Source organism: Ambystoma mexicanum, chromosome 9 (assembly GCF_040938575.1).
Source record: "Ambystoma mexicanum isolate Mex_15411 chromosome 9, UKY_AmexF1_1, whole genome shotgun sequence".
Classification (NCBI taxonomy): Eukaryota; Metazoa; Chordata; class Amphibia; order Caudata; family Ambystomatidae; genus Ambystoma; species Ambystoma mexicanum.
Genome location: NC_090931.1, coordinates 1,440,571,793 through 1,440,643,881, shown reverse-complemented (window position 1 = coordinate 1,440,643,881; position 72,089 = coordinate 1,440,571,793). Strand labels below are relative to the sequence as shown.

The 72,089-nt window shown below is 47.7% G+C and overlaps 1 protein-coding gene across 1 annotated transcript; it reads left to right on the top strand.

Annotated features, from left to right (window-relative positions):
• Positions 1-34,310: 34,310 nt before the first annotated feature.
• Positions 34,311-55,242, top strand: CRYBA2 (crystallin beta A2). The gene is made up of 5 exons (XM_069617396.1): positions 34,311-34,378; positions 44,732-44,903; positions 48,685-48,826; positions 52,706-52,848; positions 54,989-55,242. Exons 2-5 carry the CDS (start codon positions 44,746-44,748, stop codon positions 55,134-55,136), a joined length of 591 nt encoding a protein of 196 aa, XP_069473497.1. The 5' UTR covers positions 34,311-34,378; positions 44,732-44,745; the 3' UTR covers positions 55,137-55,242.
• Positions 55,243-72,089: the final 16,847 nt, after the last annotated feature.

Sequence of the window (72,089 nt, the reverse complement as noted above, 5' to 3'; positions counted from 1 at the left end):
GGGAACGCGGGACGGTAGGCCATGTGTTGTGGGGGGCGTGTTTCGATGGGTGCGGCGAGTGAAATGTGCGGAAAAAGCGTTTTTTTCGCCACATTTCCGACTTTGCAGGGCTGTCTGGGTAAAAAAATCTGGGGCGATGGGCGCAAATCACACCTCTGCGGATTCCCACGGGTGTCCTCTTTTCGAAAATGCCTGGGGTTCCCTGTTTTCCTCGGTGGCTTGGACACCCGAGGCCCATATCTGCAAGTTGCGCCGCTCGGCAGAATGTCTGAGATTTCCCTCTGCCAACAGACTTGGGGTTACTTGTGTTTTAGGCTTTCCCCTTGGCGGCCAGGTAGGTGCACCCACACATGTGAGGTACCGTTTTCATCGGGACACCTGTGGGATCGCGGGACGGTAGGCCATGTGTTGTGGGGGGCGTGTTTCGATGGGTGCGGCGAGCGAAATGTGCGGAAAAAGCATTTTTTTTGCCACATTTCCGACTTTGCAGGGCTGTCTGGGTAAAAAAATCTGGGGTGATGGGCGCAAATCACACCTCTGCGGATTCCCACGGGTGTCCTCTTTTCGAAAATGCCTGGGGTTCCCTGTTTTCCTCGGTGGCTTGGACACCCGAGGCCCATATCTGTATGATGTGATTGTGTGACATTTTCGGTGTGAAAACAGACTTGGGGTTACTTGTGTTTTAGGCTTTCCCCTTGGCGGCCAGGTAGGTGCACCCACACATGTGAGGTACCGTTTTCATCGGGACACCTGTGGGAACGCGGGATGGTAGGCCATGTGTTGTGGGGGGCGTGTTTCGATGGGTGCGGCGAGCGAAATGTGCGGAAAAAGCGTTTTTTTCGCCACATTTCCGACTTTGCAGGGCTGTCTGGGTAAAAAAATCTGGGGCGATGGGCGCAAATCACACCTCTGCGGATTCCCACGGGTGTCCTCTTTTCGAAAATGCCTGGGGTTCCCTGTTTTCCTCGGTGGCTTGGACACCCGAGGCCCATATCTGTATGATGTGATTGAGTGACATTTCCGGTGTGAAAACAGACTTGGGGTTACTTGTGTTTTAGGCTTTCCCCTTGGCGGCCAGGTAGGTGCACCCACACATGTGAGGTACCGTTTTCATCGGGACACCTGTGGGAACGCGGGACGGTAGGCCATGTGTTGCGGGGGGCGTGTTTCGATGGGTGCGGCGAGTGAAATGTGCGGAAAAAGCGTTTTTTTCGCCACATTTCCGACTTTGCAGGGCTGTCTGGGTAAAAAAATCTGGGGCGATGGGCGCAAATCACACCTCTGCGGATTCCCACGGGTGTCCTCTTTTCGAAAATGCCTGGGGTTCCCTGTTTTCCTCGGTGGCTTGGACACCCGAGGCCCATATCTGTATGATGTGATTGAGTGACATTTCCGGTGTGAAAACAGACTTGGGGTTACTTGTGTTTTAGGCTTTCCGCTTGGCGGCCAGGTAGGTGCACCCACACATGTGAGGTACCGTTTTCATCGGGACACCTGTGGGAACGCAGGACGGTAGGCCATGTGTTGCGGGGGGCGTGTTTCGATGGGTGCGGCGAGTGAAATGTGCGGAAAAAGCGTTTTTTTCGCCACATTTCCGACTTTGCAGGGCTGTCTGGGTAAAAAAATCTGGGGCGATGGGCGCAAATCACACCTCTGCGGATTCCCACGGGTGTCCTCTTTTCGAAAATGCCTGGGGTTCCCTGTTTTCCTCGGTGGCTTGGACACCCGAGGCCCATATCTGCAAGTTGCGCCGCTCGGCAGAATGTCTGAGATTTCCCTCTGCCAACAGACTTGGGGTTACTTGTGTTTTAGGCTTTCCCCTTGGCGGCCAGGTAGGTGCACCCACACATGTGAGGTACCGTTTTCATCGGGACACCTGTGGGAACGCGGGACGGTAGGCCATGTGTTGTGGGGGGCGTGTTTTGATGGGTGCGGCGAGCGAAATGTGCGGAAAAAGCGTTTTTTTCGCCACATTTCCGACTTTGCAGGGCTGTCTGGGTAAAAAAATCTGGGGCGATGGGCGCAAATCACACCTCTGCGGATTCCCACGGGTGTCCTCTTTTCGAAAATGCCTGGGGTTCCCTGTTTTCCTCGGTGGCTTGGACACCCGAGGCCCATATCTGTATGATGTGATTGTGTGACATTTTCGGTGTGAAAACAGACTTGGGGTTACTTGTGTTTTAGGCTTTCCCCTTGGCGGCCAGGTAGGTGCACCCACACATGTGAGGTACCGTTTTCATCGGGACACCTGTGGGAACGCGGGACGGTAGGCCATTAGTTGCGGGGGGCGTGTTTCGATGGGTGCGGCGAGTGAAATGTGCGGAAAAAGCGTTTTTTTCGCCACATTTCCGACTTTGCAGGGCTGTCTGGGTAAAAAAATCTGGGGCGATGGGCGCAAATCACACCTCTGCGGATTCCCACGGGTGTCCTCTTTTCGAAAATGCCTGGGGTTCCCTGTTTTCCTCGGTGGCTTGGACACCCGAGGCCCATATCTGTATGATGTGATTGAGTGACATTTCCGGTGTGAAAACAGACTTGGGGTTACTTGTGTTTTAGGCTTTCCCCTTGGCGGCCAGGTAGGTGCACCCACACATGTGAGGTACCGTTTTCATCGGGACACCTGTGGGAACGCGGGACGGTAGGCCATGTGTTGTGGGGGGCGTGTTTCGATGGGTGCGGCGAGTGAAATGTGCGGAAAAAGCGTTTTTTTCGCCACATTTCCGACTTTGCAGGGCTGTCTGGGTAAAAAAATCTGGGGCGATGGGCGCAAATCACACCTCTGCGGATTCCCACGGGTGTCCTCTTTTCGAAAATGCCTGGGGTTCCCTGTTTTCCTCGGTGGCTTGGACACCCGAGGCCCATATCTGTATGATGTGATTGAGTGACATTTCCGGTGTGAAAACAGACTTGGGGTTACTTGTGTTTTAGGCTTTCCCCTTGGCGGCCAGGTAGGTGCACCCACACATGTGAGGTACCGTTTTCATCGGGACACCTGTGGGAACGCGGGACGGTAGGCCATGTGTTGTGTTTGTGTGGTTTTCATAACGTTTTGACCCATTTGCTGGAGCCCTTTGTCTCACAACCCTTTCTTTTCCCAAATGTGACCTACATTTAGTCGCTGCTTTAGCCACCATACACTTTTGTAACCTGCACAAGTCACCTACCCTTGAAAAGGTCTGCCTGTGCTCTTTCAAAAAATATATGGCTGCCGTTCCTCACCACATTGGTTTTCCCAATTTACACATGCTAAGTGCGTCTGGTCAGGCCGTGAGCGTAAAACTCCTGTGTACCATGGCTCAGTGTTTGGCTTGTGGTATTGCTTGTTTTGTACAAACACTACAAAAATGGTATGCTCTCCTAATTGCAAGAGTCGGGGGAATGTAGCGGAGCATTGCTTTTCTCAGAATTCATAGAAGCCATTGCCGTACCAAGCCAACCATGTCCAACACATACCTTTTTTTTCAGTCATTTTCCCGCTTTTCCCCCATTCGATGGCAGTTTCCCCTACCTAGTTGTTGCCTGACCTATACAAATCACCCCTTCCTAAACTTGGAATTTTGTCTACTTTTCAGAAATATATGCCTTTCTGTCCTCCAATTTGGCTTTCCTGCCCTTTTCTTCCATTCCGTCCATGCATGTCCAATTGGCAAAAATGGCAAAAATCGCCTACCTCTCACAAAACGGTTGATAACCCCATCAAAATAATTTTTTTCCATTTCCACTCAACCTGTTCCTGAAAGCCAGCACATTGGGGAACTCAGCACAGCAAACCATTTGTTTCTAGCTCTTACAAGGAAAAAACCACAGGCTTCTTTGTACATCATTTTATTGGCATTTTTTGAAAAAACCCAAAATTTTCGCACTTTTTCCTTATTATCTCTCCCCCCCCTACAGCAACCTGGGATTCCTGGGTGGCGTTACGACCGCCTACATGTGGGAAAAAAAGGAGCCAAATTTGGACGAGATATCTCATGTAACAAAAAAGTTACAAGCCATTGAATGGCCACATACCAAAATCACCAAAAAAGGCTCTGGCACTGGGGAGAAATACCCATGGCACTTAAAGGGTTAAAGGAGCATTTTGTGCAGCACCCATCTTACAACAGCCAGATCAAAATCTGCCCTTTATCCTAGAAACCGACGCCTCAGCAGCAGCCATAGGAGCTGTTCTCCTACAAGAAATTCAGGGAGTAGAACATCCAGTCGCTTATTTCTCGAAAACCCTAAATGTCAGTCAAAGGAACTATTCCGTCATTGAACGTGAATTGCTAGCCATGAAATCTGCTTGTGTGGAATTGCGCCATCTCCTTCAGGGAGGGAGGTATCCGTTTACCATTCGGACCGACCATAAGAACCTGCAGGTCCTGAGGCAATTCGAGTGTTACAACACCAGACAGGCTTGATGGGCTCACTTCTTCGCCCAATTTGATTTCCACATCACATACATACCAGGTAAATTGAATGTAGTGGCAGACTCCCTTTCCCGTCGTTGTGATTATTTGCTGGAGTCAGAGCCTCCTCCTGAACGGATGTTTCCCCTAATCAAGAACATTGGAGTGATTTCTACGTTTCTCAGACAGGTAAAGGAGGATTCGGGAGGTCGTTTTGAGGTTGATAAACATCCCAAGAACCTGACGTATGAAATCAGAGACGGTCTCTACTTGGTAAAGGGTAGACTATACTTACCCACACCTGCCTTTCGCAAGATGGCATTGACCTGGTACCATGACTCTAAACTCGCGGGTCATCGAGGCGGAACCGGCACTCTTGAGTACCTACAAAGACACTTTTACTGGCCAAGAATGAGAGAGGACGTTGATAAGTACGTTCGGTCTTGTATTGTCTGTCTTCGAAGCAAATCTTCTCATCACCGACCGATCGGATTGCTTGAACCATGTGCTGTCCCGGATGGCCCCTGGAGCTCTATTTCAACTGATTTCATTGTGGATCTACCTCTATCTCAGGGATGCACGTGTATAATGGTGGTTATAGATTCATTCACCAAGATGGCTCACTTCTCCCCTTTGCCCGGTGTCCCAACAGCAGCAAGAATGGCGGAAGTGTTTCTCCAGGATATCTTCAGGTTACACGGAATGCCCGCGAAAATAATCTCAGACAGGGGCAGTCAATACACTTCCCGCTTCTGGAAAGCCCTCTGTGATAGGCTGGGTATCGAAAGAGCAATCACATCTGGTTTTCACCCACAATCCAACGGACAAACCGAATGCCTTAACGGAACCCTTGAACAGTACCTGAGGTGCTTTACCAACTCCCAGCAGGACAACTGGTAATCGTTATTGTCTTTGGCAGAATTCTCCTATAATAATTCTGTACACTCAGCTCTTGGGTTTAGTCCATTTTTCTGTACCTATGGCTACCATCCTCGATCCATTCCTCCTGTCTGCGGCCTTTCTACCGACTTGCCATCAGTAGATTCTTCACTCACTCTGCTTAGAGAAATACACAAGAAGGTGGGGGAAGGCCTTAGGGCAGCTCAAGGGCATTGCAGATCTCAAGCCAATAAACACCGCCAACCTGTCCCTGGGTGGGAAGTGGGATCTAAAGTAATGCTTTCCACGAGATACTTACCTCGATAGGGCCCTACAAGATAGTACAGAAAATCAACCCTGTAGCTTTTCGTTTAAAACTTCCAACCAGCCTCAACAGGGTCCATCCGGTCTTTCATGCCTCACAGCTAAACAACTTTCATGTAGACACCTGGACACGTCAAGCGGAGAGAGTCACAATGCCTCTGGTTTACACTCAGGAAGAATATGAGGTAGCTCAGATTTGCAACTCTAGGTATCGTAGAGGCAGATTGGAATATTTGGTACAGTGCAAAGGCTTCCCCTCCTCTGAGAACACCTGGGAACCCATCTCACATATTACAGCCCCTTCTCTGCTGTGCAAGTTTCAATTTTTTCATCCGGGTAAACCGGGGGGAGGGAACTTGAGGAGGGGGCATACTGTCATGCCGCGAGGCAGGTGGTGCCTGTGGAGCCGCTGGCGTTGCGGACGCTAATTCCCGTCGCACACGGCTGCCTACCCGTCACGCCCTCCTTTAGCACCGTTCTAGTTGTTGCACGCTGACGCGGCCCGGAGCATAAAATCTGCTTCTTCCGGGTTGCGGACGCATCGCAACGCTTCCGGTTTCATCCGTTAGTGCTGTTTTGCTTTTAGCCTTCCCTGCCTACTCGTCCGTTGTATTCTTGTTGGGGTTCTGGTCCCTGATCGGGTCCCGGCTTTCCCCTCTTCTTTTCCGCCTTTCTTCCTGCTCAGTGTTCCTTTTATCTGTTCCTTTGCTTTCGCTTGCTCCCCCCTTCGCTCTCCCTCCAGTTCCTGCAAGCCCTCCCCCTTCCCATTTTCTCTCTTGACCTGTTCCCCTGCTCTCTAGTGTTTTCTATTTTCTTCCTTTGTCCTGCCTTTTCCTTGCCCGTTGGCATCCCTCCTGCTGTTGCTCTCCCGTGTACCAGATTCCCGGCCTGTATTTTGGATTGCCTTTTCCTTACCCGTTGGGATTCCTCCTGCTGTTGCTCTCCCGTGTACCAGATCCCGGCCTGAAAATTGGATTGCCATCTTCTCCTTGTTCTATTTCCTCGTGCCTGGTTCCCATTGTACCGAGCCACACACCAATTGGACTGCACCCCTCCGGGGCTTCTACTGATTCTTCCGCTGGATTACTCTTCTGGTCTGGCCTCATCTTCAAGAGTGGCCAGTTTACGCATCTCCAGAGAGACACTGAGATCGCTCAGGGGTTTTTTGTGCCTTAGGGCTTTTTCCCCTTTCTCGGCGCGCCCGGGAAAGGGGTCCCTGGTCACCTTTTTAGGTGACACAGTGGCTTCTTTCCGTGGCCGTCCATACCTGCACAAAAAAAAGGAGCGATCAAGAAGAACAGAAAAGAAGGGTTCTAGGAAGAAGGACGAAGGTGAGGAGTTAGGGCAGAGTGGAGATTCGGAGTCTACGTTCTCAGATGAAGATATGACATGGTGACAGTAAGTGCTAGAAGATCCACAGAGGGGTGAGTGCCAGAGAGCCAGTTGCAAAGGCAACAGATAAGTGCCAGGCAGTGAACACTTGGTGGAAGAGGGTCACCAGCCAATACAATAAGTGCAGGGCCTGTGAAACAATACAGGCCAGTTGGTGCCCGAAGGCAAGTGCAAGGGGAGGGCGCATGCCTTGGGTGATTGGACAGAGGCAAGGACCCAAAGGGACACATAAGCGCCCAGGCCACCCATCAATGCCACTGTGGGGTTTAGCACTGGAGGGAGAGAGGGAAGGGGGAAGAGAAGAGGAAAGTCTTGAGGTGCTTGTGGAACTTGAGATCCAGCTCAAGATGGAGAGAAAGGGGGGCGGGTGAGAAAAGGAAACAAGTAGAGAGTTGGAGGCGGAAGATCGTAGGGATCAGAAAGAAGAGTATTTGGTGAGTGCAGGTTGCAGATAGAGTGGCCTCCAGCCCCAGACAACATTATGGAAGATGCAGAGGGATTTAAATGTGATCCTTGCAGCAACCATGAGCCAGTAGGGAGATTTTAGGGTGGGAGGGATATGGTCCCCGGGGTTAAGGCCAAGGTTAAGGCTAGTAGTCCAATTCAGGATTAGTTGGAGGGGGCACAGAGAAGACGATGGAAGATTAAGGAAGAGGATGTTACAGTAGTGCAGCCTACAGGGTACCAGAGCTCTAGAGACATTGCGCTTCTGGGGAAAGGTGAGGAAAGGGAGGATAGGATGCCCCATATGAGGTAAAGTTGGAAGTGGGTCTTCTTGGCACTGCCCAAGATGTGAGGAATGAAAGAGAGAAATGAGTCAAAGATAACTCCAAGGTTTCTGGTTCCAGAGGAAGGGGAGGGGTAGAGCCCATCGAGGGTGGCCAGAGTGAAGGGAGAAAAGACGGAACAGGAGTCCTGATAGGAAGAATCACAGTCTTGCTGGCATTAAGACAGAGATCAATGAAGGTGCACCAGGACTGGATGACGGACAGGCAATCAGGAATGACAGAGGAAGTCAGAAGAGATGCAGAGGGTACTCTGATGAAGAGTTGAGTGTCATCTGCATTACACTGGACGTGCGTGGAGAAAGTGGAGATAAGGTGAGCAAGCTCAGAGAAATAGATGTTAAAGAGACAAGATGAAAGGATAGAGCCCTGGGGACCACCAAAGGTGGAGTTAGAAGCGCGTAAGGAGAAAGAACCCAGGATAACTTGGGAGGGACAGTCAGTGAGGAAGGAGGTCAGCCAGTCCAGTGCCCGCTCCAAGATACCTAGGGTATCATGGAGCCGTTTTATGAGGATGGAGAGGATAACTGTTTCAAAAGCAGAGGAGAGATTGAGTAGAATGAGAACAGCGGGTGAATTGGAGTCCAGAGATGCAAGCAGTTCTTCACGGGTGTTCAAAAGAGCAGTTTCCGTGCCTCTGGATGCTCAGAATCCAAATTGGTGGTTTTGCAGGAAACCAACAAGTTCAGTATGCTGGGTCAATTGGGGGAAGACCAACTTCTCCTGAGTTTTTCCAAGGAGGGGAGTGATAGAGATTGGACAGTAGTTAGCCAGACATGAGGGGTCGGTGGAAGGCTTTTTCAGAAGGGGTGCACAAGGGAGTGCTTGAGGGAAGAGGGGAAAGGCCCAGTGGCAAGAGAGTGATTACTGAAGTCAGTGAGTGCAGGGTCAAGGGAGCCAATATTGTCATTAATAGTTCCGGAAGAACCGGGGGAGACCTGCTTGGAAGAGACCTTCATAGAGTGGACAACTCTAGCGACCTCGTTTGATTTGATAGGAGAGAAGGAGGAAAGAGTGGATGGGGGAACAGGGACTGAGGGTGGCAGTAGGATTGGAGGAGGGGGGAGGGAGGAACCTAGGGAACTCAAGAAGTCCTGAGGTTTAGCAGTGATGTGGGTGACCAGTGCAGTGCAGAAGGCATGGTAAGGAAGAGGTGAGGTAGAGACTGCAGATGGATTTGCTAGTACGTTGCAGATTTTAAAGAGTTCCGCCATGTTGTTAGAAGCTCCAGATAGGCGGGTCTGGGGGTGAGACCTCTTTTTGTAGCGAATGGAGAGACGATATTGCCTTTGGAGAAGGCGATAGGCCAGTTTATCAGCGGATGAGCTCAAGGTCTGCCACTTCCGTTCAGCAGCTCTGCAGTTGCGTTTCAGGTCTGGTAGATCAGAGTCGTACCAAGTGGTAAGCTTGGTGGAAGGTTTCAGATGAATCCTCATGACAGGCGCAAGAATATTGAGAGTGTTAGTGATAGCGAGATGTAGATTGTTGAGAGCAGAGTCAATAGTTGAGTCAGTAGTGGAAGGAGGGGGGGTGAAGGTGGAAGCGAAAGCAGCAACTGACACTTGTTGCATCGGACGGATGTGCGCAAATGAGGCTGGCAGGGCTGGGGGAGGTTGGGCCAGAGGGCCGAGAGGTCCCATGTGGGAGGAGAGGAGGGAGTGGTCAGACCAGGAGAGCGGGGTGGATAGAGGGGTAGAGAGTAAAAGATCAGTATGGATGATGACATTGAGAGTGTGTCCAGCCGAGTGGGTAGGACCGGAGGGGAGAATAGAGAGGGAAAGAGAGATGCAGAATTTACACAAGAGAGTGGAGACTGTGATTGAAGAATCCAGGTGGATGTTGAAGTCACCCAGAAGGCAAAGGTTAGATGTGAAAGTCAGGAGAGAGGAGGAGAAATTGTCCAATTCTGAAAGGAAAGAGGTCTGTAGAAGGTGGCAATGGTCAAAGAGGAATTAGGAGAGATGCCCAGCTTGCAGACCAGGCTTTCAAAGGAGGAGTAGGGCTAGGTGGGTGTGAGGGAAGAAAGGACCAACTCAGGGAAGATTAAAGGGATGGTTGGCCCAAAACTTTTTATTTAAAAAATAGATAGGCAATATTAAAAAAAATCGATTGCCAATTTTTTTTTCCAAGTCCCTATGTAAAATTTTGAGCAAATCAAGCTCAAAGAAAGTACATGGGGGCATCCATTTTGTGAAATGGATGCCTGCCACTGTGCTCGCTTTGGCTTTTGCGGCACTAATGAAGGAACAGCCAGCCATCTGTAGTAAACAAAAGCTACCACTGGGTAGCTTTTCCTTCATTGGTGCTGTACGCGGAGGACAGGGACAGGAGAGCACCGGAGACCCAAAGTGAAAGCCAAGGCAGGCAGAAACACAACACGGTTGTGTTTACATGCCGCAGTGTTTCTGCCTACAGCTGATTTCCCATTTGGGGCTCTCGGGCTCCCCACGGGGGGCCCGAGAGCCCCAAATGGGAAATGCTAAATGCTGCAGTGTTTCTGGCTAAATCTGCTTTCCCATTTGGGGCTCTAGGGCTCCCCACGGGGGGCCCGAGAGCCCCAAATGGGAAATGCTAAATGCTGCAGTGTTTCTGCCTAAATCTGCTTTCCCATTTGGGGCTCTCGGAAAAACCGCAGCGTTTGTCCCCAATGGGAGCCCGAGAGCCCTAAATGGGAAAGCAGATTTTGGCAGAAACACAACGCGGTTGTGTTTGAAAACGCTGCGGTTTTTCTTTCTACGTTTCTCAGGCTCGGAGGTAGAGAGGGGAGAAAAGGTACAGAAGTAGATACTGCGCAGGCACGGGACAAATCACTAGGCAGCCTAGCTACCAGGGGAAGTGGGTAATTTAGCAACACACCTATACTTTAAAAAGCACACCTAGATTTGACTTTGCCAAAGAGCACTAAAATAGCACAACATGGAGAATATAGCAATTTAAAATGCACACCTAGATTTGACTTTGCCAAAGAGCACTAAAATAGCACAAATTGGAGAATGCTGCAATTTAAAAAGCACACCTGAATTTGACTTTGACCAAGAGCACTAAAACAGTGCAAAATGGAGAATGCAGCAATTTAAAAAGCACACCTAGATTTGACTTTACCAAAGAGCACTAAAATAGCAAAAACTGGAGAATGCAGCAATTTAAAAAGCACACCTAGATTTGACTTTGCCCAAGAGCGCTAAAATAGCACAAAATGGAGAATGCAGCAATTTAAATAGCACACCTGCATTTGACTTTGCCCAAGAGCGCTAAAATAGCACAAAATGGATAATGCAGCAATTTAAAAAGCACACCTAGATTTGACTTTGCCAAAGAGCACTAAAATAGCACACATTGGAGAATGAGGCAATTTAAAAAGCACACCTAGATTTGACTTTGCCAAAGTGCACTAAAATAGCACACATTGGGGAATGCAGCAATTTAAAAAGCACACCTAGATTTGACTTTGCCAAGAGTACTAAAATAGCACAACATGGAGAATGCAGCAATTTAAAAAGCACACTTAGATTTGACTTTGCCAAACCATACTAACATAGCACAAAATGGAAAATGCAGCAATAAAAAAGCAAACCTAAAATTTACTTTGCCAAAAAGCACTAAAATAGCACAACATGGAGAATGCAGCAATTTAAAAAGCACACTTAGATTTGACTTTGCCAAAGAGCACTAAAATAGCACAAAATGCAGAATGCAACACTTTAAAAAGCACACCTAAATTTGAATTTGCCAACACACAAAAAAAGCACAACAATGAGAATGCAGCAATTTAAAAAGCACACCTCGTTTTGACTTTGTCAAAGTGCAACAAAATAGCACACAATGGAGAATGCCACAAAGAGCGGTAGTGCAGCATAAAAAGAGTTATGTGCAAGTAGGCAGCAGAAGTAGGCTAAAATTAGATGTACAGTGAGAACCATGTCAAGTGGGAAGAGGAACCAATTAGCAGTGAGGTTAAGGCAGGTGATCCGGTGTGCTTTCTGGTGCAGGGTGGTGGCCCGTTGTTCATGGTATTGAATGCAGTGATGCAGATTAGTTTATTCTGTATGCATTGCTGGAAGGACGGATTGCAGGCGTTTCAGCATGGAGGGGCTCTTTTCAGTGAAAGACAGGGCCAGACAGGGGTCTAGTGGTGGGCCTTGTGTGGGGGCCGGTGTTCGCATGCCGGCTCCGCAGATTGGCAGAGATGAAGCACAAAGGAGCCCATCACAGATACGGCAGGGGAGATGTGCGATAAGCATGGATGATAGCAAACGAGGCAGCCATTACTCACGAAATGAAGGCCTGTAAAAAGGCAGTGGCCCAGATGCAAAACGGGGGCCTGGATAGCGCTTAGTAAAGAAACCACAAACAAACATAACAAACTCACATACATATAATTATGGGCGCTCGTTGGCTCTGAGTGATAGAAAAATTGCAACCAGGTAGACATCAAGCCCAAGAGGGCTTACCTGGTCGATTTGAGTGAGATTGGTGCCTGACTGCTCACTGTTAAGATGTTATAGCCAGCCCCATGGTGCGAGCACGGGTGTAGAAGAAGGAATGAAGAATATAAGGTTAACATGAACACCATATGCAGTTGTGGAACTTCCGGTGGCGTATCCAGGGAGTGGCCTGGGGTGCTGCGCGCTACCCCTGGAATATGATTGGTCACCCCAGTTTCCGCCCCATTATCCTAAACTATGATAATTATGTGAAAGGAAGATGGGAGCCCCTCTACTGAGAACAAACATGGGTCAAATACCCTGTACTTTGAAATGTCTTCCTCTCAGGGGGTTAGGGAGTCTCTATAACCACGCTAGACAATTCTCTGAACAAGCGTACCATCGACAACCCCAGACACGTGTTTTGGCCTGGTCAGGCCTCATCAGGTGAAGTTGCCTCTCAATAAGCACAGAAAGCAAGGGGGTCCACGCCTAGATTACCGTGGGTTACTTAGGGTGAACCCCCAAGTTTTACAAAATTACAAAGGTGTGTGGGAGCCCCTCTGGTGTGCCGCACGCTACCCCTGGAATATGATTGGCCATCTCAGTTGCCGCCCCATTATCGTAAACTATGATAATTATATGAAAGGAACGTGGGAGCCCCTGTACTGAGAACGAACATGGGTCAAATACCCTGTTCTATGGAATTTCTTCCACCTCCTCTACTTTATTTAACTATTCAACTACAAGCAGCCATTAGCCACATGGTGTATCGATTTTGGCTCTCTGGAATAGAGCCTCTGTTTCCTGGCAACAAGCGGCATGGTATTTACTATTGTATTAATTGTGTTGAACTCTGAAGACTTTGAGCCCGGACCGGATTACATTAATATTGTGCGCTCTAAAAGAAAGCAACTATTCCCCTGTGTACTTTTTTATGCCTTAGGCATGATTCACGGGAGCGAGGGGGGAGACAGGCGCTGGCAGCCCCTCGAGCCTTCGGGTGTTCCTCGCTCCGTGCTATTGGCGTTTGACCGTTGCTTGACGCTGGTGTTATCTGATAGTCCTTTTTAGAGTTTGTACTGAACTTTATCACCATGTCAAAAAGGAAGGTGCCTCTCTGTGACTCTCCATACTGTTCTAAAGAGGGCCTGAGAAAAATCTACAAAATGTTCAAGCCAATAAAAGATGTGCACGTTTTAATCACAGAAATAAAGGACCTTCTCAATGGCATTGATGGGTCAAGGAGCAGAAACATCCCCAAGTCGAACAGTGTTATTGATGGAAGTAATTCCAATATTTTCACTGTACATCCACAGGAAACCTTATGTTGCGCAGCTGCTCAAAAAGACCCACCTGCCCAAATGATAAAAGGGAGGAAGAAGGATGGGAACAAATGTATTTTAGATTGTTATGAAACCGATTTGGATGAAGGCCAAGTAGGGGTGCCGGGGTGGGGGTTATATCCTACCAACTACTGTGTAGGCCATTGGGTGGGCATGTTATCGAAATTCATACCAACCAAAACCACTGAATCATCAGATCACCACAAAGTTGCAAATCAGGAAAGATGTGTAGTTACAGTTGAACCCATAGTTAACAGTGTAGTTACATTGGGTACTGATGCGGAGGTGGTGGAGGTTGTCGAGGAATTTGTGTAAACATAACAACTGCAAATAGGTACCAGGTGCTTTTTGATATGCCTCTTGAAGACCTCCCTCAGCAAACCTTAAGTACGGCGTGAGCCTCTGATGATAATAATCTGGTGGAAGATCAGTTAGAGCTCTTTTTTGGTAAAACCCATAAGAATACCTCTTATGCAGACTGAGCCTTTGGACCAGCCGCTTGAGCAGCCGAATGATATTCAGAAAGGGCTTAATGCCTCACAAGAGGAACCTAAGGCCATGAAAGAAATGATAATGTCCATCAAACTCCAGATTGCAACCCATTCTGTAATCAGTGCTCCCACAGAGTTCCAGGATGTAGATCTGCCCTGTGATAGCCGCATACCAACCAATAATCCATGCTTGAAGAATATCGGTGGCACTCACCTTAAAGAAAGTGTACTTGCTAGTGGAGGGGACAAGGACTTTAGATCTGGGGCTCGGATAACGAATAGATCAACAGTGAGGTCCTCTCCCTTGGTGAAATTATTCAGTAACCCTTTATAGTGCTCCACGACTTGCTAAAGGGGCTTACAAAACCTTCGAACCACTGACTAATAAGTACTCTCACTGGTTCCGCCACGTTACGGGTTGCGTCTCTGTAATAAGAGATGATATTGTGCGTTTCACTAGACATAGGGGGTCATTTCCGAGATGGGAGGTAGTCATGGCGCTATTTGTGCCATGACTGGCTCCAATAACGGAACCGAGTCCGGTGTGGTGCAATGGGGATTTACCGGTCTACTCCGACCCTGGCGGGACCGGTAAGTCCCCATTGCACCAACCATTCCCCATTTGAGGCCCCATAGGGCTCAATGGGAATGGGGAGGGCGCAAATAACGGGCTCGCGAATGGCAAGCCCGTTATTTGCACCCTGGTCCCTTAGCAGGACCCGTAAGGGACGTGTGGTCCGACCACACCTAGGGAGCAGTCCAATCAATAGACCCGGACAAGAGAAGACCGGGAGCAGTCCTGACATCTGTGCACATAACGAGCTGGACGAAGTGGATTGACGGCCCTCAGCCCTCGATATGGAGAACTACAAAGACTTGTCCCCAGTTAGAATGATTTATTGGACTGTTGCAGGATTAAGCAAACATTTGGCTGACCAAGAGTGGTGTAGCTTCATTCGGGGGTTTGACCTACTGTTCTTTCAAGAAATCTGGGCTGTGGATCAATTGGTCTTTCAGGGGTACCAGATTATATCATCAATGGCCCAAAGAGGGGAAAGGGCAGACCGTTTGGAGGTTTATCGATATGGGTAAATGTGGCCCTCAATTGGAAGATCGTAGCATACGAGACTGGTATCCTGGATCTACAGCATTTGGTGGTGCATTTCACGAATGGGCATCAATTGTATATATAATCGACCTGGTGGTAGAACTAACCAATGCACTGTAGAGTTACTTCATGACCTGACTACTAACCTAGAAGGGAGCAATATCGAGAGAAATCATATCCTCATTGCAGAGGATTTTAACCTGCAATATGAGCCACTGCAGGAGCTTGAGGGTGTCCGGGATGATCAAGATGCGGCATAGCATAGACCAGCATTAATCTCCCAGCCCCCTACATGCCCTTGATCTGAGAGCGTGTAATGGTCGGTTTTCGTGAGACCGACCAGCCAAAGACACCCTTATTGGGAATACAATCAGATCCAGGTTAGACTATGCCCTGGTAAGTGCCAAGGATTGGGAGCTGGTATCAAGCTTTGTGGTACTCGAATGATGACCACGAACCTATTATGATAGCGTTTAATGCGTTCCCGTAGCTTACCCGTACGGTATGCAGAAATGCTAGCACAACAGCCATCAATACACTGGCCAATGCACGACACACAATTAAATGGGCTAAGCTTACTACTCGCACCCACAAACCTAGACCATATCCAACTATTTTAGGAAAGTTAGACAACTTGTCCGTGGCAGTATTAGAGGATTCTGAAATCTTGGGCGAATTTAGAGAGCTGGTGAGGGATATTCAACCATTAGTATCATGTTCTAGAGCAATTGTAGCTAGGCATGCTGCTAAGGAAGAGAATGGCATGATTTGGAAAGTAAACTTGCGAAAGCCCAGCTTACGGATTCTTTGAAAACGAACCCTAAAGTAGAGAAGACAATTCTGCGTGAAGACTTTGGTCAAGTCGAGATGGGCCATCGTTCTGCAGGCGGTCGATCAGGGGGAGATGCAGAGCTTCTGGAGACTATTTGTGAAAAAGGGGCTAAAAAGGGACACTGCACGTCTTGTAGCATTACCCCTGTGCTGTGGGCGACACACTTCATGCAATTGTATTGGGCGAGCCAGAGAGAGGCCTTAATGTCAGGGATTTTGCCCATCTTGATAGAGCCAGGATTGGCACAACCCATCAAGTGATCTCCCTTTGAACTTAGTTTAATGGATGTGTGGGAAGCATTACAACAACAGCATGGGCAGAAGGCACCTAACCCAGACAACATCCCGATAGATTTCTACAGGAATGAAAAAACTATTTTGGTCCCTATTCTCTGGTGGTTGTTCAATGCTCTCATTCACCTGAATACTGTCCTCCCTTCTTGGAGGGATGCTACAATTGTACCCATTTACAAAAATGGTGGCAGAGAGCCCCTGGGCAACTACAGACTGAAATCTCCGTTGGACAGCACCAGCAAGACTTTTGCCAAAGCAATTCTCAAACACCTTCAAGCCTGGGCAGATGCCAATGAGATAATTGACACCGCCTCCAGGCTGCTTTTCGAAGAGGGGAGAGCACTATCGATCAAAGTTTTCGACTGTAATTAATAATGTGAAATATGTGATATTGAGCCATTTGAAACTGTATGCCCTCTTTATTGACCTAAAAATGGCCTTCGACAGGGCACACCGGAATACTCTGTGGCAGGTTTTAGCAAGTAGGGGGATCCTGAGAGAAATGTTGACCGTTATACAGTAATCGTACTCCCAGAATAAAGCCGGAATACACTGTGGCAGGGTTTAGCAAGTAGGGGGATCCTGAGAGAAATGTTGGCCATTATACAGCAATCGTACTCCCAGAATAAAGCTTCTGTTCGATGGGATCTGGGAGGAGCTACCACAGAATCCTTCCCTGTGAAAAGAAGGGTGAGGCAGGGCTGCGTTCTTGCCCCCTTCGGTTTTCTCTCTATATCGATGAGGTCATTAAGGCTTTGCGTGCTAACTACCTGGATCAACCTAAGCTAGGGGTTGAATCGATACCAGCATTATTTCTTTGCTGATGAGGCAGTCATCCTAGCTACTTCACCTAAGGGCCTGAGAGTCACCCGGAATACTTTTCGGAAGAGATGCATGGAACCCCAGGGAAGACCGAGGCCCTTGTCTTCAGACCCAGGTATTCAAAGCCACAAAAACTTACCATTAGTATAAATGATTCTGTATTGGAACAAGTGAAGTTTTATGACTATTTAGGCAGCACTTCTCGGAAACTGGCCACTGGGCAGCCCAAATAGACAAAGCGTGTATTCATTTTGGGAAATATAGTAGGGCAATTAATTTTTTTTCAATAACCATGGAAATTGGGCAATCTTGCCGGCTCTGTATAGGGCTCAGGCCAAAGCTAATGCCCTATATGGCGATGACATCTGGGGCTTTGCAAAATACCGCTAATTTAAGCATTGCAGATAACGTGTTTTTGAAGAAATTGCTAATGCTCCAGCTTAAACACATTGGGCCTCATTACGAGCATGGACCCCCATACCGGTTACCGGGTCCAGGTCCGGGTTCCAGGAATGAGGAATTACTGGGCCATTCCAACCTTGGAGGGCCCGGTAATTCCCTTTCGCGGGACCCGGACCCGGTACATCCCCATTCCCATTTGAGCCCCCATAGGGCTCAATGGGAAAGGGGAGGATGCAAACAACGGGCCCGTTAATGATGGTCCCGTTGTTAGCATCCTGGTCTGCTAGCGGGTCCCGCTAAGGACGCCTGGTTTTTCCAGACGTCCTTTGCGGAACCCACGAGTAGACCTCGTAATGAGGCAGCAGAGGGTTAACGGTGCCGGCAGCTCTAACGGCGCCGTTAACCCTCTACCGCCTGGGTCGTAATGAGGTCCATTGATTCATCTGGATCTGGACCTGTGCCCAATAGGGGCAGACACCCTCCTAAGAACTGTATTCGATTGGGTAAGGGTCTGGAGTTCCCCAGCTTTGTTGATATGCAGGGATGGGCTTATACGTGTTATGAGTCTAGCAGGAGGGACATCGCTGCCATGGCTGAAGCATGTGAAAGCTGTGCTCTATGACCTGAACCTAGAATCCCTATGGTGTAACCCGCAAACTAGTGTCAATACCCATAAGACCAGTGAAGAAATGGCAGCCAGGGACTATACGCAGAGGCGTATGGTGAAGGCACGCAGTTCATTACAATCAGCCCCGGAATGCCTCTCGTGTAAACGGTTCCGGCTTTGAGAAATAGCCGGGTGTGGTTAGTCCACCTTTGGTGCAAATGCATTTTCTGAAATTCAGATTTGGCTTACTGAGCGTTGCAGCCGTTACTAAATGATGGGGTGTGAATAACAATAGTGCCTGCCCACTCTGTGGTTTTTGAACTTGAAACTGCAGTTCTTTTTGAGCTATTTTGCAATAGGTTCTAAGGGCAAAATACCCGAAACCCTTGTTTATTTTAGAAAACGCCCTAAGTGTTAACCAGGCAATGGCATTCATTAAGCAGACAAAGGACATACATGTATCTTGTTTCTAATTATGTATTTCATGCATGGCTCAATAGAATCAATAACCTGCAGAATTAGTACCTTAAAATGTTTGGAAATGTCCTCCTTTTTATTATAAGAGGTTTTAAATTGTTTCTGTGCAACTTGATTGGATATTTTAAACTTACTTCCAATGTGACATTTTATCCATTGAGTATAGAACAGTATATTAATTTTAAAAATGTCATGTTTTTTAATGAACGTCTTGTATTTGCATGAGATTTGTACATAATTTTATCATTAATGCCAACGTCGTTTAGAGCATACTGATTATATACCAGTACTAGACAATCCTGACGTAACATGTGCCATTCTAGCAGATGCTAAAGGTGAATATCGGTGGGTAATACTTGTGTCCCCTTTAAATATCGGAATTACCACTGATCGCTTCCAGGAAAGGGACGTAGGTTCCTGTGACTTATTAATGGTAATTGAACAGGCTAAACATATAGGTAACTGTCTTCTTTTGAATTTGAAAGGCATATTTGTATCAGATGGAAGAGAGGTATGCACGGCATTAGAACAGTATCTAAGTTCAATCCATCAATTACACAGGCCTCTATGATGTGTCTTTGTTGATGAGCAATTGTCAGTCTTGTTCCATTGCAGGGTCCCTGTGATGGCATAGGATTGCGTAGTAGCAGAATTACAGCCCCTACTTAGCTCGTGAGGAGGCATTTGTCCTATAGCATTTCACTCTTTAGAAACTGCAACGTTGAACCGGTAATAAACTGTTCATTGACGCTGGAACCGCCATGCCCTATCTGAAGGGAAGTGGGGGTGGAAAGAAGTAACTTGAAATTATTCTGAATTATTATTATTTGCGATAGTGGAAGGTGACCCCGTAGAACCATGCTCATTATGTTTGTTAAAATGATAGTTGTTGTTGAATCAGCAGGGCACACAGAGGTGCACTTTGCCATTTGGACAGCAGAGGGAAACCTAACACTGATGAATTGCATCAGCTAAGTATGGAAACATACCTAAGCATTTTATATATATAGATGACTTTTATGTAGATGTCAGATGAGCTAGATGAATTAATAATTTATTGTATTCTTCTTGAGAGCACATTTATATTGTACCTCATTGTACTTTGTTTTGCTTTTATGGATTAATGTCCAAAAAGCTTGTTTAGACTGACTGACTATAATCTATCATTTATACTGGAACTGGTTGTTAGATATTAACTTTGTAACCTTTTAAAAAGAGCACATTTACAAAATTAGTGCAATGTAATCATTTCCTTTTTTATTGGCTTCTTTTACCAAGAATGCATAGCATTGTGTCTCTCAAAATGTCCCTCCTTCTTAGAAAGGGTTGCGCTCAGATAAAATAAATGATCTCTTTCTCCTGTGGGCACCATTAAAGTATGCACAAACACTAATACCTAACATAAAAATAGGACGACTGTCAGGTGGCCTTTTGATAGGTGTTTCCCATGACCTACCCTCCACAGTTGTCCAACCTTTAGACGTAGATGGAAACGTTATTGCAGTGGAAGTAGGCATAGCTCATGGGGGCATAAGCAAACAAATGTTACTAATTTGCATTAACGATCCCCCAGGGATGGATACAACAGAAGCCATCTTCAAGTATATAGACAAGTTGATCATGTCATGGGTAGACGATGCAGAGTCTGATATCCTTCTGGGTGGGGATATGAATGCAAGAAGTCGGTGAATCAGTGTCCTGGGAGAACCTTGGCCATTTACTGAAAAGAAATAATATGTTACTGAAGGATTCTAACATTAAGGGATGCAAGTGGCTCAACTTTTGTGCTGGTTGGGAACTCACGCCCCTCAATGGCTGACTGCTAAATGACATCCCGGGTAAACCAACATGGATTGTGGGCATAAATGCGGAACCCTAGATTCCCTGTGTGGGAATGGGCCACTGCTTGAATATGCATAATCATTGTGTGGTACCCACTGAGTACAGTGATCAATGTATATTGGAATTCTGCCGAAAAGGAATTGGTGGGAACATTATGGAAACGGGCCCTGGGGACCTGGAGATCAACCAAGGAGGAAATAGGATTCGTAGGTCTGAGGGTAATATTAGGAGGGCCAGTAGGTTGCTCGCTGATGCCCTAGTAGATGGATCCAACCACTTGGCCTGGCTCTCTGCAAAGAGCATAGAATCTTGGTTTGGTGAAATCACTGACATGTGGGGACAGTCAAGGGAATACCACAAACTAAGTTTGGGGACAGAATAATTAAACCCTTTGACATGGAAGTCCAGTTGGCCAAACGTATATTGTGCAGAAAAGTGCGAACCATAAAGCGATCCTCACGCTCGATTAAGGACATTTTGGTCAAATTCAAAAAAGCTAAAAATGCATATTGCAATTGGTATAAGAAATGTAAAGCACTAGGTCTAACATATAACTGCCAAATGTTATTAAAGGTTATGATGAGCCATAACCCAAAAACTATATGGCGCACATTGTCACTGGCTAAAGACCCCAAAGACACACAAAAAATAACAATCCTATGCCTGAGCTTACCTGGTGGGTGGTTTGTTGAATCAAAGATGTTTAAAAACCAAAAGGGTTTGGAAAAAAGATGGGAGATGACCAACCTTGGCTGCTGCATTTCAATCGGGATTGCTTAGTGGATATTATTGGAAAGGCAAAACATTCTAGGGCTTCTGGTCCAAATGGCTTAGCCATGGCAGTATTGAAAGCAGATCCTGTAAAGTGGGTAGTGTTGTTATGTAACCTGCTCAAGAAAGTATGCTGGCAGAGGGGGATCTCTCAATCCTGGACTCGATCCATACTGGTGCCTGTTTACAAAGCTGGAGACCGCCTGGCACCTGACAATTATTGCCTGCCGGCCTTATTAGACACCACAGGGAAAGTGTTGCGACGTGTGTCTTAAAACATCTGCAAGCATGGGTGGATGAAAAAGAATTGTTACATCTTGCTTCCGAGCAGGTGCCAGTATGAATCTTAATTTGAGAGTTCTGGATAGATTGATCAACAATGCAAGAAGAAAAACAAACCCTTCTCTGTATATAGTGTTCGTGGACTTCAAATATGCATTTGATCTAGTTACTAGGTAGCAACTCTTGGAAAAATGCTCAATCGGGGTTGCCCTGTGTGGTTATTAGAGATAATCACGTGTTTGCATAATAACACAACCCCTAGGATAAGATGTGGAAATGGGAACTATCTATATGCTGAATTTAGTATAAATAGAGGAGTTAAACAAGGATGTGTGATGGCTCCACGCCTCTTTAATTTATACTTAGCCGATTTGATCCGCCGTTTAGAGGCGGTAGCTAAATGCTCACCCAAAATCGGTCAAGATCGAATTACTGCAATTTTGTATGCAGATTACCTTGTGCTACTGGGCCCTACTGTAGTGGGAATCAAGGGTCTACTAGGGGACCTGGTCAGTTACGCCAATGAAAATGAGTGGTTCATAAACCTAGGTAATACCAAGGTGATGTTGGTATCTCCCAAAAAAATAAAGAGGATGTCCATTGAAACACAAATAGGACAAATCCAGTGTACACCTTCGTATAAATATCTCGGTCTTGACCTAATTCATAGCGCAAGTTATGATAACATAATAAAATCTAAGACCACGAAGGCAAGGCGACTAACCTTTTTGATCAACCCCTTTGCAAGAGGAAGGGCAGGTTTCTCAATGAGTGGGATTTTGTTATTATTTAAACAATGGTTTTGCCCTGCTATACTTTGTGGATCAGAAGCCCTGCAGATGAACACATTAGAATGGCTAAATCGCGCTGAAGCGTTCTTTGGCGCAGTATTTTGAACCTGCCACAATGTACACCTCTGGAGCACTTGTGGCTAGAATTGGGTCTTCTACCTTTAAAGGATATGGTACTAAGATGCAGGGGGGAGCTGTTCCCCCATACACAAACCATCAGTACAAAAAAGTGAATGGCTCGTATGGTCTCCTATAGTCATTAGGAGATAAACACTGCTGATAAATACCTAAAGCTGGTACATGAACTGTTTATATCTATAAACTGGCACCCGGACTTTCATCGTGGGCCCACATTCGGGACATTAAAGAACGTGTTTGTGAGGAAGATTGCACAGCGGGATTGGTTGGGCAATTATGCCCACCTAGAAGCACTCCACGGCTACGGCCAGGTGTCAGGTGAGATACACAGATTCATGAGACCCCAATCTCATCTTTTGATCTGTCCTGACCCTGAGGTAAGAAGACTCACACTCTTGACCCGGATTAACCAACTTCCGGCACTCACCTCATTGGACGGATGCTTAAAATGTAACGAGGACAGCAGATATTGCAGAATTTGTAAGAAGCCTGCGAATTGGGAAACAGTGAGGCACATTTAATGCCCGAAGCTGGGCTCATTATACATCATATACCCAGGGCATTTAGTACATAATTATGAGGCAATATTAGAACCTGAACCTGAATTCTGGACTTATGGCCTGAGCACACATTCCACCTCAGTCCATGTTGCCCTGTACCAAATCTAGCTTATTGTTAGAACACATATCGTGTGGGAACACTAACAATACATTCAGGGGGACATCCACCAACTTGTAAGCACTGTTTAACGAAGTTACGCGACACTCAAGCCCTTAGAATGCGGGACAGCTTGAGGGCAGCGTCTTATTTGTATAGGTTAATGTACAGGATTGCAGCATTGATTAGTTAGTCCTGCTGAAATCAATTGCACAGGTATTGGGCACTTATTGATTTTACTTTTAAGAATTTTAGGACTTTTAATGATTTTTGAGCTATTGAATGTTTTATTAGTAATTGCGTTTCAAGTGTTAGTTTGTTCGGCTAGCTCTGTTTACAAATATTATGGATCTGGAAACTTAAAGTTTATGAATTTTAAGAATTTTGAATGTACTTAGAATGTATGTATATGTTAATATGTTAATATGTTTGTGTATGTATATATGTATATGGTATTGTTGTGGCCTTGAAGAACGACAGGACGCTGTAGTGAGTCTACTCTACTTTATTAAATAACAACTGGTGGGGACTGGTAAATGTCCAAGTTCTCATCAAGCACGTACTTACAGTTCAGTTACGTTGGGACTTCCCCACTTGAGTCACTGAGGGAAATGTGTGCGCTAGGATGGCACGCTGTAAACTTCTAGGGCCCCCAGGTAACCTCCTGTGGCTGTGGTGTTACACCCTAGAAGCTGTGCTGTATGGCTGCTGGAAGTTCTTACTTCTTAGCTCCTCATCAGGAGCAGCGCTGTGGTGCGACCGCTTCATCTCGCGGGCTGCCAGCTCTCTCGCGGGAAACGTTTTCCCGCGGAGCGTGGGCTCGCGAGATCACGTTACGTGTGATCTCGCGAGAACACGCTCCCGCGATCGTGTGATGTCCCCACACACCTCCTTTGCCGGGAAAAGAGGATGGGTCGTCATTCCATGACGAAGTCTGCAAACTTGCTGGGTTTTCTTCTCTCTCTCTGAGGTCTGCTTAGATCTGTATATGGGGCAGGATTGCTGGAGTACCCTTGAGAACATGCGGGTGATTCAAGTTCTTCTTCCCTTGCTCTTCGCTGTGACTCCCTGGATGTAGTCGGAGAGTTGGGGCTTGAGAACTCGTTGCCGTGGTGTCTCTCCAAGACACCTCTTTCTGAGCGGCGAGGGTTTTCGGATGTCCCTTGGCGGTCTTGATCTTCTCCGGTGTCCCAGTGTGGTTGTTCCATGTCTTCCCTCCTGCGGTACATGGCCACTCTCTCCAGGTTCCATTTCCTTCCGTCGCTGGTGCAGATGTGGTTTGACCCTCTCTCCATGACTTCTATGGGACTGCTGTACTTGGAGCCGGTCGAATTGTCTTTGTGGGGAAGGCGTATTTTCACCAGGTCACCTCTGTTAATTGCTGTGTGTCGAGCGGCTCGACGCAAGTCCCCTTGGGCCTTCATGGCTTCTTTGTTGCGCCGCATGCGAAACGCTACGTCGTCCATGTTCACGTCTTCGTCAGCCCTCACTTGATGGAGCCAGGGTGGTACCAGTGAGGATGAAGCCCTTCTCCCCCTCAGCAGATGGAATGGGGAGAACCCAGTGACGGCGTTGGGGGTGAGGTGGTGTGCCGCTGCTGCTTCCTTGACCGTCTTGTACGGGTCTGAGCCCGAGGCATGAGCCAGTTGTAGTGCCCCTTTGATGAAGCGGTTTGCTCGCTCAACCAGGCCATTGGCCTGTGGGTGGTATAGGCTTGCTCTCCGTTGTCGAATGTTGTTGAGCTTGAGAAACTTCTCCATTTCTCGGGAGACTAGCTGGACTCCGTTGTCTGTGACGAGTTCTTCTGGTAGACCTTCCCGCTGGAATACGGCGGTGAGTGTTTCAATGACTGTGCTTGTGGTGATGTCTGACGTGAAGTCAGCTTCCACCCATTTGGAGAAGTAGTCAACCATGACTATCCCATATCTGTGCTCTGGGGGCATGTTGTCCAGGGGCCCAATGAAATCCAAACCTAGCTTTCGCCACACCCCTTTGGGGACTTCGATGGGCAGCATGGGGGCTTGCCTCACAGTTAGGCGCTTGTCACTGTTGGTGCACTCGTGGCGCCTTTCGACCGTTTGTCTTATGTCCTGGTCCATGCCTGGCCACCAGTAGGCGTCGCGGATCCTGCGTCTGGTCATGTTGCATCCCGGGTGGCCCGAATGTGCCCTGCACATTATCACTTTGTGGATGCCGCTGGGCGGGATGATTTGATCGCCTCTGAAGATGAGACCGTTAATGGTTGAGATTTCCTCGTTCACTTTCCAGTAGGGACGGAGGCCTTCGGGGATCGCTCTCTCGTTGGGCCATCCTTCGCGAACCCAGGTGCTGACGTGCCGTAGGGCCTCGTCCTGTTCGAACTCCTCCCGCCAGTGGCGCTCACTCAGGTCCATGTATTCGCCATTCCTTAAGTCACTGATGGAGGCTACGACACACTCATCCTCCAAGAACGTGGTGTCGGGGGCTCCTTGGCTCAGGAGTCTGGACATGCAGTCCGCTTGTGCATTTTTCCACCCCGCAATGTGTGCTATTTCGTATGTGTATTCTTGATGCTTTGCAGCGATTCTGGCCAGCCTCGGGGTGGCCGTCTTGGTGCCGCCCGGGCTCAACATGTGGATGAGGGGTTTGTGGTCGGTGACCAGCTTGAATCTCGTCCCCCATACGTACGATCTGAAGTAGTCGACGGCCCATGCACATGCCAACATTTCCTTCTCGACCGTGGAGTAATTCTTCTCCGATGCGGATAACGCTTTGGATGCAAACGCCACAATGTTCTCAGCATCTCCCTTCTTCTGGGTCAGGGTGGCCCCCAGGCCATACGCGCTGGCGTCTGTGGTAATGCAGGTGTCCCAATCAGGGTTGTATGGTTTCAGGCACGGCGCGTGTAGGATTCTCTTTTTGATTTCACAGAACGCCTCGTTCTGTTCCGGACCCCACAAGTAGGCTGCCCCCTTCTTCAGAAGCTCCCTAATGGGAGACGTGGTCTCGGAGAATCTGGGGACGAATTTGGCGTAGTACTCCGCTAGGCCCAGGAATGAGCTTAGCTCCTCTTTGGACAACGGAGCCGGTGCTTCTGTTATGGCATGCATGAGGTCCTTCTAGGGACTGACGCCGTCACTTGAGATGCAGTACCCAAGGTATTCTACATTGTTCACTCCGAAGACGCATTTTTCGTGGCGTAGGTGAATGCCCTCCTCTTGAAGCCTGCTCAAAACAGCCCTCAGTGCCTTGTTATGGGTCTCGCCGTCTTTGGCATACACAAGGATATCATCTTGAAAGAAGGAAACATTTGTGAGTCCTTTGAGTAAGGAGTTCATCATTCTCTGAAATGCGGATGCCGCCGACGACAACCCGAATGGCATGCGGGTATATTGAAAGGTGCCGAAGGGCGTGATGAACGCTGTAAGGGGGCGAGAGGCCTTGTGCAGGGGAATCTGGTGATAGGCATCACGCATGTCCAGCTTAGAGAAGATTGCCACCTCTTTCATCATGAGGACGATCTCATTGATACTGGGGAGTGGAAAGCTATCTGTGATTACCTCTAGATTGAGGCTTCTTAGGTCGATGCAGATCCTAAGGTCATTGCTGGATTTCTTTTTGATCAAAACTACTGGACTCAACCACTCTGAGGATTCCACGGTCTCGATGGTTCCTTCTTCGACCATTTTCCGAAGGTGGGCCTCCAATGCGGGTCTCGCTGTGGCAGGTACTGTCCTGACTTTGTGTTTCACCGGTATGGTGTGGGTTTCAGGCGAATCTTGTGGACATAGTTTCTCACCTTCCCTGGGTTCTCGGAGAACAGGTCCGGGAACATCTCCTTGAAGTTCAGCGCTGCTCCTGAGGAGACCATGAGAACCTGTTCCGGAGTGCTGGGATCCAGTTTCATGCTGAGTTTGTGTTGATCGTCCCATCCCAGTACAGCTGGGCCTTTGGGTGATAAATACACTTTGGTGGTGGTGGACCTCCCTTTGAATTCGATCCGGGCTTTGATGTAGCCTAAAAGGTCAACAGTTGCACCACCGAACACCGTCGGCTTTTGCCTGGTCGTTCTGATCTCTACTTGTGCTTGTCCCATCATTTCCTTATACGTGTTGATGGGGAGGATTGTGAGGTCGGATCCCGAGTCTGCCATGACGCGCGTTTCCATTCCGTCAACTTTAATGGTGCAGTGGGGCTTTTCCCTCCTGGCCTGGGGAGCGTTGACCATGACAACCATGGGTCTGTCCTGCTGGTCGTCATCGTCGCTTGAAACGCAGTCACCATCGACACATGAAACCGTCTTCTCCCGCCACGTGCATGCCAGAGCCACGTGGCCGATGTGTCCGCACTTAGAGCACTCTTTATTCCTGGCGGGGCAGTCGCGATCATTCGCCATGTGTTTGGTGCTGGTGCATCTATAGCATTTGGGTGCCTCCTTTTGCCTGGGACCTTTGTCTCTGGGGCCGTCGCGGGACTGCTTGTCTCCGCACCCTCTCCATTGTAGCGCCGCAAGTTCGGGCGCGGGCAGGTGACTTCCCACCTCTTTGCGTCTGCTGGAGGTTTCCTCCTCCGCCCTGGCAATTTGTATGGCCTTGTCAAGGGTGACCTCCTTTTCTTGTATGAACTTGTCCTGCACTTTCCTAGAGTTGGTGTGAACGACGAGCATGTCGCAGATGACCTGTTCTGCGTTTTCGCCAAAGGCGCAAAGAGAGGCCAGCTCCCTCATCCTGGTGATGTAGTCGTCCACGGGTTCGCTCCCTTCTTGTTTGCGGGTGTAGAACATCAGCCTGTGCAGTACAACGTTCTCCTTATTGGTGAACCTCTTCACAATGCGACGGGTTGCTTCCTTGTAGACGGCGTCGTCATCATCGGCCGCAGGTATCTCCTTCAACCCAGCAAAAATGCGCTGTCCTTCAACCCCCAACGCATTTAACAGCATCGCCTTCTTCCTCACGGGGACATACCGCGTGCCGCCTATCGCTTCCAGATAGGTGGAGGACAGGGGCTCCCACTGCATCCATGGAATTGCTGGTGTCCCTGGTGACGGGAGAAAGGCAGGGGGCGGTGTGGCGCCTTGCATGGTGAGGCCGTGGGGTCTTTAGTATCCTCGTCGCCAATTATGTTGTGGCCTTGAAGAACGACAGGACGCTGTAGTGAGTCTACTCTACTTTATTAAATAACAACTGGTGGAGACTGGTAAATGTCCAAGTTCTCATCAAGCACGTACTTACAGTTCAGTTACGTTGGGACTTCCCCACTTGAGTCACTGAGGGAAATGTGTGCGCTAGGATGGCACGCTGTAAACTTCTAGGGCCCCCAGGTAACCTCCTGTGGCTGTGGTGTTACACCCTCGAAGCTGTGCTGTACGGCTGCTGGAAGTTCTTACTTCTTAGCTCCTCATCAGGAGCAGCGCTGTGGTGCGACGCTTCATCTCGCGGGCTGCCAGCTCTCTCGCGGGAAACGTTTTCCCGCAGAGCGTGGGCTCGTGAGATCACGTTACGTGTTATCTTGCGAGAACACGCTCCCGCGATCGTGTGATGTCCCCACAGGTATGCATTCATAAATGTACTTAAACGTTCTATGAATACCTATAAACCTATAAATACATAAATAAATAAAGTATATCGCTGTTTAGGTTTATACAGAAGCACATTCACGCCCCTCTTGAGAGTATAGTCGTTCCCTCTGCCCACGTTACCACCACAGTGTACAGAGGTATACTGCTTGACTGTCCCTGTTTTACCTTTGTGATCGAGATCACTGCTGTTTGGTAGAAGTGTGAGAGCTGAGCAGGTGGTATCGCCGTTGCTCATCCTTCTGCTCCTGCAGGGCAGAAATAATGTTGTCACACTCAGCTGCTACACTGGCACAGCAGGGGACAATTCACCTGTAAGTTCCGCGGGGCTGTGTTACCCAGCGTGGAGGAGAGACTGCCTGCTACACTGGCACAAGAGGGGGCATTTCACATATAACTGCCCCAGGGGCTGTGTTGTCCAGCGTGGAGGAGAAGCTGCCTGCTACACTGGCACAAGAGGGGACATTTCACTTGTAAGGGCCCCAGGGGCTGTGGTACCCAGCGTGGAGGAGAGACTGCCTGCTACACTGGCACAAGAGGGGACATTTCACTTGTAAGGGCCCCAGAGGCTTGTTACCCAGCGTGGAGGAGAGACTGCCTGCTACACTGGCACAAGAAGGGACATTTCACTTGTAAGGGCCCCAGGGGCTGTGTTACCCAGTGTGGAGGGGAGACTGACTGCTACACTGGCACAAGAGGGGACATTTCACTTGTAAGGGCCCCAGGGGCTGTGTTACCCAGCATGGAGGAGAGACTGCCTGCTACACTGGCTCAAGAGGGGACATTTCACATATAACTGCCCCAGGGGCTGTGTTGTCCAGCGTGGAGGAGAGGCTGCCTGCTACACTGGCACAAGAGGGGACATTTCACCTGTAAGTGCCCCAAGGGTTGTGTTACCCAGCGTGGAGGAGAGACTGCCTGCTACACTGGCACAGAGGGGACATTTCACTTGTAAGGGCCCCAGGGGCTGTGTTACCCAGCGTGGAGGAGAGACTGCCTGCTACACTGGCACAAGAGGGGACATTTCACTTGTAAGGGCCCCAGAGGCTTGTTACCCAGCGTGGAGGAGAGACTGCCTGCTACACTGGCACAAGAAGGGACATTTCACTTGTAAGGGCCCCAGGGGCTGTGTTACCCAGCATGGAGGAGAGACCGCCTGCTACACTGGCACAAGAGGGGACATTTCACTTGTAAGGGCCCCAGGGGCTGTGTTGCCCAGCATGGAGGAGAGACTGCCTGCTACACTGGCACAAGAGGGGACATTTCACATATAACTGCCGCAGGGGCTGTGTTGTCCAGCGTGGAGGAGAAGCTGCCTGCTACACTGGTACAAGAGGGGACATTTCACCTGTAAGTGCCCCAAGGGTTGTGTTACCCAGCGTGGAGGAGAGACTGCCTGCTACACTGGCACAAGAGGGGAAATTTCACTTGTAAGGGCCCCAGGGGCTGTGTTATCCAGCGTGGAGGAGAGACTGCCTGCTACATTGGCACAAGAGGGGACATTTCACTTGTAAGGGCCCCAGAGGCTTGTTACCCAGCGTGGAGGAGAGACTGCCTGCTACACTGGCATAAGAGGGGACATTTCACTTGTAAGGGCCCCAGGGGCTGTGTTACCCAGCATGGAGGAGAGACTGTCTGCTACACTGGCACAAGAGGGGACATTTCACTTGTAAGGGCCCCAGGGTCTGTGTTAACCAGCATGGAGGAGAGACTGCCTGCTACACTGGCAAAAGAGGGGGCATTTCACTTGTAAGGGCCCCAGAGGCTTGTTACCCAGCGTGGAGGAGAGACTGCCTGCTACACTGGCACAAGAGGGGACATTTCACTTGTAAGGGCCCCGGGGGCTGTGTTACCCAGCGTGGAGGAGAGACTGCCTGCTTCACTGGCACAAGCGGGGGCATTTCACTTGAAAGGGCCCCAGGGGCTGTGTTACCCAGCGTGGAGGAGAGACTGCCTGATACACTGGCACAAGGGGGGGGGCATTTCACTTGTAAGGGCCCCAGGTGCTGTGTTGCCCAGCGTGGAGGAGAGACTGCCTGCTACACTGGCACCAGAGGGACATTTCACTTGTAAGGGCCCCAGGGGCTGTGTTGCCCAGCGTGGAGGAGAGACTGCCTGCTACACTGGCACAAGAGGGGACATTTCACATATAACTTCCCCAGGGACTGTGTTGTCCAGCGTGGAGGAGAAGTTGCCTGCTACACTGGCACAAGAGGGGACATTTCACCTGTAAGTGCCCCAAGGGTTGTGTTACCCAGCGTGGAGGAGAGACTGCCTGCTACACTGGCACAAGAGGGGACATTTCACTTGTAAGGGCCCCAGGGTCTGTGTTACCCAGCATGGAGGGGAGACTGCCTGCTACACTGGCACAAGAGGGGGCATTTCACTTGTAAGGGCCCCAGAGGCTTGTTACCCAGCGTGGAGGAGAGACTGCCTGCTACACTGGCACAAGAGGGGACAGTTCACTTCTAAGGGCCCCAGGGGCTGTGTTACCCAGCGTGGAGGAGAGACTACCTGCTACACTGGCACAAGAGGGGACATTTCACTTGTAAGGGCCCCGGGCGCTGTGTTACCCAGCATGGAGGAGAGAATGTCTGCTACACTGGCACAAGAGGGGACATTTCACTTGTAAGAGCCCCAGAGGCTTGTTATCCAGCGTGGAGCGGAGACTGCCTGATACACTGGCACAAGAGGGGGCATTTCACTTGTAAGGGCCCCAGGGGCTGTGTTACCCAGCGTGGAGGAGGGGCAGCCTGCTACACTGGCACACGAGGGGACATTTCACTTGTAAGGGCCCCAGGGGCTGTGTTACCCAGCGTGGAGGAGGGGCAGCCTGCTACACTGGCACACGAGGGGACATTTCACTTGTAAGGGCCCCAGGGGCTGTGTTACCCAGTGTGGAGGGGAGACTGACTGCTACACTGGCACAAGAGGGGACATTTCACTTGTAAGGGCCCCAGGGGCTGTGTTACCCAGCATGGAGGAGAGACTGCCTGCTACACTGGCTCAAGAGGGGACATTTCACATATAACTGCCCCAGGGGCTGTGTTGTCCAGCGTGGAGGAGAGGCTGCCTGCTACACTGGCACAAGAGGGGACATTTCACCTGTAAGTGCCCCAAGGGTTGTGTTACCCAGCGTGGAGGAGAGACTGCCTGCTACACTGGCACAGAGGGGACATTTCACTTGTAAGGGCCCCAGGGGCTGTGTTACCCAGCGTGGAGGAGAGACTGCCTGCTACACTGGCACAAGAGGGGACATTTCACTTGTAAGGGCCCCAGAGGCTTGTTACCCAGCGTGGAGGAGAGACTGCCTGCTACACTGGCACAAGAAGGGACATTTCACTTGTAAGGGCCCCAGGGGCTGTGTTACCCAGCATGGAGGAGAGACCGCCTGCTACACTGGCACAAGAGGGGACATTTCACTTGTAAGGGCCCCAGGGGCTGTGTTGCCCAGCATGGAGGAGAGACTGCCTGCTACACTGGCACAAGAGGGGACATTTCACATATAACTGCCCCAGGGGCTGTGTTGTCCAGCGTGGAGGAGAAGCTGCCTGCTACACTGGTACAAGAGGGGACATTTCACCTGTAAGTGCCCCAAGGGTTGTGTTACCCAGCGTGGAGGAGAGACTGCCTGCTACACTGGCACAAGAGGGGAAATTTCACTTGTAAGGGCCCCAGGGGCTGTGTTACCCAGCGTGGAGGAGAGACTGCCTGCTACATTGGCACAAGAGGGGACATTTCACTTGTAAGGGCCCCAGAGGCTTGTTACCCAGCGTGGAGGAGAGACTGCCTGCTACACTGGCATAAGAGGGGACATTTCACTTGTAAGGGCCCCAGGGGCTGTGTTACCCAGCATGGAGGAGAGACTGTCTGCTACACTGGCACAAGAGGGGACATTTCACTTGTAAGGGCCCCAGGGTCTGTGTTAACCAGCATGGAGGAGAGACTGCCTGCTACACTGGCAAAAGAGGGGGCATTTCACTTGTAAGGGCCCCAGAGGCTTGTTACCCAGCGTGGAGGAGAGACTGCCTGCTACACTGGCACAAGAGGGGACATTTCACTTGTAAGGGCCCCGGGGGCTGTGTTACCCAGCGTGGAGGAGAGACTGCCTGCTTCACTGGCACAAGCGGGGACATTTCACTTGTAAGGGCCCCGGGGGCTGTGTTACCCAGCATGGAGGAGAGACTGTCTGCTACACTGGCACAAGAGGGGGCATTTCACTTGTAAGGGCCCCAGAGGCTTGTTACCCAGCGTGGAGGAGAGACTGCCTGATACACTGGCAGAAGGGGGGGCATTTCACTTGAAAGCGCCCCAGGGGCTGTGTTACCCAGCGTGGAGGAGAGACTGCCTGATACACTGGCACAAGGGGGGGGGGCATTTCACTTGTAAGGGCCCCAGGTGCTGTGTTGCCCAGCGTGGAGGAGAGACTGCCTGCTACACTGGCACCAGAGGGACATTTCACTTGTAAGGGCCCCAGGGGCTGTGTTGCCCAGCGTGGAGGAGAGACTGCCTGCTACACTGGCACAAGAGGGGACATTTCACATATAACTTCCCCAGGGGCTGTGTTGTCCAGCGTGGAGGAGAAGTTGCCTGCTACACTGGCACAAGAGGGGACATTTCACCTGTAAGTGCCCCAAGGGTTGTGTTACCCAGCGTGGAGGAGAGACTGCCTGCTACACTGGCACAAGAGGGGACATTTCACTTGTAAGGGCCCCAGGGTCTGTGTTACCCAGCATGGAGGGGAGACTGCCTGCTACACTGGCACAAGAGGGGGCATTTCACTTGTAAGGGCCCCAGAGGCTTGTTACCCAGCGTGGAGGAGAGACTGCCTGCTACACTGGCACAAGAGGGGACAGTTCACTTCTAAGGGCCCCAGGGGCTGTGTTACCCAGCGTGGAGGAGAGACTACCTGCTACACTGGCACAAGAGGGGACATTTCACTTGTAAGGGCCCCGGGCGCTGTGTTACCCAGCATGGAGGAGAGACTGTCTGCTACACTGGCACAAGAGGGGACATTTCACTTGTAAGAGCCCCAGAGGCTTGTTATCCAGCGTGGAGCGGAGACTGCCTGATACACTGGCACAAGAGGGGGCATTTCACTTGTAAGGGCCCCAGGGGCTGTGTTACCCAGCGTGGAGGAGGGGCAGCCTGCTACACTGGCACACGAGGGGACATTTCACTTGTAAGGGCCCCAGGGGCTGTGTTACCCAGCGTGGAGGAGGGGCAGCCTGCTACACTGGCACAAGAGGGGGCATTTCACTTGTAAGGGCACCACGGGCTGAGTTACCCAGCGTGGAGGAGGGGCAGCCTGCTACACTGGCACATCGGGGGACTTTCCACCTGTAAGTGTCCCAGGGGATGTGATATCCCACTGCTACAGGAAGGCAGGACTCATTTAATTCCCAACACCCTTCACTTCGTTGGCCGTTGTGTGGGTGGGCTCTTTGCTGGTCAGATTGAGCGAGAGGGGCGCTCGTTGCCATGCTGTGACCTCCCGGCTGCTGGAATGACGCCGTCAGTGCCAGCCTAGCATTGCCAGAAGCCCTGGACACACAGCCCAGCACTTTCTATTGTGCTCTCTGATCCCTGCACAATGGGCCCAGGGGCCTTTCCCCTGCACCGGCTCTGTCCAGCGGCACCCACTGCTGAGCTGGCAGTGTGAAGTGCACGCTCTGCACATCCCGGCGGGCGCGTGGGGGTGTATAAAAGGAGAGCCCGGGACAGAGCCCCCTTATCAGCGCCGCCTGCAGCCTGTGCCCCGCCAGACCATGTGAGTACGAGTTGAAGCCCCCCAGCAGGGGCTGGAACTTCATCCGGGATTTGTGTAGTTGTGATGGCGGGTTGTGGTGGTATTAGTGTGGTGCACTGGCATGGAACAGGAGGTTTGCTATGTGTACGTGATGATCCGGCAAGTGAAGTTAACAGGACAGGTCCGCGCTGCTGCTCACGACTGCCGATGCGACATTACACCTCACACAGTGCTCCGGGCCCCAGCAGTGCGTCTGCACTGCATCTCTTCTGCGCTAGTCCCTGCCTGCCCGATGCGACGTGTGATCTTGTGCACGCCAGTCCCACCTTTCCGAGACACACCAAAAGCAGAGCGACCGCCGCACTGCACACGTGGGACTCCGGCGGCATGATAAGTGTTAATCGAGCTGCACCTGTTGCTAGCGATTTGCATGCAGCGCGCTGTGCATGCAGTGCGCTGTGCATGCAGTGCGCTGACATGCAGTGCGATGGGTGTGCATGCAGTGCGCTGACATGCAGTGCGCTGAGTGTGCATGCAGTGCGCTGACGTGCAGTGCGCTGTGCATGCAGGGCGCTGACATGCAGTGCGATGGGTGTGCATGCAGTGCGCTAACATGCAGTGCGCTGAGTGTGCATGCAGTGCGCTGACGTGCAGTGCGCTGTGCATGCAGTGCGCTGACATGCAGTGCGCTGTGCATGCAGTGCGCTGACATGCAGTGCGCTGAGTGTGCATGCAGTGCGCTGGCGTGCAGAGTCGCGGAGTGCGTGTGCAGCCGACTCTGTGTTTGCTATGTGTGTCCCTCCCTCCTCCTTTCACTCTTCATGAAAGGCGGGAGGGGCGTGCTTGGTCTGATGGCTTGTGCGCATCACCTGTTAATCAGGAAGTGATTCGCCCTTTACCAATACCATATCTTTCTACCATGACGTCATGGCAGGGGATTAACAAATGTATAATCATCTGCCATGACATCACAGCAAAGGGATATGGCATTTTCTCTGCCATGTTTTCCCCTTTTTGCGTTGCTGTGGGGTGAGGGAGCCTGCAATTCTGTACGCTTTATTTAGTCCCCTCATCCCTTCAATTTCCACCCCATATGGTGCTGGTCCATGGGTACAGCACAACCTTTGAAATTACAGCAGGGCACGCTTCAAGCACAGGGTTAGACCTGTTATCGGGCATCAGTCCAGAAGGTGTGACGGCCCCTGTGTTACTGAGCATCCGTAGAGACAGTGTGAGGGTCCCTGTGTTATTGGGCATCAGTTCAGAAGGTGTGAGGGTCCCTGTGTTACTGAGCATCCGTAGAGACAGTGTGAGGGGCCCTATGTTATTGTGCATCAGTACAGGAGGTGTGAGGGTCCCTATGTAACTGGGCACAAGTACAGAAGGTGTGAGGGTCCCTGTGTTATTGGGCATCAGTACAGGAGGTGTGAGGTTCCCTGTGTTATTGGGCATCAGTACAGAAGGTCTGAGGGTCCCTGTGTTATTGGGCATCAGTTCAGAAGGTGTGATGGTCCCTGTGTCGGCATCAACGCAGAAAGAGTGAGGGTACTTGTGTTATTGGGCATCAGTACAGGAGGTGTGAGGATCCCTGTGTTATTGGGCATCAGTACAGGAGGTGTGAGGGCCCCTGTGTTATTGGGCATCAGTAGAGGAGGTGTGAGGGCCCCTGTGTTATTGGGCATCAGTACAGGAGGTGTGAGGGTCCCTGTGTTATTGGGCATCAGTACAGGAGGTGTGAAGGCCCCTGTGTTACTGAGCATCAGTAGAGACAGTGTGAGGGCCCCTATGCTATTGGGCATAAATACAGGATGTGTGAGGGCCCCTGTGTTATTGGGCATCAGTACAGAAGGTGTGAGGGCCCCTATTTTATTGGGCATACATATTGGCCCCTATGTTATTGGGCATGAATGAGGTGTGAGGGTCCCTACCTTACTGTGCTGGGGAATCAGTCATGAGGCCACAGGTGATGCTGAAGCTCCCAAATGCAGTCTGCTTTAGCAAGAGAGCATTGCAGAGGCGCGCATGATGTGGTTCGAGGGTGCATTGGCAGAGCTGCGCACAGAGCCCCTGTTGTGTGTACCGGAAGACTGTGCTGGGGGTATCAGTCATGATGCCATAGGTGGCGCTACAGCTCAGCACTGTATCTTCTGTAGCAAGAGAGCATTGCAGAGGCGCGCGTGATGTGGTGATGGGGTGCATTGGCAGAGCTGCACGCATAGTCCCTGTTGTGTGCACCGGTTCAGATTTGTGCTGGGGAATCAGTCATGAGGCCACAGGTGGTGCTGAAGCGCCCAACTGCAGTCTGCTGTAGCAAGAGAGCATTGCAGAGGCGCGCATGATGTGGTGAAGGGGTGCATTGGCAGAGCTGCCTGCAGAGTCCCTGTTGGGTGCACCGGTAGACTGTGCTGGGGGGATCAGTCATGATGCCACAGGTGAAGCTACAGCTCAGCTCTGCAGTCTGCTGTAGCAAGAGACCATTGCAGAAGCACATGTGATGTGCAGTGGAGTAACTTGTTTTGGGGGGGGGGGGCATGACATCCCCAGCCAAATGAATGGGGATAACATGGTGTGCCATGAAAGTTGGGGGGGACAAACACCCCTGTCCCCCCCAAAATGACACCCATGGTGATGTGTGCTGAACGTGGTGATTGGGGTGCATTGGCAGAGCTGCATGCACTACTGCAGTACATTAGCAGAAGTCAGACACCTACTGCAATGTTAGAAACCCGTTCCCAGTGTTGGATGGTTGCCAGGAAGGAAGATGCGCGTGTGTTCAAGTGCTGTGAACTCGGCACTGGATGGAAAAGACGTTATTACGTAACGCCACGTACGTAGCAGGGAGATCTGCTGGGGCATAACTTAAAGGATAGTTTCAGGGCAATCACGGCGGTGTGGTGAGCTGTGCGTTTGCTCGTGTATTGCAACAGAACCTAGAAGAGTGGCTGACAGCTATTGACAAGAAAACGCGAGAAGTGTTAGACGAGACGTGTGCGCCTGCTCGCGCATGCGCTCTAGCTAAAATTCAGTTACAGGACGGTTAGGCAAACACGGATCTACACAGCGGTGTAGGTTAGCTGTTTGTTTGCCGCATGTTGGTGCACAAGGCATAACCCTTAGACAAAAGTTATTGCGAGCGAACCAGCAGTGAGAAGAAAGTGTGTGTACTTGGTGGTGGTGCATGAGTCATAGTGGTAGGTGTACATTGGCGCACAAGGTAATACCCATGGAGAGCTTATGTCGAGAGGGACTTGCTGGAGGGAAGTCGCATATGTCGAGAGGGACTTGCTGGAGGGAAGTCGCCTATGTCGAGAGGGACTTGCTGGAGGGAAGTCGCATATGTCGAGAAGGACTTGCTGGAGGGAAGTTGCCTATGTCGAGAGGGACTTGCTGGAGGGAAGTCGCATATGTCGAGAGGGACTTGCTGGAGGGAAGTCGCATATGTCGAGAGGGACTTGCTGGTAATACCCATGGAGCGCTTATGTCGAGAGGGACTTGCTGGAGGGAAGTCGCATATGTCGAGAGGGACTTGCTGGAGGGAAGTCGCATATGTCGAGAGGGACTTGCTGGAGGGAAGTCCCATATGTCGAGAGGGACTTGCTGGAGGGAAGTCGCATATGTCGAGAGGGACTTGCTGGAGGGAAGTCGCAGCAAGCTATTAGCCGGCTGGGGCACGCTCCTCATAGGTTGAGGCAGATCACTAGCAGATTGGGGTAGGCTTCTGGTAGGTCAGGGTAAATTCCTGGTAGGTTAGAATATGATTCTGGATGGGTGGGTGGGTCAGGCTTCGGTTAGGTTATGTCAGGCTCCTGGCAAGTTAGTTCATGCTTCTGGCAGGTTGGGGCAGGCCCTTGGCCTGTTGATACATGCGCCTGGCAAGTTGTTGCATGCTCCTGGCAGCTTGAGGCTGGCTCACGGAGGACGGGGGTTGGATGCTGGTAGGTTGCATCAGGAAACTGACAGGTCAGGATTGGCACCTGGCAGGTCGTGGAAGGCTACCAACAGTTTGTCTAAGATCATAAAGTTTGGGCTTAGGCTCCGGGCAGGTTGGGACACTAGCCTGGTACAGGTTCAGGTTAGCCTGATCCTGCCTGGTTGGGACATACTTCTGACATGTTGCTGCTGTCTCTTGGCTTGTTGGGATAGGCTCCTGACAAGTGGCATACGGTCCTGTCTCCTAGCAGGTTGGTGATGATTCGTGTGAAGTTAGGGGCAGGCTTATATCATGTGTGGGTCGGATCCTGGCAGTGTGTGGCAGGTTACTGGAGTTAGGGTAAGCTCCTTGCAGGTTGGGACAGGAGCCTGGCAGGTTTGGTCATGCTCCTGCCTGGTTGTAGCATACCCCTGACAGGCAGGTGCTTGGTCTTCACTTGGTGGGGCCGACTTGTGACAGGTCGGATAGAGTCTCTGCAGGTTAGGGTTGGGGGGAGGCTCATGGCAGGTTGTGACATGAGACTAGTGAATGCTGGCAGGATCCTGTATGGTTGGGGCAGTCTCCTGAAAGGTAGATTCTGTCTCCAGGCTTGTTGGGGTAGGCTCCCAGCAGGGCAAACAGGGTCCTGGCACCAGGCAGTTTTGGACAGGTTCATGGCAAGTTGGGAGCAGGCTAATTGCATATGTGGGCCAGATCCTGGTAGCATGTGCCAGGTTATTGACAGGTCAGGCCAGGTAAATGAAGCTTGAGGTAGTCTCCTGGCAGGTTTGGCCAGGATCCTGTCTGGCTGTAGCATACCCCTTGCAGGCAGGTTCTGGATCCGGACTTGGTGGGGCAGGCTGGTGAAAGGTGGGGTATAACTCCTGGGCAACGCCTGGGCAAACCCTTGGAAAAGCTGGCCATCTCCCAGCTTACACTCCACACTGAAATTTTTGGTTATCTCCATGACCATCAGTCTGGCTTCAGAGCAGTCAGAGGCACGGAAACTGCTCACCTGAACACTGGTGAAGATCTGCTCACTAATCTTGACACTAGCCTTCCTTCTGTCCTCATCCTCCTTGACCTTTCCTCCACCTTTGACACAGTCAATCACGCTATCCTGATCAAACGGCTCGATGAAAACTTGGGTCCTTTCTCTCCACCACCCCTCTCTCCACATGTGGTGTTCCCCAGGGCTCTATCCTCTCACCCTGGCTCATCAATGTCTACTTGGCCCCTTTGGCCCACTTGAGCTCTACCTTCTCCTAAAACTTTCTGTGTTACGCGGATGTCACTCAGCTCTCTTTCAGGCTCCCCTCAGTATCCCCTCTCGCTCATTCCTGACTGTCCATTGGCGATTCAGGATTGGTGCACCTCCAATGATCTCTGCCTTAATGTCAGTAAGATGGAGATCCTTCTCATTGTGACCCCTGCTCCCGCTTTCCCTCTCTCTCTCTGGCCGCCTTCCTTGGGCCCTCTTCCTTTGCCTTCCTGTGCTAAAAACCTTGGTGTCATCTTCGACTCCACTCTCTCCTTCTCTCCTTACATCACAAACCTTGCCAAGAAGGCCTACTACCAGCTGCACCTCCTCGGAGGCATTCTTCCTTTTCTTACTTCCCCCAAAAGCACACTGTCTCGTGAGGGAAACGTCCCAAAAGATGAAAAATAAAATACTGAATGGGAGATTTTGCCAAATTTCGACTGTTTGAAAATTCAGAACGGCTCAATAGTTTGACCAAAACCACCATTTGGTGGCAATTGCTGCAGGGGCTACCGCAAGGTATCTAGGGGGGTGAGGGTGGGGCTGTGGGTGGGGTTGGAAGCCTGTGGCTGAAATGTTCAGGGGAGAGTAGACCGAAAGTTTTTTCAGAAAAATAACTTTCAATCTTTTCTCCCTCGAACATTTCAGCTAGGGGCTTCCAACCCCAATCCTCTCCAGAGCCCTGGCTCTCTCTAGGCTGCTACTGCAACAGCCTCTTTCTCAATCTACCTTCCTCTACTCTCCGTCCATTGCAACTAATCCACAACAGGACTGCAAGACTTGTCCTTGGCCTGAAGCCCAGGGACCATATCTCTCCAGCCCTGAAATCTCTCCATTGGCTCCCAGTGGCTGCAAGGATCAAGTTCAAGACCCTCTGAATTGTCCACAAGGCTTTCTGGGGCTGTGGCCCACACTACATTCAACTTTCTCTTCCAAAATACCTTTCTTCTCGAGGCCTTCCTCAGCTACCTCAAACTCTCTGATGGTTAGTCACTTTTCAAGGCAGAGAGTTGGAGGTAGATCTCTCTCCTCTGCACGTGGCTCCCTCTGGAATGGCCTCCCTGTCCCTCTCGAACTTCAGCCGAGCCACATGAAGTTCTGGAAGCAGCTCAAGACCTTCCTTTGCTCCTCTGCTTTCTCTCTCTTCCCTGCTAACCTACCTGTCTCCTGCACCGACTGGTTGCTTGTCTACCCTCAAAGTCTACTGGGTACCAGGTTCCTTAATGATCAGTCACCCCTGCACTGCCTCTGGGCCTACTAGGCACCTAGGAGCTGTAACTTTTACCCACTGTCCCCTGCCTACTTGCACTTGCCCAGAGCTGCATTGCCCTGGCTGCACTTAGAGCAATGCTGCCCTGACTGCACTTCTCCCTACTCTGTCCCTGGCACTCCCCTCCTCCCTTCCCCCTGCACTTTTACATCGTCGCACTTGCACGATCTGAATGACACAAGGCCTAGTTAGATCGTTTATCTTCTCATCCCTCTGTGTTCCCTCCCTTATCTTGTCGCGCCTAGAAACACTTGTGTTCAGGCACGTTATAAATGACATATCATATTGTCCTTGTAGGTTGGGGAAGGATTCGGGCTGGAAGAGTCTGCTTCTGGTGGGTTTGGTCAGGCTGTAGCATACCCCTGGCAGGCAGGTGCGCTGTCCTGTCTTGGCACATCAGGCCCATGAAAGGTGGGGTATAATCTTTGCATGTTGGGGCAGGTTTCAGGCAGGAAGGGTCTGACTCATGGAAGGGTTGGTCAGACTCCTCGCTGCTTGTTCCATACACCTGTCTGGCAGGTTCCTGGGTCCAGACTTGGCAGGGCAGACTTGTGTCAGGTTGGACAGAGTCGTTGCAGTTTGGAAAAGGCTTCGGGTAGGAAGGGCCTGGCTCATGGTCAGGCTTGGTCAGACACCTGTCTGGTTGTAGCAGACGCCTGGCAGGCAGTTTCTGAGTCCAGACATGGCGAGGCTCGGAGCCAGGCTTGTGATATGTGGGGTACAGTCCATGCTGGTTGGGGAAGGCTTCGGGCTGGAAGGGTGTGGCTCATGGTAGGTTTGGTCAGACTCCTGTCTGGTTTTAGCATACCCCTGGCAGACAGATTCTGTCTCCAGACTTGACGTGTCAGGCTTGTGAAAGGTAGGTATAGAGTCCTTGCTGGTTGGGGAAGGCTTCGGGCATGAAGGGTCAGGCTCATGGTAGGTTTGGTCAGACTCCTGCCTGGTTGTAGCACACCCTAGCAGGTAGGTTCTGGGTCCAGACTTGGCGGGGTGGGCTTGTGAAAGGTGGGTTAGAGTCCTTGCTGGTTGGGGAAGGCTTCAGGCAGGTAGGCTCAGAATCTTGCCAGGTTGGGGATGGCTGCTTGTTTTTTTAATCAGACTCTTTCCAGGCTGGTCACTGGAAGATGGGCAGACTCCCACATCCCATGGCTAAATTGGCATTGGTTTACACATTTTGCGGCAAATAATCGGAAATACTGCTGCATACATGTATACCCTTTTCTGAATGTATGATTAATTAAAATAGTTATAGATCGATACTAAACTTACATACGTCAGTGTTTAATTCTCATATTGTGCCTCCGGATTGCAAAGAGTCTCTCATAAGGGGAGTTCCTTCATTTAAGTGATCTGAGGGTCTTGGCGCCAATGGTGCTCTGGGAACTGGAGATCAGAAATTGACATGGGCTTGTCTATCACACCAATGATAGTATGTGGCAGGTGGGCGAATTACTGTATTTTGTGCTTTTAGTGGCATTTAAAAAAGTTTGTGCCACATGTAAAAATGTCACATTTTGCATTTTCATGTTGTGAGCACAAAACACAATACACTGGATTGTCTGCTTCGGAGCAGGCTTGTGGCCGGTACGGTCAGATCCTGGAAGTTTTGGGGCAGGCCTCTGATTAGGTTCTTTACAGGTTGGAGATGGCTCCTTGCAGCCTTCTGGCACAGACAACATATGCAAGAAGTCTTTGCCCTTAGGGAACAAGGCACTCAAAAGCCCAAGCGATCGAGCTTTTGAAACGTTTCTTGCTCCCTCTGTGAAATAAATAAATCACCTTGGTGAAGTTTGGTAAGAGGCAACTTTAGTCTGAAACGTGTTTTGCATTCCCCCTTATTCTAGAGCTAGACTGATAGCAATTAGGCAGGGGTTTGCAACCTTTGTCTCAACATGTTTTGGATTACAACTCCCATCATCCCTAGCCAGCATAGTGATTCGCGTGGGATGACGGAAGTCGAAGTCCTAAATGTCTGGAGAGCCTCAAGTTGCAGACTCTTGGCCCATATGGAGACACTGGGTGCCTGGGGCAGGCAGAGAACCTTGGCATGTAAGGATGACCAAGCTTGCCTGTCTCATCACTTAACCTTACATAGCACATGCTGTCAATTGGCATTCATATTGACTAGACAGTATCCTAGAGCCCCAAGGAAGCAGAGTAGGACTGAACAAACAGATTGAAAACATGTTCTCACTGTGTCAAAGCATACTTGTTTAATTACATAAGTTTGTTTATATACATTTATTTTTTAATTTTTAATTTGAATAAATAAATAAAATAATACATTTGTTTAAATAACATGGTGCTATGGCTTATCATGGCACGTTTCTGTCACTGGAGTTAGACTATGGTCCCATCCTCATAAAGCACTTTGCTATGATGAAGATCATGGCCCTTGTTATATAAAATGCACTGGTCAATATATTTAGTCAGAGTAGTAGGCGGAACCCCAAATACATGTGACAGGTTCATTACTGAGCCTCCAAATGACATCACCCAAAATAGATTTGAAGTTAGCATCAAACACCCAAAAGGAACATGACATCGCCTTCATGTGATGTAGGCGGCGCCTTCAAGATGCTTTACAAGACTCCATCCTCAATGACCCGGAACGGTCTGTTGGCAATATTACAATTATATCAACATTCATTGTTTGATTGCTACGTCGCACCCAGCGCACATCACATCACCATCTATTGATCTGACTGTGCAGTTGAAGACGATATGGGAACTATGCTGAAGGGATCTGATTGGTCGATTTGGGCTTCTATATATTGCTTCACTCTCAAAATAACTACTTTTTCATAGATGACAATATAAATCTCATCCTCAACGGAGGTGATTGGCTCATTGTGGAAACCATCAATGGATCTGATGTTTGCATTGAATGTACTGTCCTGATATCATCTTCAATTAATCCATTTGGGATTGGCCCATTCACAATAATAGACATTACATAAATTCAATGAATCTAATTGGCCCACTGGAGAAATTATAATCACATTTGATTGGTCCATTGGGGATATCATATTGACCGCCTAAGAAACCCAACATTTCTATAACTGATTAGGTCTATTTCAGTTAGAACAGCCTGCGGGGCTTCAAGGCACTGATAACAGATCGCTCTGTTTATCTCTGGTTGAATACATTTATTGTATCCATGTTGGAATGCATACGACCTGCACAGACCTATGCAAAGATCTGCAGAATAGATTACCACATCTCGTCTGTACTATGACGTCATACCACAATAACAAAATACAGTGGCTTGACCTTAACTCGCCCCATTTCACACGTTGCCGCAGCTGGTCCCTGGGATATCATATCACTGCATTGTGGAGTGTTTATAGAGAGAACTATGTTTGATTGAATTTTGCCTTCAACAGGATTATCATAATTCGTTTTTGCATATTTCTCTACTTTTGAAATCTCTTCCCACTGTCTCCAGGTTTCTGACACATGTATAAGCTGTTAGACCAAGTTTACAGATCCAACTAACGTGTTTCATTTACATCAGACCACTTTATCTTCCTGTGTGTGAGCTCACTTATTTGCCATCTCTGCCCAACTAACGCACAACCTTGGGCATTAAAATGTAGGTATAACAATGAGAACCCAGCTTTTGTGATTCAGGTGTGCTTGTAAATTTGTTCATGCAAGCAATACATGAAAAATGGTCACTTACCCAAGGGGAATTCTATTTGTGGTGTTCATTTTGATCACATTTGTATCAGCCGACACGTGTTTCGTACACAAGAAACTTCTTCATGGCTCATAGCATTTCATGATCATCATATCAGGTATGGGTTTTGAGTAAGAATGTTAGCCGAGGTTTATAGCTAGTTAGCTTGCTGTGCTGTTAGGAAGCAGCACAGCGTATGAGACAGTAATGTCTACATACCGCGCCTGCTAACAACACTGTATTCCCCTCAGAGCACTGCCACACAATGACTAGCCAACCCATGGAGACTCTGGGCCAGTGGAAGGTCACCGTCTGGGAGGAGGAGAACTTCCAAGGCAAGCGCTGTGAGTTCATGATCGAATGCCCCAACATCTTGGAGAGGGGTTTCCGCAAGATTCGCTCGGTCAAGGTGGAGAACGGCCCGTAAGTGTCCCAGAGAGCATGTGTGTTTGCCTATTTATGTATGTAGTTGCATCTGAATGTATATGTATGATCTGGTCTTATTTTGTAAAACTCACTGAATAGCATAGTACTCGCTCATAGTGTGAGCATAAACCCCAAAACAAGAGTTCACGATGAATCACTGCCTGTTCACGGGCCAGTGAATTTGGGACACTTAATGATTTTACTTAGTTCAGCTTCTCTCCTCACCAGTCAATTAGTTCCCTTAGGTAGGTCAACATTACATTTATTTCATTTCATTGGTATCATTTATAATGCGCAAATCCCAAGGGAACCAAGCGCGCCTAGGCGTAGATGTTAAAAAAAAAAGGCAGAGCAGAAAAGGGAAGACCCTGTAGACTCACGTCAACATGAAGGACTTAAGTGTTTTCCTAAAGGCAGTCAAATTCCTTCCTAAGGATAAAGAAAACACAGAAACATTCAATTAATTCACCATAGTTACCAATTTAAGTTTGCCATTTAATTTCTTCTGCATTATGACAAAAAGACAAATATTTGGATGTTTCAATGAATCTGTTTCTGTTCTTTAATTAAGGTCATCACATGCAAATACAAAAGCTAATTAACAATCGAATACTAGGGATTGCAGTAGATGCAAGCACTGTACTATAGAACATAGCAAATAGATAAATTGTATCATGATAAGAAAATGATTACATTTAACTACATATGCAAAAGTAGGTGCTCTAAAATATAAGGAAATGCACTAGGGGTATGTGGAAAAACAACATGGCTGCCACTAAAAGGCTGCATAATGGAGAATAGAATCAGACAACAGTTGTAGCTGAATTCTTCAAGATGCTGCAGCGAATACAAAAAACCTCTCAGAGGATCTGTCATTCTCAGAAAAGTCTCGGAGCCTCCCTGAGGTAAAAAAGTATCCGTTTTTCCAGAGGGAATTTTCCAAGAAGTTCCTGAGACGCCCGGAAGAACATGGCTGCATCCATGTCTTCCATTATCTCAGAAAGTAGATTCAGGCGACAGTTCCCTATTTAAAGATGAAGAGATCTTCACAGAAGATGGAATCACTGCCGAGATCCTAGAAATTATCGTATGAAAGGCAAGACACATTACCTGCAGTAATTTCAAATTTGGTGGGCCAAAATGTGTCAATTTATGGACAAATAGAAAATGTGTTTGACGTTACAGTGAAGATGTTGACATCCGCCACAGAAAATGGAGAAGCAGTATTCCACTCGTGAAGCTGCATTAGAGACTAGCAACGCATGAAGAATCATTTGTCAGAGTATCATTTTTTTGGCTAGTTGAAAATAGTCGCTTTGCGCAAATTATTCAACTTTTGGCAGTCCGTCAAGTGTACCATTGCCAGGAATGGTAAAGTCCCATTTGACAAGGACGCAAGAACGGCTACTTTTCCATGATTTTGGCCTAGTAGGGTCGACTGGAAATCTTCCAGGTGAAGAATGCGTGTATTTTCAGGTCATTATACCGTGTCAACTTCAACGATAAAAGACATTGTTGAATCTGAGGCTATTGGACAGAAAGAAGAAGGAAGGGAGTACAGGTTCTCAAGCTCTTCCAAAGCAGGAAAGCTGTAATTCTCTTAAAATTGAGTAGCTGTAGAAAAGTATATCAGGCCCTGCAATAAATACACAGACGCCTTTGGTCCCCCAAAGCTGTGGATATGCAAACAAACAGTTGATGTGTCTTCCTTGAAGCTTAGAATGTCATTGCTCTTAAGATATTAACAATATTCATCCAGCATCCTTAAAACCAGGACCAAACAAGAAAATATTTGCACGATAGCTAAGAAAATCAACCAAAATCTTTGCAATAACAGTAGAACCACTTATGACCTAATCAGTACGTGTAACATACAATAATGATTCCTTTTTCCACATTCCAGATTACTACTTAGTGCTGTTCAATTTCAGGAAGCAAACTTTTTATGGCATAGTCAAGCAAAGGAAATAATTTAATAAACATATTATTAGCTTCTAAGGACTTCCACACTTTTATAAGACCACATTAGGGTTCTGGTGACAATTATGAACTTCTCAACCTCCTATCTTGTGGATTAGAGTGTCACCAGAACAGTAATTTAAATTTGTCTGCTTTGCCCACTTTCCATTTCCTGCCATGTTATCTGGACGCGGGGCTGCGCGTTTCAATGTATCGCGGACCCTGGTTGGTATAGGCTGTGTCATGTACTGTGCTGTTTCCTATATCTGCAGTGGGACTGTGAGGCTGCTTGGGGGGTTGGGTGCATGGCAGTCATCTGTACATGGGAAATTGCAAGCCCTGCTCAGAAGCAGCGTCTGGGAAGGTTGGAGGGGCTTCAGGGGAAGCCAGAGGAGTTGTTAGCAAAGTGAGGTGCCCACAAAAGTGACATCACATGTTGGTGCACTATAGATGTGGCAGTGAGATGCTGATGGTAGTAGCCTTCACGAGTCTGAGAAGACTTGCTGGAGATGGGAAGAAGACATGCAATGTAGGTCAATCGAATGATTATCAGGGGCAATCAACTTCTTGCCCTCCAGATGGTTTGGTCTACATTTCCCATAATCCTTCATCTCTGACTATAATGGTTGCTGTTGATGGAAGATGTTGGCCGCAATTGGAGAGTAAAATGTTTCCTAACCCCGGATTTTATGTAAGAGGTCCTGCCAGGGAGGATTAGTAGCAATAGGGAAAATGAGAGGCCTTTGTGGTGATGAAGTGATGTAGGCGGGGCGCATGCAGCGAGAGTGCGCACTGATAGATTCTTCAGCCCTGTTAAACTAACAAATAAAATGCAGTGAGACTGAGTATGGCAGGTGGTAAATCAGAAGCAGAGATGTGTTACAGGTTAGGGGATAGCAGATCCAAAGCTCTGAGGTTCTGAAAGCTAGGCGAGACCCCTGCAATGTATGTGGTCATTGCTCCAGAACCAAGTAGGTCTTCATGGCATGTGGTGAAGTTGTTCAGAAGCAGAGAGGCACTGCAGGGTGTGTAGGGTAGTGTCTGAGAGTATCTGGGTAATGGACAAGGAGCAGATCGCAGAGTAGGCAGAGTAGTGGGCGGGTCCCGCACGGTTGGTGGGCAGTGAATCAGAAGGAGGGAGCTGCAAGCTATGTGGGTAACAGATGAGGAGCTCTGAGACCCCTGAAGCTTAATTGGATAGTGAATTAGAAGCAAAGTAGTCCTTCAGCACAACCGGGGCTGTGGATTATAATGTGAGAGGCCCTGGAGTCCCTACACTGTAGTTAGGATAGTCGATTAGAAGGCGAGGCTCCCAGTTTGGTAGTTGAATAGTGGACCAGAACTTTTATGGCCTACCGGGGCAGTTGGTGTAGTGCAGGGATTTCTGCAGTCCTCGTGGGCAAAAATCCTGACGGGTTTTCAGGATATCCCTCATTAATATTCATGACAACAAATGTCCATTCATTTAGAATAATTGTATGCAAATTTATCTCATGAATATTAATGATGGGTATCCTGAAAATCCCACATAAATCCCCCCTTGAGGCCCGGAGTTGAACAACTATGGTGTAGTGGATTAGATGCTGAGATACCCTGAGGGTATATGTGATTGTGGTTTAGAAGGTGAGGGTCCCTTAAGTGTCAGTGGGTAAGTGGACTAGAGGGGGAGAGGTATTTGGGTAGTTGATTAGATGCTCTGTGGAACTGCTGGGTAGTAGAGGTGGCATAAGGAACGCAGAGTGAAGCATTCTGGGACAGCCTGAAAAACCCTTGCTTCAGGGCATATTTTCAGCCATGTTTTACCATCCTCACCTAACAGATGGCTCGGGTTTGAGTACCCAGAATTCCAAGGGCAGCAGTTTATCCTTGAGAAGGGAGACTATCCCCGGTGGGAAGCCTGGAGTGGCAACAGCGGCTACAGAACTGAGCATCTCCTCTCCTTCCGACCAGTCAAGTGTGCGGTAAGCTTTCACTTTACTGTCTGAGTGCAACACTCCATGAAAGAAAGGTTCATCCTTGGCCAGCCCGCTGTCATGTTACCACCGCAAAGGCACGGTAATGCCCCTTTTCATCGCAGGCCAGTTTCATCGAATCCCATTACACCGTAAGTATTTTGCTGCATTTGACCACACATTTGTAGATTGGGTGTGGGTCTGGGTATATAGAAGGGTGAGGGGAGTATCAAGAGCGAACAGGAGGGGGAAGCAGTAAAAAGAATTCAGTGAAATGGTATTCAATGAATTCTCATAGATCCACATGCCATCCAATGCCCTGTACACCCATTGGCAACTCTCAACCTATATAATCCACACTCATCCTGTCACTACAAACTCTCATCCAATAATACTCATTACGAGTTCATTCTTTGGCGACCGTTGACTCTGTCTGCTTGGAATCTCTAAGCCAGTTTGGGTTCCGTCACTAGCTAGAGGCGTTGGTAGGGGTGTGGGGGCTGACGGGGCTATAGCCCCGGGTCTTTGGGTTGTAGCCCCGGATAGAAGCTCAGGTGCTACAACCAAAATGCCAGCTAGCCGCGAGTCTCGCCAGTCCTGACATTAGCTTAGCCCCTGATCTTTTCCAGACCTAGCAACACGTCTGTACTCTAGCCATGACCAAAATGGTTCATGGAGCCATGTATATCCATAAGGTGTAAGGCGCAGGAACCCAGGGTGGCCTGGTTTTCCGTGCTTCTCCACACACAGATGTGATGGTTCACTCGGGATATTGGCCACGCACGCAGGTGCCCTGGGAATGCTTCTGTGGCAACCCCTGTTACAAACATGGCCACCATCATTGCACCGTTCATTCCAATGGACTTCGCCAGTATTTCCCTAGTGTAGGAAAAGTGTGCATGGTCTGCCAGTGCGCGGGTTTAGAATACTGATTCCTGCGTACTAGCTTGAGGATTCCCTGCACGATGCAGGAACTCCAAATGATTACCAAAGTATGAAGAAATCCCCAGAGGGCCTCACCAGAATGAAGTAGACATCGGGTGTAAAAGGTGGAATGCTTCTTTTCAGTCCCCTACATCCACACCCATCCGAATAAGGGTCTTAGACAGTCATCTCCAAATGCCATCCAATAATACGCACCGTGACCAGTCACCACTAGCTGCTACCCCATAATACATGCTCCAAACAGTCATCACAAAATGGCATTCAATAACACACCATCTGATCAGTTACTAATGACTGTAATCCAAACATACACCAGCAATTGGCATCTCATATCACCAGGTGCCATCCCATAATACACATTCAAGCAGTCATCAGCAACAGCTGCCCCACCGTACACACTATGATCATGAGCACCATCTACTATCCCATAATATAGCCTTATAGACTGAGGGAGGGGTCATTATAGCAGGATAATGACCCGCTGTCAAAAGGGTCATTATCATAGCTTGTAAGCTGCGGGTAGCTGTTGCTGATGGCTGCTTGAATGTGATAATGACCCCTCGCGAGGTCTATAAGACGATTAGTACATAGTGGTACTAGTAAATCATGTTTTGGTGGTGAAGTAAAATCGTTAGCTTAATAACAGAAAGTAAATCGACAAACTCAGTAAATTAAATGCAGTTTCATCTTGTAGTCTTTAAATAACAAGGTTGTCTACATACGTTGAGCATTTCGTTTGCAAACTTGGCTTAACTGCAGAAGGTTTAACAAGAGCATGGACTGGCCATACAATTAAAAGTAAACGGTTTGTCTATAAGAAACTGAAAACATGTTATCCAGTTTAGCTTTCTCTTTGGTATGTTAAATAGGATGTTGCAGTTGCAGTGAAAAAACAGGTCCTCTTACAGAGGTAGGAGGTCATTATGAGGTAGGAGGTAACCATGCCGCTATTAGCGGCATGGCTACCCCCTTACCGGGTACCGGGTCTGGGTTCCTTGAATGAGGAATTACTGGGCCATTCCAACCTTGGAGGGCCTGGTGATTCCTCATTCAAGGAACCCAGACCCTGAACATCTCCAGTCTCATTCGAGCCCCCATAGGGCTCAATGGGAATGGGGAGCATGCTAACAACGGTCCCGTTAATAACAAGCCCGTTGTTAGAATGCTGGGCTGCTCACGGGACCCGCTAAGGCCAGGCAGTACTCATAATGACGCGGTAAGGGGTTGACGGCTCTGGCACCTTTACCAGCGCCGTTATCCCCTTACCTAAAGGGTCGGAATGACCCCGAAGTGTCTTATTGAAAGAAAACATCCCTGAAAATTGCATTATTGCTTCCCTGTCTGGTTTTGAAGTCAGAATGTTCAGAATGCAGTCAATACCACTAATTATTGACTGCACTCTTGGCATTCTCATTGGCTGAGAGGTCAGTAATGATTTCCATTTGCGAATAGACATTCAAGCAGTCATCAGCAACAGCTCCCCCAACTTATGTTCATGAGCACCATCTACCATCCCATAATACACACTGGAAATAGCCATCAACAGTGGTCATCCTGCAGTGCACAGAATGAACAGCCGTAACTATCTGCCATGCCATAATACACACTCATCTGAACAGCAATCACAACTAGTTTCCGATAGTACCATGGTGAGTTATCACTGACCCCCATCTGAAAAGCTATCACCAATGCAACCACAGTCACCACCAATTCCACCCTATAGTTCACAAGTTGTCATCATCAATGGCATCCCAGGATACACAGGCACCAGACATCAATCACCACATGCCATCCAGTTATACACACCAAACAGACATCAGCAAATGCTATTACATAGCACATACACTAAGCAGTTATCACCTAGATGCCTCTGGGCTATGTGCACTATATACATGGCAAAATAAATAAACAAACAAACAAATAAATAAATAAATAAATAAATCACAATTCCCTCATCCCATAATGCAGAAGCCGCACAACCTGAACAATGCCCCGCTCTACCCTATGTGCAGACCTCAAAGGACCCAAAATATATGAGAATTTGGACCCAGGATTGAACAGTGCCACCTCTCTCTGTAGCACAAGAAAATGCATGCTTGTCCTAAAATATTGCCTCTTTCTCCCACACCTCATGAGGATCTGCAACCTTGGCCACTACACCAGTTTTGGACTACACATCCCCTCAGCGCTAGCCGTCATAGTCACGTGGGAGGAATCATGGGAGTCATAGTCCAAAACAACTGGAGAGCTCCTAGTTGAAGATGCCAACATATAGCCAACATGCAGGGGCTGACATATCCACAATATGGCGAGTGAAGGCGGAGTCTCTAATCAGGTTTTGCAAGCAAACTTTGAAACCTAAAATGATTATTTTTTTAAATTTAAGAAATACTGGTCTTGCTAAAACTTTGTGGTTAAAGTTCAAACAGCAAACATAGCACTCAAAATCGAAACAAATAACAGAAGAGCCCCAACAGCCAACTTAACATCAAAAACCAAACAGCCAATACAATACCCAAACTCAAACCACCAGCACCGCTCCCCACTGAAACATCGCTTTAAATTGAGCTTTGAGAGATGTGTTTGGTTGCTTCGGTTTGAATCAAACATAAATATAATAACCAAAGAGAAAAGAATAAGCATCACGCCCAAACTTAAAAAATTAACCCAACATCCACCTCAAACAACAAAGAAAACACCTAAACTCAATCAAAAACCATAAACAGTCAAACAAACACCTCTAAACTCCCCTTACTGGCATCCAGAGGGTTTTTGGCTTTAGTCTCTGTTTAACTTGAGAAATCGTAGGTGGAGTTGGAGAAGTGGCAGCCCAACTACCCCAAAGTCATTTAACCTGTTGAGTGCTGAGGACGAGTATGCTCATCCTATTTGCATAGACATGCATAATAGCCCTGTAATGTGACTTTTCTTGCTTTGTAACAGAACCACACTGACAGTAAGGTGACCTTGCACGAAGCCGAGAACTTCCAGGGCCGCAAGTTTGAGCTGTGCGATGACTACCCCTCACTGCAGGCCATGGGCTGGTGCAACAAGGAAGTGGCTTCCATCAAGGTGAACTCTGGGAGGTAAGTGATGTCAACCTTGGGTTGAAGAGGGCACCCATTTTCAACATTCAAGTTAATCAATGACGTGTCACCACCAAAGCACTGGTGGATCACCCCAAATCTTTCCAAATACCTCAGTGAGACTAACGCTGTTGCTTTTGTGCTGCGCATAATGCGGCAACGCGCACAGCTCTTAGCCTCCTGGGTGGTTATTTAGGCACATGAAGATTTCTGGTTGTATCTGTTGCGGTGCTCAGCTGCCGGCAACATTGGCAGGATATTAAGAGCATTTTGAATATTAGTGGATGTTTCTCAAAGGTCACAATTCACACAGGAAGGGCATCTTAGTACCGAAGCAAACAAGTTTGGGTCTAATAACATTATGTTATTGGGATTTTCCATGCACTACTGATATTTTCATGGTCTCCAGACACTAATCTGGAATGGAAAAAGGGGTGGCCATGGGGAGTAGCGGGAAGAGACTCGGTGTTGTGCTGCGTCTGTGTGTGTGTGCTTTCTAGGTGGATAGTGAGGTATTCCAGAGGGTGTTATGGGAGAGCTGGGATGGCTCAAGTGTCTTGGGGTGATTTGGGTGTTTTGTCCAGTGACTGGTTTTGGAAGATGATTCAAGAGGTGTAAAACTGAGGTTGTTTTGTTGTGGGTTGAGGATTTTGTTTAGCTGTTTATGAATTATGAAACTGATGCAAAGAGATGCACACATAATGGGCAGTCCTTCTGAGGGCCAATGGCAGGGAAGTCCTTAAGTGTGCCCCCAAATTCCCATAGCATCTTTCTTATGTTTGGGATTTTAATGATGTATCCTTTATGGGAGCAGTGGGTCCATTCAGCGATGCCTCGGCAAAGTATGCATAAATGAAAAGGCAGCCCCTGTATGTGGACAACACATAGTGCCTTGAACTTGCCATACAGTCAACAGAGAGCCAGTGAAAGTTGAGAAGTGCAGATGAATCACAGGATTATTTGGCAGAATCCTGGCAACCCTACACCACACTCTCTATAGTTATATTAAAGCAACCACGATAAGTCTTATTATATGGCTAGCTTGGCCGATGGTGTCAGCGTGCATTTACTTTCTTACCGTGGCATGGCATTTGTTACTTTTTTCTTGATGGTAAAGCAAACACGTTGAGAGTTATTACGTCGCAGGTCTGGCTTATATTGGTGGTTCTAGTTTAGCCATATATACTTTGTGTGTTATAGCATGTTTGTATGTTGCATCAAGGGCAAAATAAAACATAAGTGTGATTATTTGATACACCGGCCTATCTTGGTAAAGCCAGTCTGGATATACTTTCATTCTGTGGCATGGCATTTTTTTCCTGGCTGGGAATCCTTCATGGTAATATTGGTATATATTGGTGCAGCATGCATGGACATGTATGGCCATAGCCAGCATGAAAATGTTGTATATACTGACACATTTAGTTGGAAAAGGCATCATGAAAATGCATTGGATAATGGTCCTGTGTACTGCTGGTGACTTGCATCTATTGGGGTTTTCCAGATGCTATGATGCAAAACTGATTGCAAAACGTGTGGCTTTTTCAATTATTCACGCAAAGTGCTGTAAAATGCAACATTTGAACCCTTTATTTAAAAGCTTTTTTCAAGGGGAGAACCCCCCAGGACCACCATTGTTTGGTTGGAGCTCCCTGCTGCGTTTGGTCGCTGCTGCATATTAGGCAAATACATTTACGCCCCTCTAGTTCAAAAATTCCCCAGCCGCCACTACAAGTAGTGTGGACAGAACATCACTGACACTGGAAGGCAGCAGCATACCATGGAATGCAGGAAATGACATGTGTATGGCTACAACTAGTCACAGGAAGTACATGCATTAGACATGTCAGGGAGTGATTTCACTCAGCCATGTTAAAAGCAGGAAGTGACATTAGGGTTGTTGGGATTAGCATCTTTGATCAAGGTAAATGTGGGAAAAGACAACCAAAGGAATGACATCTTCACATCAAATTGAATTCAGGAAGTGAGAACACTATCACATGACAGGAAGTTAAGTTTCAATGCAGGAAGTGGTTTTATTTTCTAGAGCTGAGTAACAATATGTTGACTGGAAACACGCCTGTCTTTTCTGAGTCCCAGGCTGACCCTCATATAATTGCTCTGATTTTCTTGTCTGCAGCTGGGTGGCATACCAGTACCCAGGATACCGTGGGTACCAGTACGTGTTGGAGAGAGACAGGCACAATGGAGAGTACCGCAACTACAACGAATACAGCACACAAGCTCACACCAACCAGATCCAGTCCATCCGCAGGATCCAGCACTGAGAGAAGCTGCTCTCCAGCCCGCCTCAATCCCGGCAGAAAGGCACCGGACTGACCTATGCAATAAAAGTGATTTATAGTCAATAATAAAGGCATTCTTTGAACAAAAGCAAGCTTTGTCACTCAATTTCTTGGTTATATCTAGCGAGCAAGCTTAGCATGTATATTTCCCTGACTAGGACCTTAGTGGTTTCTCGCTGCCGAGGCTTGTCCAAGTGGATATTACATACTGTGCCCACAGTTGGGTTTCCAAACTGTTGTCGGTGGTGGGGAGATACGAAGGTGGGATTAGAGGTAGTTGAAAAAAATTGCTGGAAGCTCACAATAGGAGGTAGGTAAGGATATGCAGTGAAGGAAGGATTTGTTTGCTTAAGGTTGGGTGCATGTAGCCAAGACGTCTCGAGTTTGAGCAAGAGGAAGTGCAGAACATTTGCGGTGTATTGAATTGAATTGATATTTTATTTCTATCGCGCTCATACACAAGTTTTTCAGAGCGTGAAGTGGATTGAGATATCAACGTGCTGGCAGACCTGGTACTACCAGTTGGGTGTACCCGGAGGGAGTGACGTAGATTGCGTGAAGGGCTCGTGGTGCCCTCAAGCCGTCCATTTGGATCGCATGTGCTTAAGCCTCGGCAGTCTGCGCAACAGTGGTAGAGCTTGCGATTGCCACGGCACATCATACATCATTCTCTCCATACGTTCTCACGGCAGAATTGATTTGGCTTCAGCGGCAGGATCTACATTTCCTCTTGTACCCCTGTGGTTAATTGCTAACTGCAGAATTATTATTATTATTATTTCTTGTTATTCTTAGGGTAATTATTGAGCGCGGCCCTGGCTTCGGGAAGCAACGGGGGCTTTACAATTATAGGGGGAAGAACCCGGTGAGGGAAGCAGATAAACAAGAGAACTGGGAGCTAACAACTGAGGAGGGCGGGCAATTTGGCAGCAAAGGATGTACCAGCAACCAGTCGAAGAAGTGGATGAGGTCTGTTTTGCTCCACGGTCCCACAAATTCCTATTTGGCGTACCATGTTCCTGAGCACTGTACTGAAAATATAGGGTACCCCAGAGTTCTGGAGTGAGTTTCTGTATTTTATCAACTCTCCAGGCGTAAATGTGGGCATGTGGACTCTGATTAAATCTATCAATGTAGGTGTTAGGAGCTGCCATGGAAAGTCAGGATGTGGATAGTGGATAAATGCTTAATGCAAGGCAAGTTTTGTTTTCTATGTTGCCGAAACTCACGCAGGAGACACGGATATTGAGCAGGTTCAGGAGTCAATATGGCCAAGCAAGACTAGTAGCCAGGGGTCCCCCTTGACTATGATGCCGAGGGCATCGTCGATGCCCAGGATGGTGGCTGTTTCAGTACTTCATGGTGACTTCATCATCATTTTCTTATGCAAAATATCTGAATGGGTGGTAGTTTGCAATGTCATCTGGTTGAGGGTGGGTATCTTCAGCAAAGGTAGAATTTGGCCTGTCCTCAAAGAGTCGGGTGGTACAATCTGAGTGGCAGAGGGACCAATGATAAGAAAGACTTGTTTCTGACAGGGTTTCTTGAGATGGCTTTCATCAGGGCGGCAAAGAGGAGGTCCTCTTCATTAGGGTTGGCCTACAGGACTGCACAGGTACTGGTTGTGTCTTATAATGTAATGTAATTTAACTTAGACAACATTGATGCGTGTATGGGATTTATAAGGTGCAAACCTAGCTGTGAAGTAAAAGAACACTATACCCATATGGTAATAGGTAACGAAGCAGGAATAGCCGAGGCCAGGCAATGCAAGACGACGGACGACAGGAGCGATGTTTAGCATGTGTTTAGTGCGGTCAATGTATTTTAGAGTAGCGGCTCAAACTGCAACACAGGGACATGAACAACATATTATATTTTGATCAACGGGCTGCCTCTACAAATTATTACACTAAAAAAATAGAGGGACCACAACAAAAAGAGCAAGCGTTGTTTTAGAAAGTTGAATAAAAATGAGGGCATCAAAACAGTTTACAATGGAGGCAGGGGTCAAGTCGGAAGAATTCAAGTGGGGAACTCATCAACAAACGCAACGTGATGTGACATCGCCAGAAATTAGCGTATCACGGTGAAATATGCACATTTCATTAAATTGGCTTTGCATAACCACCCAAATTGCACAGGACTAATGGCATTTGTCTTTCATAAAATCAACACACGCACAAAACCAAGAGAGGATATTTTCTTCTAATAGTGTTTTTGAAAATGATAAAAAGTGTGCATGTTTTAAAATCCAAGAACCAATACAAATGTTTTCTGTGGAACTTGCAGTACCCAAATGCTTTAGTTGTTTGTTATTTTTCATCAGGTTATATATTGTGCTGTGGTGAATTGTCCTGCCTGCAAACCTGACGACTGATGTTGGATTTAATTCATAAATTCAAACAGGACATTCAATGTTTCTCATTTTAGTGGAGGGTAGGGGGGTGGGGGGAGCTGAGTTCACCCTCTGAAAAAGTGGGTGTACTCAGTCCACCCGCATGTACCCTCGACTTGAGCCCTGATTGGATGATGGATTCTCACAAATGTTTAACTCAAAACAGTCAAAAACGGAACCAGGGATGTGGCAAAGTGTTCTTAATAAAACAAGGAGATAGATACTTTGTCCCAAAGTGCATTTCTTTATTCTATTAGAAGACCGAGCTTCTCACGAGTAGTTAGGTCTCTACTAACGGACTCACAGAGCCTTTCAGGGTCGGCTCCCCCCACTCTCTACTCCTTTCCTCATGTTGCTGCTTTCTATTTCGTGCCTCAAAGTCTTTGCAAGTATTTTACAATTCTCAGTCCTTCTCGTGTTCTTTCTAAAAATGTCCAATCCCCCTTTTGGGATTCAGGTGTCTTTCTGACACGTTACCCCCTCTCATGTTCTAAGACTTTCTAAAAGGGTCCCCATCCCACTCTCAGTTTCTCGGTTTCTTTCAGACTTATTAGAACCCTTCTCAGTCTCCGGACACGTTCTAAAGCTTCCCAGTGCCATTCTCGTGTTCTAGGCTTCTTTCAGACTTCTTAGCAACCCTCAAAGACTTCAGACATTGTGGAAAGCTTCTCAATATCACTGTCAAGTTCTAGGCGTCTTTCAGACTTCTTAACACTCCTGTCAGGCTCTTTACACTTTCTAAAATGTCTCAATGCCACTCTCAGATTCTAAGCAACTTTCAGACTCCTCAGCCCCCCTCTCAGTTTCGATAGCGTTCCAGTTTCTTTCTGACCTTCTGTCCCACATTCCAGGTTACAGGCACTTTGTAAGCTTATTAGTGCCATTGACAGGTTCTAGGCCTCTTTCAGACTTCTTAACAACCCACTTAGGTTCTATATACTTTCTAAAATGTGTCAATGCCACTCTCGGATTCTAAGCATCTTTCAGACTCCTCAGCCCCCCCCCCCCCCCACCCTCTCTGTTTCGTTAACCTGCTAAACTGCCTCAATGTCTTTCTCGGCTTCTAGGCTTCTTTCTGACCTTCTATAACACTTCTGAGGTTACAGGCATTTTGTAAATCTTGTCAGTGACATTGTCAGGTTCTAGGCTTCTTTCAGACTTCTTCACACCCCTCAAAGGCTTCAAACACTGTGAACAGCTTCTCAATTTCACTGTCAAGTTCTCGGCTTCTTTCAGACTTCTTAACACTCCTGTCAGGCTCTGTACACTTTCTAAAATGTCTTAATGCCACTCTCGGATTCTAAGCATCTATTAGACTCCTCAGCCCCCTCTCAGTTTCGATAGCCTTGTAAACTGCCTCAATGCCTTTCTAGGGTTCAACGTTTCTTTCTGACTTTCTATCACACTTCCCAAGTTCCAGGCACTTTGTAAAGTTTATCAGTGACATTGTCAGGTTCTAGGCTTCTTTCAGACTTCTTAACACCCCACTCAGGTTCTATACACTTTCGAAAATGTCGCCATCCCACTCTCAGTTTCTAGGTTTCTTTCAGACTTATTAGAACCCTTCTCAGTCACCAGGCACGTTCTAAAGCTTCCCAGTGCCATTCTCGGGTTCTAGGCTTCTTTCAGACTTCTTAGCACCCCTCAAAGGCTTCAGACACTGTGGAAAGCTTCTCAATATCACTGTCAAGTTCTAGCCGTCTTTCAGACTTCTTAACACTCCTGTCATGCTGTATACTTTCTATACTCCCTCAACCCTCAAAATACTCAGCCCCGAATACTCAGCCTTGCCTCATTACGACCCTGGCGGTAAGGGGTTTACGGCGCCGTAAACAGCGCCGACCCCTTACCGCCAATTACGAGGTCCCTTAGCGCCATGGCGGGTTTTACACCTGCTTTTAGCAGGTGTAAAAAACCATGGCGCTAAGGGACCTTGGTGTTAATTACGCCACCGTAATTTACGGTGGCGTAATTAACGCCTTCCCCACTCCCATTATGCCCTATGGGGCAAAAATGGGAATGGGGAAGGGTAAATGGGGATTGGGGACTTACCGCCGCGCCAAGGTCGGAATGGGGCGGTAAGTCCGCCAACCACCATGGCGTAAACGTAGTTTACGCCATGGTGGTTAAGTCACGGCCCAGGCGGTAACTTACCGCCTGGGTCGTAATGAGGCCCAATAACATTATCACTGTTGCCAAGGAGGTTAAAGCTCTGGGTTTCTATTTGGATTCCACTCTCTCCCTCAACAAGCAGGTTAGTGCCTTGGCCTCGGCCACGGCATATACATGCAAGTTGATTAGAGCATGCAAAGCCTTCCTGTCACACGACAGTTGCATTACCCTAGCCAGAGCTCTCATCCTATCCAGGCTTGACTACTGCAATGCTCTATACATAGGAGCCAACAAACAAACCATTAAAAAAATCCAACTCCTACAAAATAACGCGGCCCTAGGAATCCACAGGAGAGAACATATCTCTAATACTAGAAGAGCCAACAACTGGCTCTCCACACACGATAAAATAAAACTAAATGTTGCCTCCCTCACCCACAAATGTTTGAATAATGCAGCACCCCGCTACCTATCTGACAGACTCACTCGGAAGCCTGCCACAAGAATCAATAAACTTGCCAAAACCAACTTCCTCTGGGTCCCCAGATACAAACGCGCCAAAATCGGAGGCAGCAGCTTCCAGGTCAAAGCAGCCCTCCTCTGGAACTCGCTACCATCCCCTCTAAGAATCGATCAAACCTATCAAAAATTCCGCCAGAGCATCACCAGTTGGCTCAAAGATGCTGACATCTAGGCCTGTCCCTTGGAAGACCTAACAATCGCAAACGATCGTGAAACCTACTGACCATTCTGCACAGTCACCCACCAGACATCCTGCCGAATATGCCCGGCACCTCTCCCCACAACACATGCACCAACCAACCTTGTGAAACCATGCATGTACACACTCCTGCTTTCAATGTGCTTGCCTGTATATATCTTAATCTCAATGTGCCTGCATGTAACCAATTGGCAGGCACCTATACCTAAATGTATTTTACATGTTCTAACCAAGCTGTGAGTATCCTTATGCCTTGCGCTTGAATATCCTCGGGGCTGGAGCGCAATACAAATAATAAACAAACAAACAATGCCTTTCTCGGGTTCTAGGATTCTTTCTGACTTTCTGTCACACTTCTTAGTTTCCAGGGACTTTGTAAAGCTTATCAGTGACATTGTCAGATGCTAAGCTTCTTTAAGACTTTTTAACACCCCACTCAGGTTCTATACACTTTCTAAAATGTCTCAATGACACTCTCAGATTCTAAGCATCTTTCAGACTCCTCAGCCATCTCTCAGTTTCGATAGCCTTCTAAACTGCCTCAATGCCTTTCTCTGGTTCTAGGCTTCTTTCAGACTTGTTATCACACTTTCCAGGTTCCAGGTAGTTTATAAAGCTTATCGGTGCCATTGCCAGGTTCTAGTCTTTTTTCAGACTTCATAACACCCCACTCAGGTTCTATACACTTTCTAAAACCTCTCATTGGCACTCACAGAGTCTGAACATCTTTTAGACTTCTTAGCACACATCTCAGACTCCTGGCACTTTCTAAAGCATCTCAGTGTCACTATAAGGAGCTAGGCTTCTTATAGAATGTTTAGCACCTCTCTCAGACTCGAGGCACTTTCTGAAAGTCCACAATTCCACTCTTATGTTCTTGGCAGTGTTCAGACTGGTTAGCACCCCTCTCAGGTTCCAAGCATTTTATAAAGCTGCTCTATGCCACTTGCTGATTCTAGGTTACTTTTAGATGTATTGAAACCTCTCTCTAGGTCTTTGCACTTTCTATATTTTTTATTTATTCCAGGTTCCTGATTTCTTTTACATTTCTTAGCACCCCTTTTAGGCTCCCAGCTCTTTCTAAAGCTGTTCAGTGCCACTCACAGTGTGTAGTCTTCTTTTAGAATTATAATCACAGCTCTCAGATTCTATACACTATTCACACATGTTCAATACGACACGCATGATCTAGGAATCTTTTTGATTGGTCAGCTTTCTTTCCAGGCTAGATGCTCTTTGTTATGCTTTTCAGTTCCCCCTCAGTCTCTCGCTGCTTTATAAAACATCAATGCCCCTTCAATAGTCTAAGCACTTCTCTGGGTTCTCGGCACTTCTCAGGTTCTTGGCACTTTCAGTGATCTCAGAGTCTTCAGGTTCTAGGTTCTTTGCAGGGTTCTCAGTGCCTCTCGGGGTTTTCAGGAGTTCCTCCTCAAGCATCAGCATCTCTGCATCGGTGCCAAGTACTGGAAGTCAGAGGCTGCCTCCATTGGCATATCAGTACAGCCCCTTGATGCTGTCGCGCCCAGCTCAAGATGATAACTCAGAGGCCTCCAGCCCTATTGCTCTTCTTATACCACCGCCCCTAGAGCCCTGATTGGTAGGGAGACTCCCTCCCATTCATTTTGAATTGTATTGGCTCTGGGAGATTTAGCTCTGCCCTTTTCCCATCATACTCTGCCTTTTGGCCCAAGTCACAGGAAAGGACAAGGTTAAGTCAAATATTCTGGGGCGTCCATCTTGAATTGTGTCAGCTACTCATTGGTTGTGTAAGCCACCACATGGAGCTGCTAGTTCTTTGAGTAAAACATTTAATGAGGCCGACTTCGAGATAACTCGCCATTTTATTTGAGTGTGCTAAGGGTGGTTTCTCACATGGAATAGTTATTAAGTATAGTCTGTGACACATTCAAATGCCCTCAGCACGCTTGGGTCCACACACACAGAATCCACTGCGAGCATGTCGGTCAGCACAGGCTACATTCAAGCTATTAGGAGCTATGCCAATGTGTAGTTAGGCTTCCAGCATCTTTGCAAGTGGAGGAGTGGGGTTTGCTGATGTCAGCAGTTCCACCCCTTTCCGTGCTTTGAAGAATTCTTCATGCCAGCTATAATAGACTAGAATAGGCTACAATGAAGAATTAAAGCATGCACAAAAAATAGATGACGTCCCCTAACATTGGGCAGACATGTATTTGTGACAGTGGCAACACCCGCGCCATAGCAATGCCCAGAAGGGTCCGAAGTTGCCATGATGTAGCCATTTGCGCACACAATGTGCAAGATAGTGCCATCATACGCCTGGGCACATTGATTCTAGGTCAGCCATACCTCACAGGATTGCATAATACGTAAGAGGTATGCCAATATTGCCACTGTAAGCTAGCTGCTCAGACCTTTGAGCCAGGTACACCGTCCACCCCGATAAACGCTCCTACACGAAACAATCGCACGCTCACGTGCACTGCAAGGCCAAATTAATCATGTGTCCGCTGGGAAGTACCTCCTCATTCGCTCACTGACTTTTGAGGGAAAGCTTGCACTTGCATTGCGCAACCCGCACTGCTTTTCTGATTAATCTCGCTGTGCAGAGTTGCGCCTGTCTTTTCAATGCTGCAGTTCAGATATGCACAAAGTGCAGTGCATTGCAGCGAGCTCACATGCATGCTAAAGTTAAATGTGTCCACTGTGTAAAGTTGAGGTGTCAAATGTGTAGTGTGAAGACCTGTGTTTAAGGAAAATAGTTAATTTGGACTCTAGGGTTTGTACCTTAACTTGGGTATTTCTAAAGTGTTTTGAATTCACCTTGAGTTGTTGGTAACCTTAACTCTTTTAAAAGAAAAAATGTTTAAAAAAAAGAGCACCATGGGTCAGTATAAAGTCAAGTAAATGGATGCTGATATCAAGAAATCTAAAAAAAAACCCACAACCAAGCAGTGTGCTTGGTGCAAACAAAAGAAAAAACAAAGTGCCTGATTATGACATGTGCGGTAAAGGTAAAACAGGTGGTATTTTGCAATTCCACCCTTTTTAGCACAGCATACAACTAAGGAAAAAAAAAAGACCAAGTTGTAAATGGAGGTGTTACCTCCACTTTCAGTGGTGCTACTGACCCAGGCGGAATTACCACATGTGCTAATTCCACATACCCTTAATGTAGTCCCATGTGACTCCAAAATGACCATTACCGCATTTGTTTGCAGTAATTCAGTTTGTCAGTATTGCCAGTGGTAATACCGGCAAATTCGTAGCGAGGCCCAAATTGTGCCACAAGAAAAAAAGTAAATACAAAAGAGAAAGACGCAAGGAAGGAATAACAATAATCAGAAGCAGACTCTTGCAGGTGAGTTGAGGAGGCCCATCACTGTCGTTATGAGTTAACATGATAGTCTCAGTGATAACACCTGGCGTTAAACGTGAGATCAGCAGCGAGGGGAACCCACTCCCTCAACAAGGCATCTATCCAAAAGAAGGCTGTTACCTGGGCCAAAAGGTAGACACAGGAACATAAGGTGTTAAACTGAGAGCGTATGTTGGCATGCTGCACCAAGAAGAAGAGAAGGGTGCAGTGCATGAAATCACTGTTAGGCACAGATTAAGGGAAGCCCTCTGGATTAGTAACCTTTGCCAGGGGGTAATTCACAAAAGAGAGGCTGCACTCCAGAACCACCAGAGACCATCAGACTCCCTCAGCGGGCTGCTATTATTTGAAGCACTGCTGTCCCTTAAAGAATGCATGCAACTCCACCCAAAGGCGCGTGGCGTCCGCGGACGCGCCATCCAGTGCTGCACCGCCCAGGTGCAGTGAAGACCTAGGTCAGGCTTATCAAGTGAGTTGTCTCTTATGCTGAGGATTTAGATAACAGTAATGTTGCATGAAAATAAATGAAGCATTATGCCTAGCCTGGGCCTAGTCTTTGATGACAAGGTACGACAGACCACAACCCACTTAGAAATATTCCACACATGAAAGGGGCACCCCCTCCCTCTCACCAGAACCAGCATTTAATATCGTTGAGCACTAAATCCGACTGGAAGGTGCTAAACTCTTAGCCGATGTAACGGTAGACCGGGAACGCCAGTCTGAGCGGAAAAGATATGCCGGGAAATCTCACACCCAATAACGGAATAGTGAAAGTAAATGATAAAACCCTGCTTTATCAACACTCCACATAAAGCAGGGACAGCATATATACAAACTAGGTGTGAACTCTCATTCCTTTCAAGCATGACAAGGGTTTAAAAACTGAAAATATGCACCATTGAAACCTCATTACAAGCGTGGGTACAAAAACCTATGGGTATTGGCTAAGGGAATTGTCTATATATAATACGTATATGGGCTAGTCTTTACATTGGTTATACTGCTATCTGATGGTTCCACCTGGGACCACCTCTAAGTTGATAGTAGAGAGTATATGTCATCTTTAAAGTTGACTATTGGTTACTGCAACATGTACTGGGTGGCAGAACATTATGAGTTTTCATTGGTCAGTACCTTGCTCACCAACCTTGACAATGACATCTCATCACCACATGAACTCAAAATGGGAGTAGGGGGTGACAATTCCAAGACCTGCATTCTTCCAATTAAATAAGATGCTATCTCCTATCCCTAGGCCATGAGCCAAAATATTCCTTTGGATGTCACCTTGCTAGGCGCTTTGATTCTGAGAACATGTGGGGAGTTGAGGCAGGTGCTGGATTGTGTCAGGCCCTGAAGTTTGAGGAGACCATGGTCTGAATTATTCTGTCCTGTATTATTTGACATTTTAGCTACTATGAAAGCGAGTGTTATTATTTTTCCAATCACTGGGGACTTGGTTGATACCTTCTTTACTATGTTTTAGTTTATAATTAGTCGGCACCTGGCTTTCAAAGGCTGTTTTTTCTTCAATTAATCTAAGAGAAATATGTCTTGTTCCTTGCAAATCCTTATCTCAAGTTCTCTTCTGGACCGTTCAAGCCTCCCCTAATTCTTCCATAACCTAGAAGAGGGGACGCTCAGCCACTGCCTGTGCCCACACAAATCTGTTGAGCTTAGGGCCCTTTAGGAATGTGCATATGTAAAGGATGGGATCACACAGAAAAACTCAGAGATCAAATAACCGAACCAACTCAGGAAGATGGAAAAGTACAGTTTTTTTAACAATTATCCAAACAGGGAGTTTACAACAAATAACAATGGACGTACTCTCAGTCTCTCAGCGAGCTTTACACAAATCATAGCTTTTATATCAAAAATACATCAGAGCTGACATCATTCTACTTGGCAATAATGAAAAACCTATCAAGAGTCGGGTTTGGCTAAGGGGAACATCTAAGTAAACTTTCTATAGGAACTAGGATTGTAATTGGCTGTCCACTATCAACTGGACGACATATGCCTACCTCTGAAACATGTAATCTTTAGAAACATTAGATACACAGTTTCTCATTGGTCTTCAAACTATAAGGTCCTTCGTTATATGGACTACTACAATTGGTTGGTACGCTGGTGCCAGGTTTGGAACATTCGGTTCTCTTAACAGCACATAAGTGCAAACCCAGGTGCAAGGAGATGGGGCATAACACTACCTCCCCACCCAATTAGCCCAGCATCTCTCATCGCCCATTCCTTCTGCCATGAAGATTGTCTTTGAACTTGGCCTTGCAAAGCATTGTTGTCTTTAGAATATGCAGGAGTGAGGGAACTCACTATCGTGTTCTGGGGCTCCAAGCACAAATTCTATTTTCATCCTTGGCTCACGTGACAGGAGACCACGATTTGGTCAGATTTGCAGGTTTAAACTTGGCACTCCTTAGTGTTCATTCTTTGCACCTTAACAAAGGATGATTCATCCTCCAAATGTTTGCTAATTTCCAGAATAGATGGCTGCTTCGGTCTTGACTCCAGGCCAGACAGCCTCATTTTACAGCTCCACGATTCTGCTTATTCTTGCTGCGACACAGTTTTTCCTTACTGCTTCATGGGTCCTGGCTTACTAAATTCATGATACCGATGTCCAGTTTCTATTTAATGGTGGCTTTGCCTGCCTTCTATTCACTACGTATAGCCAGCTTCTCTGATGTCTTACTCTACCTTGCGTTTCAGCATCTGTACATTTATTGAATGGTTGATTTTCTACAGCACTTTGTGCATGAGTGGTCTTCTTCTTTGTATTTAAAAGCTCACTTGATTCTTTACTTCATCATTAGTTTCTTTAGGATCTATACATCCCCTTCAGTCAGTATCTTGGGACGTTGTGCATACTTTGTATGACGTTACTGGCTTATTTCTCATCTCTTTCTCATATCCCTTTAGGGAGTTCCTCCCTTAGGTTGTCATTTTAGCTTATACAATGGTTGTGTTATATTCTTTGTGTCTTCATGGTGCAAGCGGTATCCTTCGTGTCTAGATGCACATTTGACTTAATGTGTGCATTTCTTTGTGGCAAGTGCTTCATGTCTACTGAATGTGTGTATGTCAGTCTGATATGATATGATAAGTCATATGTAACACACGTGTACAGAAGTATTTCTAGGTGCGACAAGACAAAAAAAGGGTAGACAGAGGGAGGACAAACAAATGATCTTACTAGGCATTGTGCCATTCAGATCATGAAAGTGCGACGGGGAGGGAATAGGACAAGGGGGAAAGAGAGTGCAGTGGCAAGATGTGTAAGTAAGTGCTGAGAGGAATGGGACTGTAGGGTTGCAGATATAGTCCCTAAGTGGGTGGGAGACCCGGGGGCAGTTCAAGGGGCTAATGGTTATGCAGGAGCCTGGTGCCCGTGAGGTTCAGTGGGTGGCCAGGTAACCAGTTAGCGCAGCAGACAGGAGCATCAGCAGGGGAGAGAGAGAGAAAGCAGAAATCTTAGTTGTTCCTTCTTAAGTTTGAGAGAGGCAGGGGGGCGGTTCCACATGGAAGCCCCAAACGACAGAGATCTACCCCACTCTCTGCCTGGAGAAGCATCAGAGCCTCAGAGAGTTGGAGTATGATGAGCGGAGGGCTCGAGAATGAAGATGCTTAGGAAGAGAAAGGTGCATGTAGCGAGGTCCCCGGCCCCAGAAAGCCTTGAGGAAAATGCAGAGGGTCTTGAACTTGATCCTTGCAGCCAGTCTAACTGCAGGATTGCTTACTCTTGCCATCTTCAGTTACATCAGGTCCATCTCTTCCTGTATTTATCCAGGATAAGTCTGGTACGGTCACCTTAATGCAAAGTGTTTCACTCCTTTATGATATTGGGGTAGGGGAGAGCCAGTTGCCATTAATGACTTATTCATCTGTCTCGCAATACCGGGCTCTGTGGAAATGCCATCAGTTGGCTTCATCTTTTCGGGCAAACAGAAGACAAAAATACATTCCATCACCTTTTTCCCTCATCCTTCTGCCTCATCACCTGTGGCATGAATCAAGGCTCTTTCATCCCCCACTCTTCTTGATGGTTGACTTCCTCCAATCTTCCTAAACATCCGATTCCAATGTGCATTCTGTGTGGCCTTCCTGACATCACAGATTGTTTTCTTTTGAAATACCCATTTGAGAAAAGGTAATGGAGGAATAGCACTATTTGAAGAACCAAGCTGTTTTGCATAAAATCAAAGAGAATTTTTGGAACATAAGAATGGAACAATTGTTATATTTGACAAATATGTCCATTATAAAAGGGTTGTATTCTTAAATTACTAAGTACATACAGTACGCTTGGCTTGGCAATCATTTCATTTTTTCACAACACCCACCCTAACATTAAAGTGTTTGTAACCTCAGGATCTGGATGTCACTATCAAAGTATATGTGACTTCTGTCACTTCCTTTAGGTCTGAGGATCATCCTGCTTCCTGTGTCTCTCCCATATAATTTTAGAATTGATAGCAAGAGGCTGCGCCTCAGGGTGGGGAGGGATGCGTTTCCTTTTTAGGGGGCTGGGTCTTCTAGTAAGGACGTCTGTGTGTATCGGACTGTGTGCTTGCCATGTCTTGAACCAGTGGTACAAGTGTACCAAAAAACGTAGTGGAACTATGACCCCCAATGGGGGACGGGGTAGGCAGGAGGGGAGCAACGTGCAACATATTTCTCAAGGTTGACAGCCAATTCAGTTGAAACAGCTTTCAGTGTAGCTGTAACTGATATCGGGTGGTAATTTTGAGAGGTGCGCTTTAACTTCACAAAGAACACTTCCGGAATGGAAAAAAAATGGTTGCAAAAAGTAGTGGAACTGTCAACAGTAAAAAAATAAAATCAGTGGATCTCCGCACCCAACAGTTCCTGCTCACTTCGACCACTGTCTTGAACCTTTCACAACTCCACTGGTCTGTTCTTATGCAGATTTATAAAATGGGGACCTTTGGGTCCCCTACTCCTTTCCTTCCCCACAACCTACCTGAAATGTGTGTGTGTTTGTGTGTGTATATGCGTTTGTGCATGTGGATGGGTGTGGATGTTTGTGATAAGAACAACAGTCACCCATTTCCAGGGGCCTTGCACCATTTTATGATCAGCTACTCGTCACCTCCATGTGTGACCAGGTCTTAGCTTCAGATGTTCAACTCTGGGCTTCAGGCACGTTACAAATGCTTAAATAATTAAACAAATGTGAGGGCATAGGCGGCGGTGGAGTTTCAAAAGGTTTTATAGCTGCTGCACTGCACAACAAGCACTGCCAAAATGATTGGCATGTGGCTGTCATATGGTAACTGCCCCCACAAGTACCCCAGTAACTATCATATGGCTGGAACAGTCTCCACATGCAAAAACATAATAGCATGTGTGTGGGTGTTGCTATCATATGCCAAGTGCATCTGCAAACACCCCAATAATACCTTCAAATGTCTGGCATGCCACCACATTGAATGAAATGCTTTCGCCATTTGAGAAATGTATTCCCAAATGCCCCATTAATGCCATCGTAAGCCTAGTATAATCACCATGTGTCAGGTGGGCTTTATACTCAAGCCTTTCATTGATCGCTTTAGTGGTTCACTAGTGAAAGCCCAACTAATGACACAGCATGGGCTAATTACCGGGGGTGGGGGCAGGCATTTCAAGTGGCTCCATAGCACCTTCTACTAAAAACAATTGGGCCATATGGTTCTATGTGATCGGCCGAAAAGATTGTAACCATTTTTTTTTTACTGGTTGATTTTGCCGCAAATATATGTGGAGGGAGAACTCTGCAACCACCTTTAACATACCTACATTAATTATTATCCGAACTATTATCCTAACCCCATCCCCCACATACATTTGGGGAAAGATCTGATGAAAATAATTCAATTTCATTCTACTTCGATGGAATCTGCTGGAGCCCAGGCTCTTGTTACCGAGGCCGTATGAGACATCACGCCATTGGTGTGACAAATCAACTTCCGGGGCACCAGTGGACCAGGGATGAATATCGGTTTCCAAACCATCAATCAGCCCCACACCTCTAGTACACCAGAAGGGATCCAAACAGATTGGAAACACAAGTACATTTTAACCCTCCTTGTCCAATTTTAGTAACGTGGACGGAACGGCAGGCTTATCTCCGCAAGGTCGTTGATCATTGGTTAGTTGCACCACAGTGAAAATACAATTATTACTCAATGATAAAAGAGAATGTCCAGTCAAGGTTGTATAAAAATATCTATTTTATTATTATTACAACAGACAGTTCTAGCACACGACAAAATACAACCCACCCTGTAAAGGAACACAGAGGACAGATAGTTTCACGAAGGAAAGGGATTCACTCTGGATACTGACAGGAGGGTTGTCGGTAACGCAATCAGTCTTAACTGTTCAAGGCGGACGACATTTAGATTGGATTTCTATGGTATCCGCCAGCTTTTGGTCCTACAATCTGGCGTACTCCATAGGAATCAAATGTTTTCACACCATTATCATAATCTGAGTTTGACCGAAAAGCTTTAGGGGCTGATTCACAGAACGTTTTCCTATGGGAGTGCACCATTATAAAACACTTCCATGAATCATGCCCTTAGTTCCTCACAGGCACAGTGGAAAGGGATGGTGGACAAGCACACTTCGGTCAGAGCCCCCTCTCTGCCAGTCAGAAACATCAAAAATCCCCAGACATTTGAAAGATGAGTAAAAGCATATGTAAATGTTTTCACATGCTTTTTACTCTTCCTGCACCTGTCTGGTGGATCGGATAATAACCGCCTTCGGTGACCCATTAAAGAAAACCGGTCCCATTTCTGCAGCCAAATAGCTTTCCACACATCAATGAAATGAAGAAAGATAGGTTCTGCCTAAGATACAGAGCTTCCTTCAATAGCCTGCACTGGCAGAATCTGATTAACAGCATCTGGGAGGCAATGGGAGATGCAGCCCATGTCCTGGTGCGAGATGGGACCCTGAGGATTGTGTAGCAGGAGTGGGAAATGGGTGGGCACGTGGCCACAGCACTGGTGTACAGGGGTCCATCCGAGAATGCCTTCTGCCAACTTCACACTCATTCACAGCAGTAGTTTTTCAGCTACACTACGTGTTACTGTCTGAAATCTATAAGCAAAAAACGAAAGTGTACGTTTTCATGAGGCACCCTCTGCAGAACCCTACTCAATGTGTGCACATGAGTCATTTAAATGTAGAATATGCTTTGCTGCGCATGTCCTTCAGGCGTTGTTATGTATTTTATTATGCACACCCAGGTGCACCATGCTTGAGCGGAAAATGCACGCATGCACTGCATGTTTGATTGACATCATGGTACACACATTTTTTGTCCATGAGCATGCCAGTACAGTTTTGAAATGGCAACCTCCAAAAAACATGCCCTCTCTTTGTGGTGCACTGGCTGCCAAACCTTTCTTAACACTATGGGCCTGATTCATAGAATTATTTGCACTCTGAAAAGATCCGGGATCTTGCAGGGACTTTGTGCAGGTCCATCTCGTTTTCGCGTGCAGTCGGGCACTTAGCTCAACACTCCATGTAAAAGGTGGGCTTGGCCTGAGAGAGAAAATAAATAGGGGGCCAAACATGCATAGTCCCCATTCCCTATGCAGAATGAAGAAGAACAAGGACTTACGTGGGCATGTTGAGGGACGGCTACGCAGAGTAATCGCACGTCCAGCAATGCGCAAACACAAGCGTATTCATGGACCTGACTGCGCAACGTCACATCGGGTGACGAAGCACGCAAAGATAGATATCTCACCGCCACATGAAAGTAACCACATAGTACTGTTCGCATTGGAACCAACGTGTAAAGGTAAGGTGGGATCGGGACTTTAGGGGTGCATGCACACAGTTGGGGTGCTGATTGCTGTTAGTGGTGTTTGTATGTGTTAGAATGGATTTCCAAACTCTGCCCTGGTAAACAGATGTTTAGGATGACACCCTTGTTAATGAAACAGGGAACACTTCTGGGAAGATAGCCAGACCAATTCAAGACCGATTCACAGTAGCTTGCAGAGTAGTCAAGGCTTAGTCATAGGAGGAGTGGGGGTGGTCTGAGGTCTTTGAAGAGCACACACATTAAGACACCAAGAATTACCCTTAGACAGTAGTATACGAAAATATACAATGTATTAGGCGCAAGAATGAACACAAGTGAATAATTAAATGCACAGTAAAAACACCACTCAAACAACACACTTTGTAAAATATATGCAGTCTCTTTGGTCAATGCAGCAATCCAATCAAAACCTGTAAGGGAAAAGGGCAGGCACATTTTATAGCATCGACAATCTTCAGAGATGGATAACCCTAACC

What these genes read in the sequence shown, in the direction of transcription:
- CRYBA2 (XM_069617396.1), top strand. Translation starts at nt 44,746, where the DNA reads ATGACTAGCCAACCCATGGAGACTCTGGGCCAGTGGAAGGTCACCGTC. An exon ending in GTCAAGGTGGAGAACGGCCC is followed by an intron (nt 44,904 to 48,684) that starts GTAAGTGTCCCA and finishes CTCACCTAACAG; the next exon opens with ATGGCTCGGGTTTGAGTACC. An exon ending in TCCGACCAGTCAAGTGTGCG is followed by an intron (nt 48,827 to 52,705) that starts GTAAGCTTTCAC and finishes GCTTTGTAACAG; the next exon opens with AACCACACTGACAGTAAGGT.